At 40.9% G+C, this 72,089-nt stretch overlaps 1 protein-coding gene across 1 annotated transcript; it reads right to left on the bottom strand.

Moving 5' to 3' along the window:
- Window positions 1–25,699: 25,699 nt before the first annotated feature.
- On the bottom strand, window positions 25,700–61,445 carry CYSLTR2 (cysteinyl leukotriene receptor 2). Its single transcript, XM_063101652.1, has 2 exons — window positions 61,384–61,445; window positions 25,700–26,790 (listed from the first exon to the last, which is right to left on the bottom strand). The coding sequence occupies exon 2, from the start codon at window positions 26,787–26,789 to the stop codon at window positions 25,734–25,736; it is 1,056 nt and encodes a 351-aa protein (XP_062957722.1). The 5' UTR covers window position 26,790; window positions 61,384–61,445; the 3' UTR covers window positions 25,700–25,733.
- Window positions 61,446–72,089: the final 10,644 nt, after the last annotated feature.

Below are 72,089 nucleotides of genomic sequence, written 5' to 3'. Positions count from 1 at the left end.
TTTGATTGTATTCAGTCAGTGGATTGTGAAAAGCTTCCTTTTCCTGGCAAAAATGCTCTTTGGCACAATGCATTAAAGCCTTGCAGCATTTAGTCACATTAAGAGTATAGGAGAGTGGGAAATACATGAGGTTCCACTAATAGGGGCATAAACCTTCCAGTGACTATTTCGTAAGGGGTCAACTTATGGTTTCCCCTGGAAGTAAATCTGATTGTCATCAATCTGCAATACCAACACAATTCAGTCAATTCAGTTAGCTTTGCCTAATGTTGTTATATCTGTAATACCTTATTTAACTATTTTACAACTCGTCTAGTGAAATAAGTACCTCTATCACTGGAGATTTCTCCAAGAATGTCCCATGAGGGAAATACAGTTTCTAATAACCTTTTAGCTACTGTTTTAGCATCAGCCTTCCTGTGTGGGAAAGCCTGTATACAACCAGAAAACATGCACTGAAAATGGCAATTGAATGAAATCCTTCTAAAAGCATTCAAATGGCCCATTAGGTATCAAAAATGTACCTGAAGTTTTGATTGACTTCATAGGATTATGGGTTTGATAAAGCAAACATTGGTCATAAACCATTTTAGCAATTTTAGAACAGTCACCACACCAACATATACATTTTTAATTTGGATCATTTTATCTCTTCCATGATGAATCATGGAGTGTAGAGCTTTTAATAATGAAGCTTTAAGGACTCAGGAAGGACCAGGCAGCTGTCCAGGCTCCCCATGAGTCCACGCTTAACATTGAATCTGTATCTTCTTAAATACCAATTTTGTTTCTCCAATTCGGGTGCATAGCACTGTTTGTTAAATGGGTTATCATTGGTAATTTGACTTGGATTATGAAGTTCATTCAAGTTGCATATCCTAACAATTTCAGTACAAACTAACTTAGCATGAAAATCTGACCAAGTATTTCCTTGGTATTTAATTAATTTTAGTCCTACTTGATGTTGGTTTATAAATCAGTTTCTTCATGAGAGTTCTGGAAATTCTTACTGGGAACTATGGTATGATCCAAGGTTAAGATCTGCGTTGGTTTCTAGGGCTAAGAAATCTGTACTTGTCAGAGTTCTTTCCACCCTTTCCATGGACCTACTTGAAGACACAATACTTTAAGATTGTAATTGTTTGTAAAGAGCTTTCAGAAAAAAAAAAAAAATCAAAATGAGCAATTAACTGTGGACAACAAAACTTAAAATGGTCATGGTTAAAGACATAACTGACAAGGAAATTTGGTTATTTCATTGGCCTATGATAATTTAACATAATAACCATAATTATGACTGCTACCAAGACATATCAGAATTTTAGGAATCTCATACAATTTTGGAACATACAAACATATACACAAATATAACTAACAAAATATTAAACATTATTTCTTATTTGACAATGCTTCCCATATAACTTAACATATTGAATAAGCCTGTTTATTATCTCTCTTTCATTACTATAGATTTTTTTTTTTTTTTTTTTTTGTGGCTTATTATCTCTCTTTCAATTGCTTCAGGGGCCAAAGTTAGTTTGAGGTCAAAAAGACTTAATTTTGATTTTGGAAAACCTGTCAAATATGTCAAAGAATTAAAACACTTGACCAAAATAGGATCACAGATCACTGCAAAATAATAGTCATTCATTTAGCCAAAGCAATCGTTAAAAGATTTCAAAAAGCAAAAACCTTCATTCTTTGATAGGGAGGAGATTCAGTTATCCAAATAATCAAAAGACCTAACAGAGACATCATGAGGCTAGAAAACCAAATTCTAGTTTTGTATTAGAGTACTTTTGATGTTAATGCTCAATTTTTAGAAAACCTAATTGTTGGGAAAATAGAATAGTTTAATCAGGCCCCCTCACCTCAGGTCCAATTGGGTGTGGTGCAGCACATTCTTTGTAAACAAATTGTGTGTGTGTGGGTGGAGTTAGTGCGCATGTGTGCCAATATATGTTTTTAGTTTTGTTGCTATTCTGGTTTGTTCTTCAGTTGTGCGGAGCAGCAGCCCTGAACTGCTGGCTGGCAGAGAGTTTGCACCTAAAAATAGAGCATGTTTAGTTTGCTGCCAGCTGCTCAATTTTTCTTTGGACTTCGCCAGTAGCAGTTGAGTTTTGAGTTTCTCTTTGGACTGCCTAGCTCCTAGATGTGAGTGTGCAGAAATAAAGACTACTCTTTCTTCAACCAAGGCTCCAAGGACCTTTTTTCCAGTTACCTAGCCCGTAGACCTGCATGTGAAGGGTTTGTGACCCAATCTGGACAACGGGCTTGAGGGGTCTGTGAGCTCCAGACACAGCCCTAGCTCTACACTAATAAATAATTCTCTTCTAATTTTAGTCAGCTTGATTGCACATAAAATTTGTTTCACAAGATTTATCTTCCACAAACCTTCTACAACCTTTTCTCTTTCTCATTTTGGAACAACCAATAATTGTACTTTAGGACCAAAATTACCTTTTCCCCCCTTTAACTAAAATGCTTCTTTCATGTAAGCTTCACTTACAAAAAAACCCACATCCTACTTTCCTCACATAAGGAGTTGTCTTAATTACTGCATATTAATTGGAATAATTTTTAACTCAGCCTTCATTTCTAGTGAAAACCTAGAAAGTAAGCAATTTTTATCTGTTTCATCAGCATTTTGAGGATGAGAACAGTTTCATAATTTTTAAAAACATGTTTCTTCATAACACATTTTTTCCATGTTTACTAACAGACCAAAATATATTTAGTTTCTCTATACCATGAAGTATATATACCCTAAAACTCTGTTCAGCAATTAATGTTTCAGTATTTCAATCTACTTAGAAATAACTCAGACATATAATGATTGTCTGTTACTTAATTTGACATGACTTTAAGTCTTCAAGTCATTGAAAAAGAATTTCTAAACTTTGACAAGTTCATCTATAAACTTTTATTCTGTTCCAACAAGGGATTGAGTCAAGAGACCCTTGCCCTTTTCTTAATTGACTTGTCTGATTATTGCCCCGAGTGATTTTTAGCTAGTTTGCTCATTGTAATTTCTTCCTTCTGACTTTTTAAATTTCTGCACACCGGAGTAAATAGAGAAAACTAGTCTGGGGATCCATAATGTTGGGGGACATCCCCCCTACAGTGCTCTGGTTCATCCACCCGTTGGTAGATTTAGTCTTCATTCTAATCCCATCACTGTCTGCTTTACTTATCCCATTTTAATAACCATCTAAAAAATTTTTTTTTCTTACTCTAAATTTGCATCTCCAAAGGGATGGCTTAGGTAAAACAAGGTAGAAAATTTACATCTAAAAAGCACAGAGCTGAGACTTCAGGCCTAAATGCGATCATAAACCACATTTTCCCAAACCAAGAGAGGAGGGTATATAGATAAAGGTCCAGCTAAGACAGAATGGCCAAGAAAAATACCTTAAACAGAAGGCTTGCTATGTAAATTTAAACCAATGCCTTTTCTGTTGTGAGTGTTTCTAGTGACCCAGTTCTCCCACTCTTCCTGGAGCAAGGAGGCAGTCACCCTTAAAATGGAGATTTCCACTGTAGATGTTAAATTTCTTTTTTAAAAACAGTTTTAAAATAGCCAGCTAAATTCCAGGAAGGTGTATTTTGGAGACAAAATACACCTTTAGTTCAAAAGGTGTATTTTGGAGACAAAGACACCTTTAGTTCAAAAGGTGGTCTTTTAAATTTAGCTTCTGTTTCTTAGCTGAAAATTACTGAGTTGGGGATAGATGAACGAATTGGGCAAAGAAAGCATTCTCTATGCCTGGACTCAGCATAGATAATTCTGAAAAAGAAGCAAGTCTGCTTTACCTGAGGGTCTACCTTTTATAAACACTTTGTTCATCTTTCTTTTCACTTTTGGGGTGAGATAGCAACTGAGCCAAAACGTTAGCAGATGCAATTTTTCTTATCAATTAGTTACTCAAACTTTTTATTTGCCTCTGTAAAGAGGTTTTTTAAAAGGTGATAAAAAGTTTGAAATCTTTTTAGAAGCTTCTGCATATTAATAGGCTTCCCTGGATAAACCCAATTTTGGAAACTTCATTTTTAAGTACACTGTTGTTCATTTGGAACATTCCATCATAATTTTAAATGATATTTACTAAGATTTCACCGTCTTTGTGTGTATTTGCTGCTTCTAGGGCCTAATACGTATACTTGTAAATGTAGGCATATCCAGAAGGTAGAGTATTCAGTTCTTTAGGAATTAAGGATCCCATTTTTATGTTAAATCTTGGCTTTGGCTCTGAAATCTCCTTGATCAACTTAACCAATTAATTTTTTCTCACCTAAGCACGCAAGAAAGAGAAATGAAGAGGATAGAGCACAAAATCCTTGTGAATTGCTGAAAGCTGCAATTCACACCCCTACAGTAATCACCATTTACTGCCAGTTTCTGTCTGATCCAGCCAGACTTATCAGGCCTCTAATTGGATCCAGTCCAGTTAGTTATTGAATCCAATTTGATCCTAGACCTAGTCCAGTTTCTGTCGTGACTTCTGAACCTAATCTGGATCAAAAATTTGCTCAAGCAGACTTGGATAGCTCAAAACACAAATCCGCTGAGCTTCAGAATCTGAGAGAGAACTTACCCACAAATCCCCATTTGCTGTGAGACAGCAATGGATGCAAAGGGTCCTGTAGGCACCTCGCTTGGTCACTCGATGCTCCTGGGGATTGCTGGAAGCTCTACTTCGAATCCTACTTCTAACATCATCTATTATAAGAAAAACTTTTGAGAAATTAAATTTAATAGAGTTTAACCGAGCAGAAAACAATTTATGAATCAAGAAGTCCCCAGAACCAGAACAGGTTCAGAATGACTCCGGGACTCCGCGCAGTCAGCTAAGATTTACAGACAGAAAAAGGAAAGGGACATATGGAAAATGGAAGAGAGGTTCAGAAACAGCTGGATTGGTTACGGCTCGGCATTTGCCTTATTTGAACACGTTTTGAACAGTTGGCTACCTGTAATTGGCTGAGACTCGGCTACTTGTTACAAGAGTAGATTACAGTTTGTTTGCACAACAAGTTAGCTTACAGTTCACTGTGTTTGGAGAAACCTTTAGACCAAACTGAATTTAACAAAGTCATCATTGGAACCAGGGTGTGGCCCCATGGCTGCCTGACTTTCCATCTCATCACCGATTTCTCTTTTAAGTATCTTCTCTTGACACCTTTGCTACATCTCCCCACTACACTAAACTGCTTCCAAGAACCCTTAGCCTTACATATTTTGTGTGACTCATAGCCTAGTCCTCACAATTCTGTGGCTTTCTTTTTTTCGCAGCTTTATGGCCAAATGAAAACAAACCAACAACACAAGATAAAACTCTAAACCTTCAGTTTAAGATGATGGATTTTAGCATGCATAAAGAGCAGGTGGTCGACTGAGTTCAGCCATTTACAGGTTATTTATGATTTCCAGCACAGAGCTTTGATAGCCTAACCCTTCCCTCTGAAGACTGTGGCTTTATTCCCATGTTTCTGGAAGCAGCATAAATACATTTATGTAGGAAGCTGGTTACAGATGTCTGCAGTTGAGAGGAGGTTAAGGAGACCCAGTGATGCTTTACATCATAATGAGTTTGGCTTCCACTGTATCACTTCTCACACAGAGAGGATGAAAGTCATTTGTTCCAGGAGCTCCAAGGGGCCATCCAGAGGAGTTCCATGATGCTTGCTCCTCCCTCATCACCAGGGTGAGTGCCGACTTTGGAACTCCCTTCTGTCCAGTACTGCATCAGGATCAGCAATCTTTTGAGTAGAAACATGAGCATGCCCTATTTTTAGAAGATGCAAAATAGAAAAATTTAAGTACAGAGAACAGACAAATTGGGAAACGACTCCAACACAAAATAATTATTTGATTTAAATAAAGATTCATCAACAATTTTGTGTAGCAACCTCCCCAAAGGCATCTAATACGTAATTTGAATAATAAAAACCCTATTTATACAAAATATCAAGTAGCATATGATAGCTTGCATTTCTGTAGGGTTTTATCAATGTGTTTCATAATTTATTTTGTCCTCATGACTACTTTGCAAGATGGGGCAAGTATTGTTATTCCCACATTGTGGAGGAGAAGGCCAAAGCAATGAGAGCTAAGTCCTGTGCCTGAGGTCACATAGTTGGAACGTGTCAGCAACGAGGCTAGATTTCAACTCATTTGACTCGTTGTCAAAACACTCTTTCTTTTATAAGCAGATTTCTTTTTCAGATTTATATTTTCCCTTGAAGCAAAACTCAGACAATTAGAAACTATTTCAGTGTATATTCAAGTTTGAAATGGATAACTGTGTACAAAAACCAATTTAACTTCCAAAGAGAGTAGTTGAAGATCTGAAGAGGATATAAAAATATACTCTGTTAGAATCACCAGTAAAGCTTTTAGTATTGGGATTCTCCAGAGAGAGAGAACCAGTAAGATATAACTATATCTATATCTGTATCTGTATTTTTATCTATATCTACATCTATATTTATATAAAGAGATTTATTGTGAGGAATTGTCTTATGTTTATGGAGACTGAGAAGTCCCACAATCTGCTGGGAGCAAGCTAGAGACCCAGGAAAGCCACTACTATGGTTTTAATGTGAGTCTGAAGGCCTGAGAACCAGGAGCACCAATGGTTTATGTCCCATTTAAAACAAAATTTTAATTCTATATATTTGTGTGGTGCATAGTTGAATGTCAATACATGTGTACAATATATGGTGATTAAATCAGGATAATTAGTAAACTCATGTTTACAAAACATAATCAATCTTTGTGACCCTTGACTACTTTCTCACCAACCCCCCTCCCCCCTTCCCACCTCTAATAACAACCGTTCTGTTCTTTTTCTTTTTGAAAATTTAATGTGTTATGGTGATTGTTTCTCTCTCTCTCTCTTTCCTTTCTTTACTTTAGTTCCCACTTATAAGTGAGGACATACAGTATTTCTCTTTCCATATCTGGCTTGTTTCACTTAACATAATTTTCTCTAAGTTCATCTTTGTTGCTGCAAATGGCAGAATTTCATTCTTTTTCATGGCAGAGTAGTATTCTATTGAGTATACATACCACATTTTCCTTATCCAGTCATCTGTCAATGGGCATTTAGACTGATTCCAGCTCTCGGCTATTGTAAAGAGAGCTGCAATAAACATAGGAGTGCAGGTATACCTTTGACATGATGATTTCCATTCCTTTGGGTATATACCCTGCAGTGGGATTGATGGATTGTATGGCAGTTCTATCTGTAGTTGTTTAAGGAACTTCTGTACTGTTTTCCATAATGGCTGCACTAATTTAAAGTCCCACCAATAGTGTAGGAGAGTTCCCCTTTCTCCACATCTTTGCTAGCGTTTGTTATTCTCTGTCTTTTTGATAACAGCCAGTCTAATTGACGTGAGATGATATCTCAGTGTGGTTTTGATTTGCATTTCCCTGATGCTGAGTGATATTTAGCATTTCTTCGTGTGTTTGTTGGCCATTCGTATGTCTTCCTTTGAAAAGTGTCTATTCATCTGCTTTGTCCATTTTTTAATTGGGTTACTTGTTTTCTTACTGTTGAGTTGTTTTAATTCTTTGTATATTCTGGATTTATTAGTCCCTTGTCAGATGCATAGTTTGCAAATATTTTCTCCCATTCTGTAGGTTGTCTTTTCACTCTGTTAGTTGTTTCTTTTGCTGTGCAGAAGCTTTTTAGCTTGATATAATTTCATTTGTTTATTTTTTCTTTTGTTGCCTGTGCTTTGGGGGTCATATTCATAAAGTCTTTGCCCAGTCCTACATCCTAAAGCATTTCCTGTATGTTTTCTTTGAGGAGTTTGAAAGTTTCAGGTCTTATACTTAAGTCTTTAATCCATTTTGAGTTGATTTTGGTATATGGTGAGAGGTATAGGCCTAGTTTCATTTTTCTACATATGAATGTCCAGTTTTCCCAGCACCATTTGTTGAAGAGGCTGTCTTTTCCCCAATGTATGTTCTTGTTGCCTTTGTCAAAGATCAGTTGGCTGTAAGTATGTGGGTTGATTTCTGTGTTCTCTGTTCTGTTCCACTGGTCTGAGTGTTTGTTTTTATGCCAGTGCCATGTTGTTTTGGTTGCTACAGCTTTGTAGTATAGTTTGAAGTAAGGGGGTGTTATACCTCCAGCTTTACTTTTTTTGCTCAGGGTTGCTTTGCTGTTTGGGGTCTTTTGTTGTTCCATATGAATGTTAAGATTGTTTTTTGTATTTCTGTGAAGAATGTAATTGGTATTTTGATGAGGATTGCATTGAACCTGTAAATCACTTTCAGTAGAATGGACATTTTCACAATGTTAATTCTTCCAATCCAAGAGCAGGAAATGTCTTTCCATCTTTTTGTGTCCTCTTTAATTTCTTCCAGCACATATTTGTAGTTCTTGTCGCAGAGATCTTTTATCTCCTTGGTTAAATTGATTCCTAGGCATTTTATTTTTCTGGAGACTGTTTTAAATGGGCTTGATTCCTTTTTCTGCTAGTTTGCTATTGGAGTATTGAAATACAACTGATTTTTGCATGTTGATATTATATCCTGCAACTTTACTGAAGTCATTTATCAGCTATAAGAGTTTTTTGGTAGAGACCTTAGGTTTTTCTATATATAGGATCATGTCATCTGCAAACAGGGACAGTTTCACTTCATCTTTTCCAATCTCCATGCCTTTTATGCTTTTCTCTTGCCTGATTGCTCTGGCTAATACTTCCACTACTATGTTAAATAGGAGTGGTGATAGTGGGCATCCTTGTCTTGTTCCTGTCCTTTAAAAAGCTTTTCCTGAAAGCTTTTCCTCATTTGGGATGATATTGGCAGTGGGCCTTTCATATATGGCTTTTGCTGTGTTGAGATACTGTCCTTTTATACCTAATTTGCTGTAAGTTTTTATCATGAGGGATGTTGAATTTTGTCAAATGCTTTTTCTGCATCTATTGAGATAATCATGTGGTTTTTGTCCTTGATTTGGTTGATGTGGTGTATCACATTTATTGACTTGTGTATGTTGAACCATCCTTGCATCTCTGGGATGAATCCCACTTGATCATGGTGTATAAGTTTTTTGATGTCTTGCTGCATTCTGATTGCTAATATTTTGTTGAAGATTTTTGCATCTATGTTCTTCAAATATGTTGGCCTGTAGTTTTCTTTTTTTTGTTGTATCTTTGTCTGGTTTGGGTATCAGGGTGATGCTGGCCTCATAGAATGAGTTTGGGAGAATGGCTTCTGTTTCAATTTTTTGGAGTAATTTGAAAAGAATTGGTATTAGTTCCTATTTAAAGGTTTGCTAGAGTTCAGTAGTAAACTGAACTGGGTTCTCTCTCTCTTGGGAGACTGCTGGTTATTGTTTCAATCTCATCAGTCTCAGTGCTTGTTATTGGTCTGTTCAGGTTTTCTACGTCTTCTTGGTTCAGTCTTGGTAATTTGTATGTATTGAGAAATTTATCCATTTCCTCCAGATTTTCCTATTTGTTGGTGTATAGCTGTTTGTAATAGTCTGTAATGATTCTTTGTATTTCTGTGGTCATCAGTTGTAATGTCTCCTCTTTCATATCTGATTTTTGTTATTTGGGTCTTCTTTTTTTAAGGTAGCTTTACTAATGGTTTGTCTATTTTGTTTATCTTCTAAAAAAGCCAACTTTTAGTTTCATTTATTTTTTGTACCATTTTGGGGGTCTCTATTTCATTTAGTTCTGCTCTGATCTTAATTATTTCATTTCATCTACTAATTTTGGGGTTAGATTGTTCTTGTTTTTCTAGTTCTTTGAAGTGTAGCATTAGGTTGTTTATTTGAAAACTTGCTGTTCTTTTGATGTACTCATTTATTGCAATAAACTTCCCTCTTAGTACTGCCTTTGCTGTATCCCACAGGTTTTGGTATGATGTGTCTTTATTTTCATTAGTGTCAAGAAATTTTTTTTTTTTTTTTTTTTTTTTCACTTGAAATTTTTTTTTTTAATTTTATTTTGTCGATATACATTGTAGCTGATTATTGCTCTTGATTTCCTGTTCAATTTCTTCTTGGACCCATGGGCCATTCTGGAGCATGCTATTTAATTTCCATATTGTAGTGGATTGAATTATGTCCCCCCCAAACTCCCCAAAGCTTGATTTGTGTCCCCCAAGTTTTATGTATTAGAAACTTAATTTGTGTCCCACAAGTTTTATGTATTAGAAACTATGACTGTTAAGAGGGAGGGAAATCCTATTATGGTAATTGAAAGGTGGAACCTTGGAGAGGTGATTGGATTGTAGGACCATGAAGTAGTGAATGGATTAATAATGGTGGTCAGGGACATAATTCTGATGGCTTTAAAAGAAGAGGAGAGTCTCTCTCTGCTCTCTCTGCTTCTACCATCTTGCAATGTGAGACCCCTGACTCACTGTTGCCACCACCAGATGGACTTTGGACTTCCAATTCTCGGAAACTGTAAGCAATAAATGTTTTTCTTTATAAAATACCCAGTTCCGTGTATTTTGTTATAAGCAACACAAATGAACTAATACACATGTGTTCATATTATTTCCAGACTTTCTTTGTTGTTGATTTCTAGTTTTAATCCATTGTGGCCTGAAAAGATACTTGAAATGATTTCAATTTTTTCAAATTTGTTGAGAATTGATTTGTGACCTAACATGTGGTCTATTCTGGAGAATGTTCCATGTGCTGATGTGAAGAATGTATATTCTGTAGTTGTTGGATGAAATGTTCTGAAATGAAATGTTCAATCTGCCAAATCCAATTGGTCTAAGGTGTAGTTCAAATCCTCTGTTTCTCTGTTGATCTGTTGCCTAGATGATCTGTCCAGTGCTGAGAGGTATGTTCAGGTCCCCAACAATTATTGTATTGGGGTCTGTCTTTCTGTAGGCCTAATAGTGTTTGCTTTTTATATCTAGGTGCTCCACTGCTGGGTGCATATATATTTGTGATTGTTATGCCTTCTTGCTGGAGAGATCCCTTTATCATTATATAATGGACTTTTTGTCTCTTTTTACGGTTTTTGGTTTCAAGTTTATTTTATCCAATATCAAAATAGCTACTCCTGTTCTTTTTTGGTTTCCATTCACATAGTATATCTTTTTCCATCCCTTCACTATTAGTCTGTGTGCATCTTTACCAGTGAGATGAGTCTCTTGAAGACAGCATATAGTTGAGTCTAGTTTTTTAATCCAATCAGTCAGTCTGTGTCTTTTGAGTGGGGAATTTAGTCCATTCACATTCAGGGTTGTTACTGAGAGGTACTGTCTTACTCCTGTCATTTAATTGCTTTTCCTATGGTTGATTTAAATATCTTTTATTCCTTTCTTTCCCTCTTATTGTTTGTCTTTAGTTTTCTTTGGTTTTTTTGAGGTGGTATGTTATAGTTTCTTTCTCTTTTTCATTTGCATATCTGCTCTGCCAGTGGTATTTGTTCTTTTGGGAGCCCCCAAATATCATTTTGGGGGTTCCATGTGCAGAACTCCCTTAAGGATTTCTTGTAGAGCTGGCTTTGTGACGGTGAACTACCACAGCTTTTGTTTGTCTGGAAATACACTATTTCTCCTTCATTTCTGAAGGATAGCCTTGCTGGGTAAAGAATTCTTGATTGGCAGTTTTTTTTCTTTTAGTACTTTGAATATATCATCTCAATCTCTTCTGGCCTGTAGCATTTCTGTTGAGAAGGCTGCTGTTAGTCTGATGGGGCTCCCCTTACAGGTGACTTGATGCTTTTCTTTTGCTATTTTTCGGATTCTCTGTTCATCTTTGACTTCTGGCAGTGCATCTCGGAGAGGACATTTTTGGCTTGAATCTGTTTAGGGACCTTTGGGCCTCTTGGATGTGGAAGTCTATGTCTCTACCAATACCTGGTAAATTTTCTGCTGTTATTTCATTGAATATCTTTTCAATGCCTTTCCCTTTCTCTTCCCCCTCCAGAATACCCATGATTTTGAATGTTTGTGTTCTTAAGGTCGTCTGCTAGTTTTCTGAGATTCTCTTCATTTTTTAAAAATTTTTTTCACTTTTTTGTCTTCTTGGGTTATTTCAAAAAGACTGTCCTCAAGATCAGAAATTCTTTCCTCTGCTTGCCCAAGCCTGCAGCTTACACTCTCAGTTGTAGTTTTTATTTCATTGAATGAGTCTTTTAATTCCAGGAGTTCTGCTACATTCTTTTTTATGGAATTTATCTCTTTGTAAATTTCATCCTGCAAGTCCTGGATTGTTTCTCTTGTTTCATTGTGTTGTCTAACTGAATCTTTCTATAGCTCACTGTTTGCTTAAGATTGTTACTCGAAATTCCTTTTCAGTTATTTCAAGGGTTTCCTGCTCTATGGGGTCTGGTACTTGAGAGTTATTGTATTCCTTTGGTGGTGTCATATTTCCTTGCCTTTTCATATTTCTAGTCTCTCTACATTGATTTCTAGTCATCCAGTTGAGTAGTTGATTCTTCTATTACTCTGAAGTGGGCTTTGAGGAGACGGATTTCCTCCTGTAGATGTGTTTTATATTGATTGTTGACTAGGGTGTATTAGTATTGGTTCTGGGTGGACTCAATAGTGTAATCTCTGTGTGGATACTTCTGTCATATTGAATGTTGGAGTTGTGTATGAATGCCTCTGTGGTGTAGTCCTGGGGTGCTTAGTGATTTCTTGTTGAGGTTAGTTGGGTCATTGAGGATGTGGCCTAGCTCTCAAGATCTTGGGTGAAGTGCCTGTGTTTCTTGTCACTCTTTGGCTGGGGTGAGTGAGCCTAGGTGGACTTGTTGGCTCCCTGGCTAGTGTCCCATGACCCTGGTGGGTACACTGGGGTATACTGGATCTCTTCAGCTTGAATGAGTGACCTTGGCAAGTTTTCTCTTTCCTTGTTTCTATAGGCCAAGGTTTCTCCTGGGATCTTGCTTCCCTTGGTTGGGGGCTGGGTTGTTGGTGGCTGGGAATTTTTTTCTGCGCACTATTTGATTATCCTGGGTTTCTATGTTCTCCAGGTTTTTGTATGCATGACACTCCCTGGGTGAAGGCAGTTATTCTCACTGCAGATGGGGTGAAATTCCCCCTGTGAAATGTGTCACTGAGATGTGGGTCTGCCCTAGCTTACCTGTTTCTGGGGTCTCTGATTATGACCCTTCTAGTGTTAATGTGTGGTGACAGTGGTGGGTCCTGCCCTTGGCCAGTCCGAGTGGTGCAGCAGTGATGATAGCAGTGTGTGTGACTGCTGGTGGCAACAGTGGCCAAAATAGCAGTGCAAGCAATAGTAGCCAGGATCCCATAACCAGACAGGCTGGCTGCTGCTTCAGTGTTGGCAGGGAGTCATTCCCACTGCTGGTCTGGCTGACATGATGGCCTGGGTAGGGATTCTGTGCCCAGTCTCTCTGGCTGATGCAATGGCTACAGTAGCAGCAGCCACACTGCACATGACCATGACAGGGGTCCTGCACATAGCTGGGCTAGCTGGTGAGGCAGCTTTGGGGGGGGGGGGGTCCCACATGTGGTTGGGCTGGCTGATGAGGTGGTGTATATAGCCACTAGCAAAGGCTGCTGTTCTGCAGGTGGCTGCAGCAGGGGACCAGCACACAGCTGGGCTGGCTAGTGAGGCGGCTGGGGCAGGGGTTCCTAACATAGCTTGTCTGCCTGGTGCAGCAGCATGGAAGGTCCCTGGTGATGGCTGCTGTACTGCAGGCAGCGGCACGGGGTCCCACCCCAAAATGGGGTGGATACTGCTTCAGCATTAGCAGGGGGTCCTACATCCAGCTGATCCTGCTGGTGTGATGGCTGTGGTGGAGGCAGCTGCACTGCATGCAACTAGGGCAGGGGAACCTGCAAGAAGCTGAGCTAGCAATTGAAGCTGCTTAGGTGGGGGTCCTATGTGGTTGGCCTGGCTGGTGAGGCAGTGTAGACAGCTGCTAGCAAAGGCTGCTGCACTGCAGGCAGCTGTGGCAGGGGACCCATGCATGGCTGCACTAACTGGTACAGCGCTGTGGGAAGGGATTCTGTGCATGTCTGGCCTGGTCAAAGCTGTAGCACTGGGTGGATGGTTTCCAGCAACAGCAGTGGCTGGAGCTGTGCTGCAGGAAACAGCAGTGTGGGATGGGGTGAAACTCATGGTGGGAAGGCAGGTGACATCCTGGGTCCTGATAGTGTCACCAGCAAGTACAGTGCTGGTAGCAGTGGGCCTGTTCTGGTCTTCTTTTGTCGAAGAAACGCATCCTAGTTTCTCTAGTCTGCCATCTTCCCGTAATTCTTTCTCTCTCTTTCAGTGGTGTGTGTTGCTATAGGAAGCTTGGCTAGGTTTGGCTCCCTCTTTTGCACTCACTCTACTCCACTCAGCTCCTCTTCCTCGCTGTCCCCCACCTGGGTGGCATCAGCCAAGCCTGAAGTGAGCGTGCTCCTATGTGCGAGCAGCCGCTTCACTTTCTCCTTCTTGCTGCCACTGCCTCGCACTCCACACGTCCCCCACACTGCTCACACTGGGGATCCCCTCAGGACAGGGAGATCTGCAAGGGGATGGAAGGGACAGAGAGGGTGGCAGGAGGGAGCTAGGCAGTGTGGCGGAAGGGGCTGTTGTCGGGGGAAGGACCAGGGGTCTCTTAAGTCCCAGTTTGAAAGCAGAAGACCAGTGTCCCAGCTCAAGTAGTCAAGTAGAGGAATCTCCCTTCCTCTGCCTTTTTGTTCTGTTCAGGCCCTTGATGGATGGGATGATGCCCACCCACCTAGGCAGGGCTGTCTGCTTTACTCAGTCCACTGCTCAAATGCTAATCTCTTCCAGAGACACTCTCACAGACACATCCAGAAATGATGTTTAACCAGATGTCTGGGCATCCTGTAGTCCAGGACCCAATCAAGTTGACTCACAAAATTAGCCATCACACTTAAAAAAAAAAAAAAAGACAATCAGGCCAAACCACAAATATATTCAATGAGAATTTCTAGGTGTAGGTTTTGTTGTAGTAGTTGTTGTTTCAAGCTAAAGAGCTGATTCAGCCAAAACTGAAAGGCACAAGCCCAAATGTGGCCAGAGTTGAGGCACTCTGAGGACTGGTGAAGAGAGTCAGATTTTGTAAGTGAATGGCTTCTGTATTCAAAGATGTATGCTATTTTCTTGCAAGCAAACCTAATAAAATTTATTTGTGCTTATCTCCTCTAACAGAGGAGAGAATAAATCATATGCAAGTGAAGATAATCAAGAATAAGTTCTGTTTAGCTTTAAGACATGTTTTATACTTACATTGAAAATCTAGGCTATATGCTCCCTCCAGAGTAATTTTCCTCATACACAGCTCTAGTCATTATACTACCCCCCTCAGAAGTCTTGCATGGTTCCTGCTGCCTCCTGAATTGCAGCACAGCCCTTAGCATGGCATTCACATCCTCCATGACTCCACCCAACCTGCTCTCACAGTGTCTGTGCACTACTACTCTCCCTCCAGGGACCTGTATGTAATGTGCTTACAATTTCCAAAAAGCACAGACTTTGTTTGGACTTTTATCCATGTCCCTCAACTGAAATGACCTTTCCTTTTCCCTTCTCTAATCTCTACGTGCTAAATTCTACCCTTTCTTTAAGGGTTAGCCAGATAGCCCATTTCCACAAAACCATCTCTTGAACTAGAATCCTTCCTTCTCTGTGCTCCACTGGTGCTTTATCTGCACCTCACTTGTAACACCCATCACTTCCTGAGTTACATCTTGATGTTTTATGTACTTTATGATGTTTTATGTATTTTAATTCTTTTGCTAGACCATATCTTGCACACCTGTACACCACCAATGTGGCCAGCACAGTGCCTGACACATAATTGTGGGAACCCATTGAAATAACTTGTAAAATTAAATTGAATGGTAGTTCTATTTTGGAAGTTCATAGCAAATAAAATTATGAAGCCTTTTGCCTTGGGAAAAGATTAATTTTTTTTCAATTTTTTAAATCTTGTAGCCAATAAAAGGCTGTGCCTGAATAGGCAGGAGTGGGATGTTGAATGTTGAGGGTGGCTGGGAAAGCTGACCAAGCTGCTGAGGTTGGCAGAGGAAGATGCAGCAGGGAAGACACAACCTGTATTGGAACTGCAGATCGGTTGGTACCAAGATATTCAGACTTTTAGAGAGGACAAACCACTGGTAGTAAATCCTAAGAAAATATGTTCCCATCACCAGGATCTTTGGTTACTGGATGAATGAAATCAGGTGGAATTGAGTTGCCAAAATACGGAATTAGGAAAAGGTAAGCAGAGTGTGGGGTCTCAAAGAAATGAGCTCCAATCCAGCCCATGGTCCTCACTGATGAATGGACTAAAAAAACCACACACATGGGTACCTATATCAAAGCCTTTTTGAAGGAGTAGCCAGAGATAAAGAAGGAAAACCAATTGTTTTGTCACCATGCCCAAGAAAAGAAAGTGTTACAAGAATAAGTAGGGGTCAACTGTGTCTGATACAACAGAGGTATCATTAGATTTGACAACACGGTGGTCATTGGTGACTCTGGCAAAGCCAGTCTGAGTGCAGTGAATGAAACAGAAGCTGTATTGGAGGGGACTGAAGAGTGAATGGAGATGGGCATCCTCACGAGAAAAGCATTCAACAGGTTCATACCTGATGGAGTTTGGATGTGCTGTGCCCTCCAAAACTCATGTGGAAATTTGGTCTCCAATGTGGCAGTGTTGGAAACTGATTGAGTCATGGGGGCAGATCCCTCATGAATGGATTAATGCTGGGCGAGGAGGGGTAGTGAGTGAGTTCTTGTTCTATTAGTTCCCACGAGAGCTGATTGTTTAAAAGACCCTGGCACCTCCTCTCTCTCTCTTGCTTCCTCTCACCATGTGATCTGCTTGTACCCGCCAGCTGCCTGCCACTTTCTGCCATGAGTAGAAGCAGCCTGAAGCCCATGCCAGATGCAGTTGTCCCAGAATCATAAGACAAATAAACCTCTGTTCTTTATAAATTACCCAGTCTCAGGCAATTCTGTTATAGCAACACAAAACAGACTAAAACAATACCAAATTCATAATAAAGTCCCAGATAATGCAGAACCTTATTTCTTTTCCTACAAAGGAGCTCAAAGGCTTTAATTTCTGATTACATGGAGCACAATCCTTTTTCAAATTCCAATCTGATAAAAAATACATAATCTTAATTTTTAAGTGTACTACAGAGTGCAAAATAAAGGGAAAAAAGAAGAGAAGTGGGAGAGGGCCAACAACTATTTTCACTGTGAGAGTATTTTCTAAACCCTAGTGAACTTGTGCTGCTATTTTGATGACTTCCTTGGAATGTGGGAAAGTGGAGACAAAGCCTATATCCCACCCAAGATGGAAAGTCTAACAGAAGACCCCTTGTTGTGTAACAAGCCATCCAAGGCTTAGTGGCCTAAGTCAGTAATGTGTTGTTACATTCCATGGGTTGACTGGGCTCAGCTGTGAAGTTCTCACTTGTGGGGTGTCATAGGGTTGCAGCCAGATGGAGGCTGGGGCTGGAGTCATCTAAAGGTTTGGCTTTCTGCACAGGAGCACTCACTTCCATGGCTGACGATTGATGCTGGCTATTGGCTGGGAGCTCAGCGGGGATTGTCAATCAAAGCACCTCCATGTTACCTCTCTAGGTAACTTGTTCTCCTCACAGAATGGTGTTTGAGTTTCAGGGTCTTCTTACAGAATGGCAGTTGAGTTTCTTGGAGGATCTCAAGAGGCATTTCCAAGAGACTCAGGCAGAAACCACAAGGCATGTTATGAACCAGCCATAGAAATCCCAGAATATCACTGCTGCTGTTTCCTATTGGCCGAATGAGCCATTAAGCCCAGCCCATATTCAAGAGGAGGGGGATTTGATTCTACTTTCTGATGTGATGAACAGCATGCACTTTCAGGTAAGAGAAGGAATTGATGTGATCATCTTTGGACAAGATGTACTATAACCCCTGAATAAAGCTAGGATGCCACAGGCTCCACTATGAGTATAAGGGCGTATGAGACACAAACCTGTCATACAGAAGGAAGTAGCAATGCACTTTGTCTGCCTGAATCTGCCCATTAGATAAGGGAGGAAAATATTTTTCTAGAAATTTTAAATAATAAGCTAATTATTCAGAAAGCTATGGCCACAATTTCTACTTCCTGTGAAGTGTTAAAAAAAATTAAATGGTTAATTTAATTTCATGTGGTCCCAGGATTGTAATGTATCCAAAAACCTGGCAAAAATAAATGCAAAACTGCTGCAGGAAAGTTGAGATAAGCCTTAAAAATCCCCACTGATAAAGTTCTAAAGAACAGGGGCTGATAGTTAAAAAACCACAAAATATACCACAGGTGAGAGACAGCAAAAATGACATACAGCAGGACCAGACGGGCAAAGACTACATGATGGAGTTATTAGACACAGAGCATAAAATAAGAATATTTTAATAAATGGAGATGAGGTATGAAGAGATTAACAAGAGCAAGAGACTCTAAATACAATCAAGCTACTTTGAAAAACATGCATCTCTATAAATAAAAAGTAAAATAATTAAAACAGAAAACGCGAAACATGGATTTAAGAATGGATTTAGACACAGCTGAATTCTGATCAGTTTAATTAAAAAGAAATTTAAACCTCAACAAGTCTTAGTAATATTTCAGAACACAAAAGACAAAGAGAAGACCTTACAGCCAACCAGAAAGAAAAGCAGCTCAACTATGAGGCAGCATTACACTTCAGTCTAGCATGGTAAAGATAAGAATATAAGGGAGGATAATGTCAGTGTGGTTGGTGAGAACATGAGCCCTGGAATTGTACTGCCTGGGTTTCAGTACTAGCTCTATCATTTGCGAGTACATTTTGGCAAGTTACTCTATGACAGTTTCCTCTTCTGTAAAATATGATTAATATATTTTCAATTTCTTGTATTACATGAGAAATGCACACATATTTTCTAGAAGAGTACCTAGCACTAATAAATGTGAACTATTATTATTAAACGAATGGCAATTGAATAACTAGCATCTCATGAGTGACAAAAAGAGCACAAGACAGTTAACCCAGCTATCAACCTGGAATTCTAGATTTACACACATATTTATCCATATCTTTGTTCACTTTTCCTTCTTGCATTTAAGACTGTCCATGTATTTTCTCATGCCAAAAGTACAACCTTTGTAATTTCCCTTTGTGAGGGTTTATTTGTGGCTAACTCCCTAAATTTTATTTGTATGAAAACCACAGTGAAAGTCACCTGAAATCCTTTCAACGAGTTAAAAATCTAGCCATATCAAATGTTTCCAAGGAGGAAGACCCATAGAAGTTGATGTACATTGCTGGTAGAGGTATAAATTGGAAAAACCAGTTTGGAAAAGAGTTGGGTATTACCTAGAAATGTTGATTATGAACACATTCCTAAGTGCATAATTTGGAGAAGATTTTACATGTGTGCACATGTTTGAGAATATTCATACGTAATTGTTCCTAATAGCAAAAAAATGAAAACAACCTAAGTCTCTATGAACAGAAATATGGATAATTAAATTGTGTTATGCCTGGTCAAGTTTAGGACTCACTGTCCTGGGGTGGAGGGGCCAGCAGCCCTGGGTTGAAGGCCTGGCTGTGCCCTGACTCCTGGTGACAAGGGCCTCATACAAACAGCAGTATCATGACTGAATCTCAAAAAGATAAAGCTGAGTGGAAAAAAACCAGTTACTATATTATTTCATTTCTAGAAAGTATAAAAACAGGCAAAATAAAACAATATTTTGCTTAGGGATACATTTATCCTGTAAAATTATAAATAAAAGCAAAAGAATCATCAACATGAAATTCGGAATAATACCTCTAGGACGAGGGATATGAAAATGATCATGGCAGAACTAGTAATATTCTATTTCTCCAGCTAGAGAGTAGGAACAGAGGCAGCAATTTTATTCTTCTTCTTTAATTTACACATTTTTGTTTGTCAGAAGTACCTTGTGAATAAAGAATAAATGAGGACTTCTAGGCAAAACGGCTTCACAGCATTATACTTAATTTTAAGAACATTAATTTACATCAGACTTTAAGCACGCATCCCACTAAGCTAAAGGGAAATCCAGTTTTGGTTGTTATAGAAGTTTCCTAATTTGAGAGTTTTACAACAGTTTATTTTTCCCTAACTTGAGGGTTATGCAAAAGTCCTGGGGTCCTATATGAGTCAGCTTATCAGGGAGGCCCCTGTGGTCATCGGTCGCCACTCCACACTGGTCCTCTGACCCAAGCTGCAGGTTCTTTTTGTGTCCACTAGGCCCTGCTGTATCCACCCCACATTTGGGATGCAGAGGTCTTGGAGGCTGGAGATCCCTGGGCTGAGAATTCAGGCTCCTCAGCATATCATACAGCTAGCCCTTCTGAGGCCTTTCCAACTCTCCATGTAAATGGACTGTTTCCAGGCTGTGTTTCTTTTATCTCTCTGTGGTTTCTTACACCAGTGCCATACTTTTTTAGAATTATTAGAGCTTTATATATATATATATATTTGCCATACTTTTTTAGAATTATTAAAGCTTTATGTGTGTGTGTGTGTGTGTGTGTGTGTGTGTATATATATATATATATATATATATATTAACATCCTAGCAAGTCATTTCTCATTATATTTTTCCTGGTGGTTTCTATTAACCTGGAGCAGCTGCCTCCATCTACTTGGGGATGAACTGGTTTTGGAGTAAGGATCTACCACTCATATCTCCTGGGTCCTCTCCATTTTTCCTGGGACTGGGTCTCTATTTTCAAGCTCCTTTCCAAGAAGAAAAATGAATTCCTTAAAGAAAGCAATGTGTCTTGCCAATCTCCTCTCCTAACCCATTTTTGGCCAGTTTAACATCATCTCTACTTGAGAATAAATTGTAAATCAGCTTAATTAAATCTCAAACAGAGTTATTTGACACAGTTACAAAATATAATGGCATTTGTTTCTTAGATTCCCATTGAAAAAGTGCAGTTCCAGTGTCATAATTCTACCAAAGCTTACCCAACAATAATCCTTTCTCCCAGTAGAACAATTTAAGTATTTGCTTGAGGAGAAACCTAATCTCTCAAACAAAAGAGCTGTATCTAAAACCCCAGGACACTTTTGGCTTTACTTTGGTAAATAAAGACTTCCATTTTGTTTCCTTATCCAAGGACAACATTCTTCACCTAGTAAGACCCTTCACCCCTGCTGGAAGAGGAAAAGCTGGTGTTAAGTCTCTCTGTCTCTCACGCACATGCACATTCACACCGCAGATGTGAAAACAGGAATAACTCTCAAGCCCTCCATTATTTCTCATCCCAGGAACCTTGACAGCTCTCAGTTATTCCCAGCTTTATCTGGGCTATTTTACCCTTGGAAAGTTGTTGAGATTTCTAATAGCCATTTGAAAATCCATGTGACTTCATAATAAGAACTCATAATTCAGCTTTAGCCCTTCCTCCTGGAGCCCATCTTCCCTCCCATCCCTGGAAAGTGCTGGCCCGCTGCTCAGCTACAGGCCACGCCTGGCACGGGCCACGCCTGGCACGGGCCTGGCTGGCTCGCAGCTCTCCCTTCTCCCCACTTGCACTCATAATATGTGGCCTCCACAAGATGCATTTCACTCCCTTCCAGCTGATATTTTAGGGGGTCGAACCCCAGCCCCTACTTCAAGTGCGGACTCTGATCATTCTCATTCAGTCAGAGTAGTCCCCTTCTTAGTTTCATTTAGATGTGGGGGTGTGATCTGCTTTGATCCAATCGAAATGAAGCCCAGCACTTTCGCTAGATTATTTGCGTAGGAGACACCCTGTTTCTTCTAGAAACAAATAAAGAAGCATGTAGCCTCAGGCTGCCTGCAGTCAGCTTGTGACCATGAGGGGGCTCAGCCTGGCAGCAAAGCCAACACTTGGAACGGAAGGCTCACAGAAGCCCTGGTTGAATAGGGCCTGAAGTCCAACTTCCCCTTGCAGTTCAGTTATATGAGAGGGTGAAACCCCTTTATTGTGGAAGCCACTTGGAGCTGGGTTTTCTGTTGCTTGCAAATAAATATATCCTAAGTGACAAATCAAACCATCTCTGGCCCCAGGAAACGATTCCCTTTACCCTGAGAGAGAATTCCCCTCCCACAGCAGGTCTGGGTGGACTTCCCTCAATGGCTGAAACCCGAGTCTAATCCTTCCTGCTTTCCTTTCTCCCATCAGTGTTCAGTTTCCATTTTCTGGTGGCCTTTCTTTTCTTCTTTGTTTTTTTTAAAACTCAGAATTAGTTTAAATTTTAAAATTTTATTTTAACTTAATTTTTATTTTATTTCAGCAATATATATTCACAAGTTAGACTATTAAACAATTCTCAAAAGAAAAAGAGAAGGCCCCACATTATCCTCCCACCCCCAACTTCTCTCCAGATGTGATCTCTGTCCGTTCTTTTCACTGCTTCTTCTGGTATTTACCTTCTCTTCCTAAATAACACGCTTATACAGCTATTCATTTTCCAGCCTTAGTTATTATGCATTTTCTGTGATGGAAGACGGGAACATGAGTTTCTTGTACCTCTCCCTAACCACACGCACAGATCCTCTCCCCTCCTTTCCTGAAAAAACTTTTATGAGAGTATTCCTCTATTTACATTATTCTCTATGTAAATATTATTCACAGCTTCCCACAGCTGAGTCATTGTTATTAGTCAGGGCTCTCCAGAGAGACAGAACTGATAGGATATGTTTATAAATATATGAGAAGGGATTTATTAGGAGCTTAGCTCACGTGATGTGAAGGCTGAAGAGCCCCACGAGAGGCCGTCTGCAAACTGGGTGTGATAGCGTGGCTCAGTCCAAGTCCGGGTGCCTCAGAACCACAGAAATCAATGGTGTCCTTGGTGTAAGACCTGCAACCCCAAATCTGAAGAGTCTCGAGCTCTGATGTCCATGAACAGGAGAGCACAGTGTGTCCCAGCTCCAGGAGATAGAGAGAGAGAGCTTCACCTTTTTTCTCCAGGTTCGTGCCCATATTGATGGCGGATTTTGCCCAACCAGTCTGCTCAGGCTCTCATGCTCATGTCTCCTAGAAACACCCTCACAAGCCCTCCTAAAAAGATAGCTTTACCAGGTTTCTCAGTATTCCTTAATCTAATCAAGCTGATACCTAGAATTAACCTTCATGGTCATGTGGTGCACTATGGTTTTATATCCTCTCTTACACAACAGTTTCTTTTCTTCCAGCATTTAATAACTGCATTGTCTTTTCATTTGCTGAATTGTCTATGTATTTACCACTAGTTCATCCCAAACTGTCTAAGAGAAATACAAATCCCTGTCAATGCTTGTGAATCAATCAGTTTCTCATTTTTCTTGGAGACATCCCTTCTAGAGCCCTGGAGTCCTGCTCCGACCTCTCTGAGTGGTGTTCTAGGCCTGCTACCTGCCACCATCCTGGTAGTTCCCCTCACCTTTCTCCTGCTGGATTCCTTGTTTTTCAGCTGCTTTGTTTTCCTCTATATTTAATCTCTTATTTCAGAGAAGCACTTTCTCCAGTAGCTTTCTGATAAAAGTGCAAGGATAATAAAAATGTTGAGATCTTTCATACCGAAAATGTCTCTATCTACCCTCTCATTTATTTGTTTGTGTCTTTCATGTAGGGACCTTTTCCTCAATGTGTAGTGGTCATGGACTGTTGTTTATAATTAAGAATGAGGCTCTAACAGGTTGATTAGATGCTCTCTGTGAGTGGAAGGGATTATTTGCATTGTAGGGCAGACACCAGATTTTGTGTTGGAGGATTCCCAAATGTCTGTATCTGTCAGCCTTTTTTCCCCCATTGGGCGGTTTCTCTATGGGATGACCCTCCAGGATCCTGTCTTGATAGGGTGAGTCTGCCATCATTCTGGTAGCTAAATAAGGGAAGGTTACTGGGCTTCTTATTGAGTATGAAGACTGACTTAATCCCTCCCTAGCTTCAGAACATGACCTCCCTTCTACTCTCTATTGTGCTTGGGTTCAACAACTCCAAAGAAAACCTCGTTTTTCTTGTGAGAGTGATGGGTAGGTGTCTGGTGGGGGAGAGGAGCTCTTATTCAGCCTTTCAACCAATCTTCCTGAAGCTTTGCAAGGGTAGCTGTGGGGAGAGCACCCCACCAATACTTCTGCACAGAGGTTTTTAAAATCTTACTAGCTGTGTGAAATTGGACAATTGTTTTAATTTCTCTGAGCTTCAATTCCTTCATCTGTAAAACAGAAACTCAGAGCTGTAGCATGAGGGTTAAATGGGATTAATGAATGTAAAGTGCCTGGCACAGTCTGCCCAGCATGGGAGGGCACTCAGTTGCTGGCAGTAGAGTGCTCACAGTGGCAGTAATTGGCAGTTTCCTTAGCCTTGTTTCAGTGGACAGAAAATTTTCTTCCCGCTATCCAGCTGATAGAATTTGGACGTGTTGTTCCTCCCCAAACTAATGTAGAAATCTCATCCCCAATGTGGCAGTGCTGGAAGCTGTTTGAGTCATGGGGGAGGATCCCTCATGAATGGATTAATGCTCTCCCTGTGGATGGGGGGTGGGTGCGAAAGCTGTTTGTTTATAGGACCCTGGCACCTCCCCCCTCTCTCTCTTGCTTCCTCTCGCCATGTGATCTGCTTGTACCCACTGGCTCCCTGCCACTTTCCACCATGAGTAGAAGCAGCCTGAGGCTCGTACCAGATGCAGCGGTCCCAGAATCATGAGCCAAATAAACCTCTTTTCTTTATAAACTACCCAGTTTCAGGTATTCTGTTATAGCAACACAAAACGGATTAACACACCAGTGCTTTTCTACATTCTCTCAAAGTGAGTGAAGGCAGCACAGCTCCACTCATGTTCAGACAGAATGTTGGTAGAATTTCAGAGGTATGACAACCTACGCAGCTCAGCTCGCCTTCCACCCACCCTCTCCCTGAGTGCCCAACCCGCACCCTTAGGGCCACCTTCCTCATTCTGGCTCCCATCCCAGTGGATTAAAGGGCAGGAATGAGAACTGCAGTGAACTCAGTCTGAACCCAAATCTCAAAGTAAAACCGGGATGCACATTCATGACCCCCTTTCTCCCTGATTCGACACACAATTCCTCCATCCCCTAAGGCAATGCCCCAGGTCCTCCTCCTACTCCTGTCCCTTCTAATCCCCTGGCAAGAGAGAGGCAAAGAAAACATTCTTGCTTTCAGTGTGCTAGAGCCCTTCTAACAGTGCAAAATAAAATTCCTCCTTCCTTCTGCTTACCACCAGCTCTCTCTTGCCTCAGTCTTTCTTCCCCCTTTTCTCTCACTGTCCTTGTTTAGGACCTTGACTCTGCTTTGTTACAAGGCAGCTTTCCTCTGCACAAAGTCTTTCCTGTGAATTCTTAGAATTCACTTCTTGTCTGCTCTGGGGCCTCCAGCAGCTTTGTCAATTGCCTATATCTCATGAGACTGAAGAGAGAAGGGGAGCTGGAGAAGCGGGGGAAGCTGGGGCTGACTTAAAGTTAACAGTTTAGAATTTCTGATGGGTTAGAGATTTGGTGCAGAATCTGATGAAAAGTAGGATCCACTGTGCTTGGCGTTTCCCTCCAATTTGACATTTCAGCATACAAGACTCTAGTAGGAATTTTCCTCCTATATACCTCATTTAGACTCAATCACTGAAAATATACCTCATGAAATTTTTGAAGTAGGTCTTATTAACACAACCATGTTAATTAAATGTTGGGAATTGACATTTGTTGGGAATGGGTAAATACAAAGGCATTTGGAGACTATGAGGGAATGAAGGTGGACACAAAGACACAAGAACAGTTCTCACCTAATAATTCCTTATACTCTTGTTTCCTTTTTTTAACTCCACAGAAACAGGAAAGCTGTACTTTCTCTTTGCATTCTGTGGATGACTTTTTCTGAGCGCAGCCCTTAGTCTGTCCTTAAAATTCTCCCCAGCAAAGTAATAAAGCAAAGGGTTGAGGCAGGTATTGGCTGCTGCCAAGGCCAGCGTGATGACCACGGCTTTATGCAGCCCGTCTCTGCATGTACCCACTTCCCACGTGATGAGATGGAGGGTCCTCAGAGTGTGATAGGGCAGGAAACACAGGAGAAAGATGATCAAGGCAATAATGATAGTGATCAGTGGCTTCCTGTAAGAAACACGCAGCCCCAAGTCTGGGATCTTCACCTTTAATAGGACTCGAATGATCAGCAGGTAACATATGCTCAGTGTGCATAATGGTAGCAGGAAGCCCACCACCAAGGCAAGGTGGTTCATGATCTTCAGTTTAGCAATTTTATGGGGATTCACCTCTAAGCATGATGTGACATTGCCCTTTTGCTCAGTGCCTATGGTCATAAGCATTATTGAGGAAGCCATAATAAAGATCCACATGATCCCACATAGGATCCAGGCACTCCTGATGCTGGTGACATGTAGAAACCGGAAAGGGTGAACAGTTGCCAGAAAACGCACAACACTCAGCACAGTCAGGAAATAAATGCTGCTGTACATATTGACGTACAAAGAATAAGACATAATTCTGCAGGCCAGGTCCCCAAATACCCAGTTGGAACCTCTGAGGTAATAGTCAGCCCTGAAGGGCAGTGTGCTTATGAACAGGAGATCTGAAATGGCCAGGTTTAGCATGAAAACATTCACAGATGTAGACTTCTTATAAGGCTGCAGGAAAACATAAATGGAAATGCCATTTCCCAAGGCTCCCCAGACAAATATTATCAGGTATACAATTGGGTAAAATTCTCTCTTGAAGTTTTCAATCATGCAGTTCCTGTTGCTGTTGTTATTGTTGAAGGTGTCATTTGGTTCCATTTCTGATATGGAGATGGATGGAGGCAAGGACATAAGTTCTTTCTCCATGCTGGATTAAAAAGAAACAGATACAAATAAAGTTACTTTGTATATTTCCTTTTTTCCTCCTGCTCACTGATTATACCTTTCCAGGTTTTAATGGAATAGGGAAAAATACTAGTTTTCTTTGAAATTTAGTTGAAAAATATCAGTTAAGACTTTACCATATGCTGCATTATATTTCATGATAAATTTACTAATTCACAGAATGTAGAGTAACCATTTATTTGGTTGAAACTAAAGCCTCAAACTTGGGGAATTTGTGACCTAGTGCCCATGTGGATGTGAATGCCTCCCTGTGATACCACAATGTAAATATACTGGACAGCAAATTTCACTTCAGAAACTATGGAGGACAAAAGGAAATGGCACATTTCTTAAAGTGATGAAAGAAAAGACCTGCCAACTTAAGATTTTTTATCTAGCGAAAATATCCTTTAGACACAAAGGGGAAATTGAGACTTTCTCAGTTAATGGAAAACTAAGAATTTGTTGCCAGAAAATCTACCCAAAGAGACTGACTAAAGGAAGGTTCTAAACTAAAAGGAATTGACAAAAGAAAGCACCTTGGAACATCAGAAAAGAAGAAAGAACATGGTAAGCAAAAATATTGTAAATACAGTAGGCTTTCCTCCTCTTTTTGAGTCTGTTACATTTGTTGGTTGAAACAAAAACTATAACTGGCTGATGTGGTTTTAAATGGATGTAGAGGAATTATTTAAGATAATTATATTATAAATGGGGGACAGTAAAGAGACATAAAGGGAAGTAATGTTTCTGCACTTCATTTGAACTGGTAAAATGATGATGCTAACGTATATACCAGTATAATGTAATACCTAGGGCATCCACTGAAAAGCCATACAAAGAGATATACTCAAAAGTACTACAAAAAAATCAAAATGGAATTCCAAAAAGTGTTCAGGTAACCAACAGGAAGGCAGGGAAAAGAAAACAGATTATACAAGCAGAAAACAAAAAATAAAATGGCAGACATCCCTCGTGTAGCAATAACTACATTAAATATAAATGGCCTAAATATACCAATTAAGTGACAAATTGGCAGACTAGAATATGTATAAAAAAATATGACCCAATTATACACTGTCTACAAGAAACTCACTTCAAATAGCAGTATAGCAGATTGAAAGTAAAAGGGTGGAAAAATACATGTCATTCAAATGAAAGGAAATTAGTAGTGGCTCTTTTAGTACCAGATAAAATCAACTTCAGAGCAAAGAAAATTAACAGAGACAGAAAGAAACATTATATAACAATGAAAAGATTTATCCACCAAGAAAACATACCAATTGTAAATGGGTAGGCACCAAACAGCACAGTTGCAAAATATGTTAAGCAAAACTGACATAACTGAAAGGATAGAGAGACAAGTCCACAATTATAGTTGGGGACCACAAGGCTCTCTCTCATCAATTAATAGAGCAAGTAGACAAAAAACTCATCAAGGATATAGAAAAACTAAAAATACCATCAATCAACAGGATCTAATTGACATCTATGGAACACTCCATGCAACAAGAACAGCATACACATTCTTTTCAAGTGTTCACAGAACATATACCAAGATAAACCATATCCTGTGACATAAAACAAACTTCAATAGATTTAAAAGGGCTGAAAATCATATTGAATGTGTTCTCTAACCACAATGGAATTAAACTAGAAATCAGCAGCAGAAAGATAATAGGAAAATCTCTGAACAATTGGAAACTGAGCAACACACTTCTAAATATCCATGGGTCAAAGAGGGAAATCTCAAGGGAAACCAAAAAATATATTGAATTGAATAAAAATGAAAATACTGCATAGCAAAATTTGTGAAATACAGTAAAAGCAGTGCTAAGAGGGAACTATAAAACACTAAATACATACATTACAAAAGAAAGAAGTCTCAAGTCAATAATGTAAGCTCCCACCTCAAGAAGCTAAAATAAATAAATAAAGAAATAAATAAACAAACAAACTCAAAGTAAGGAAAAGGAAGGAAATAATAAAGAAAACAGCAGAAATCAAGGAATTTGAAAACAGAAAATCAACAAAACAAAGAACTGGTTATTTGAAAAGATCAATACAATTGACAAACCTCTAGTAAGACTGAAAAAAGAAAAAATAGAGCAGACACAAATTACCATTATCAGGAATGAAACAGAGAATATCACTATAGATACTTCAGACAACAAAAGAAATTTGACAACTTAGGTGAAATGAACTAATTCCTCATAAAATACAAATTATCTCACCTCACCCAATATTATGTAAACAATTTGAATAGCCCTATAACTATTAAGAAAATTAAATTGGTATACTTCCTAATTTTATTTTATGAAGCTGGTATTATCCTGATATCAAAACCAGAAAAAGATTGCATAAGACAAAACAAAAGACTATGAATCGGTATTTCCTATGAATATAGATACAAAATACCCATAGCAAAATATTAGCAAATAGAATTTAGCAATATATAAACAGAATTCTATGCCATGAATAAGTAAGATTTATCCTATAGATGCAAGGCTGGTTTGATATTCATAAAACAGTTAATGTAATTCATATTAACAGGCTAAAAAAGAAAAATCATATAATCATATAAATGAACACACAAAAAAGCATATGACAAAATTTCATACTCTTTATGATCAAAACTCTCAGAGATATAGGAATAGAGGAGAACTTTCTCAATTTGATAAAGCACATGTACAAAAACCCTACAGATTACCTTAAACTTAATGGTAAAGACTGAATGCTTCCCCCTAAGATCAGGAACAATGCAAAGATGTTCACTCTCACTGTTCTTATTCAACATAGTGCTGTAAGTTTTAACCAGTGAAATAAGTCATAAAAGAAAATAAGTGTCATACAGATTAGAAAGGAAGAAATAAAATACTACCTATTTGCAGATAACATAATTGTGTACACAGAAAATTTCAAGGGATCTACAAAATCCCCTCTCTCTCTGTCACACACACACATGCACAAACACATGCACAAAACAAAATAACAAAAACCTCCTAGAACTAATAAGTGAATTCGGCAAAGTCACAGAATACAAGATAAACATAAAAAAATAAATTATATTTCTATATACTAGCAATGAACATGTGGACACACTGAGATTAGAAGTACAATACCACTTACATTCATTGAAAAATAGAATGAAACACCTAGGTATAAATCTGACAAGACACGTACAGGACTTTATGCCAAAAACTACAAAATGCTGATGAAAGAAATGAAAGTTCTAAATAAATGGAGAAACATACCATATTCATGGACTGGAAGACTTAACAGAATAAAGCTGTCTGTTCTTCCCAAACTGAAAGACAGAATTAATGCAATTCCCCATAAAATCATTTTAAGATATTTTTTGTAGATATAGACAAGATTCTTCTAAAATTTATAAAGAAAGGCAAAGGAACTAAAATAGCATTTTGAAAAAGAATAAAGTGGGAAGAATTAATTTACTCAATTTCAAGACTTATTTTATAGCCAGAGTAATCAAGACTGTGAGGTATTGTCTGAAGGGTAAACACATAGTTTAATAGGACAGAATAGAAAATCCAGAAATAGACCTACACAAATATGCCCAACTGATTGTTGACAGAGGTACAAAAGCAATGCAATGGAGAAATGATAGTCTTTTCAGAGGTGCTGGAGCAATTGGATATCTATAGGCAAAATAATGAACATTGAACTAACCTCACACCTTATACAAAAATTAACTGAAGTAGATTGTGGACTTAAAGTAAAACATAAAACTCTAAAATTTTTAGGAAAAAAGAAAACAGAAGAACTTCTTTGGGATCTAGGGCTAGGCAAAGAGTTCTTAGACTTGTCACCCAAAACATGATCCATAAAAGGAAAAAAATGATAAACTGGACTTCATCAAGACGAAAAACTTTTGCTCTGCAGAAGGCCCTATTAAGAGGATGAATAGGCAAGCCACTGACTGAGAGAGAACATGTGCAAACCACATATGTGGCAAAAGACTATCTAGAACATATAAGGAATTCTCAAAGCTCAACAGTAAAAACAAAACAAAACCAAAAAAGCCCAACTAAGCAAAAGACATAACATTTTAGAGGATGTACAGATGGCAAATAAGCACATGAAATATTGTCCAACATCATTACCCATTAGGAAAATGCAAATTAAAACCACAATGATATATCTTTACACACATATGAGAATGGTTAAAATAAAAAGGAGTGACAACACCAAATACAGAGAAACTGAATTACTTATACATTGCTGGTGAGAATGTAAAAGGATACAGTCATTATGGAAAACAACTTGGCTGTTTCTTTAAAAAAAAAAAAGGTAACTGTGCAACTACCATACAGTCTGGTAATTGTACTCCTGGGCATTCATCCCAGGGAAGTGAAAACTTATGTTCACATGAAAACCTGCACATGAGTGATTATAGCAACATTATTTGTAAAGGCCAAAAACTGGAAATAACTCAAATATCCTTCAATAGTTAAACTGTGGTACATACATACCTTGGAATACTGTTCAACAATGAAAACAGTGAACTATTGATATATGCAATAACTAGGATAACTCTCCAGGGAATTATGCTGCATGAAAAATATCTTAAAAGATTATATAAAGTATGATTCTACTTATATGACATTCTGGAAATGACAAAATTATAGAGATGGAGAACACAGATTAGTAGAGCCCAGGATTAAGAAGACAATGAGGGTGGGAGAGTGGGGTGTGGCTACAGAAGGGCAGCTTGAGGAATCCTTGTGGTGATGGAAATGTTTTGTATCATAATTGTATCATTGTCAATATCCTGGCTGTGATATTACAATTCCATTGGGAAAAGGATAGGAGGTATTTCTCTTTCTATTATTTCTTACAACTGTATGAGAATCTATGATGATCTCAAAATGAAGAGTTTAATTAAAAAACATGTAGATATGTTTTGAAAAGGATGCCCTAGGATGACTGCAGAATTCCATCTAGAAAGAACTGCTCAATAGTTTTTGTGTTTAGGAACACGTGGATTTCACAAGGGCCCCTTCTCCCCACACACCATTCCTCCCCAACCTGTGCACACTGTACACCCGGAGAGGTGATCCCAGGAAAAATGGGAGAAGGCTCTCAGGAGCCTTGTTGGAATTGGTAATAAAGCCAACTTGTTCAGTTACAGGTGTGTTTCTGGTTGTCTTGTAGTGGGGAGCGTTGACAAAAACAGTTTCACCAATATTCATCTGAAGTCTTTGCTGCTTTGAGCACATACCCTCAACTCAGTAGAGTACACACATCTGACACTCTTGCCCATGGCTAGAGATAAGTTTACACTGAATTGAGCTCTGATACTTTTTTGAGAACCCTCAGCAGTATGTTTATTTTGTTTTCCTAGGAATAAAAACTCTGAGACTTTTTAATTACCTGATCAGATTTTAAAATATGGTAAGTTGGGAAAATTGTTTCCTAGCCTTCTAACAACTTTTCTATAGTCTGTCTATCACCCTGAGTGTTCTTTGTCTAGAAGAAGAAAAGTCTAGAAGGAAAGGACAAGCAAAGGCTCCACAAGTCTGTCCTCAGATGGCCCAGGGGCTGAGAGTTCAGAAGGACTGGCCTTCCTTGGACAGACTTTATTGTTTGAACAAATTTTGTTGCGGGTCACCATTTCAAAACTTCTAGGGACTTCGTCTTTCTGACCCTGAGAACTACTTTATTTCATTTTTCAGCCCTGATTGGAGACAACTGACCTTTGACCAAATTCCAGAGATAAAAAGTCATTCTTATAGACCATAGCAGCTCTTGTGGACTCTAATGAATCTAAAATTATACCTCTTCCAGGCCAGATATCTGTTTCCTTCAGGCTTCCTCACTGCAATGCAAACTTGCGTGCTTATCTCTACAACCGGCACAACTTCACCAGGGACAATATGGAATTGCAATGACCACTCTGGGGAAATTTTTGACATAAACAAGATTGTTTACCTGAGAGGCACTTTAGAACAAAAAGTGAAGAAACCTTCAAGAGGAGATGGTTTTGTTTGTCTAGGAGAGATTCTTTGGTTTAAAGTTGGAGATAACCCCTCCTTTATTTCCATTCTTGGGGGTCAATAAAGTTGGCTTTCTTATTAGATTAATTGATAAAATTGCCAAGGGCTTAAACCAATTTTAATGTCACTCTTTCTTTGTATTATATTTCAATATCTGTTTTTCTATATATAAACTTTATTCTCTCTTTTCAGAGAGAAAACAATTAGCCTTTTTTAGTGTTCATTTTCAATTCACCTGACGCAGGCTCCCTTTTCTGTCTTTCTCTCTCTCTTTTTTCCCTCTCTATTCCTCTTCCTTTCTTTTCCCCTCTCTTAGGAAATTACTGATTACCTTATCAAAAGAGTCATTTACTTTTTATGAGCACATTCTAGGAATATCTCATCTAGATAAACAGTCAAAATGTCTGGAAAAAAGAAAGAAAAAGTTATTAAATTGTGTTTCTTTTTGTGGACACTAAGAGTATATTTGCATTATAGCTTTTATTATTATTATTATGAGAAAATAAGAAAGGTATTATTTTCAAGTTAAAAGAAGATTAAATTTTTGGCATGATTCAGAGTCTTCAAAAAATTACTTAATATGAAAACTAGTGTCAGCACAATATTTTGGTCTTTATAAGGCCACGGTTAAAGTTCTTTCGATTAAACTGAATTTCCTACAATGGTTATGTGAGTTAAACAAGATTCCACTATTTCTATAACTTGTTCAAAATTTAAAATTATATGTATAAAATTGTTTTAAACTAAAATGGATGATAATAATGAATGTCTTTTTAAAGGTTTAATTTTATGAAATTCTTACAGGGCTACAAATCATAAGGATTTAATAAGTTAACTAAAATTGCGATTTTCTGATCCTTAACTAACTTTAAGGTCTTAGACAAATGGTTAATTAATAAATCTTTGGATGAATAGAAAATTTCTAAATAAGAAAGAGATACAAATGCTGGTCACTAAATATAATTTTAAGCTTTATTTCTTAACATGGCAATAGATTAACAAAGTATGCAAATGCCTTTGAATGATGCATGTTTATACATCAAAATTGTTTAAATTATATGAAATAAGTGCTACTAGAAAAATATCTAAATAATTTTGATTTTTTTTCCTGTTTCTTTTGTGCCTGAAGAAAAGAAAGACATTACTTTAAAGATAATAATTAATATAAATGGTTAATACAGAGAAATGCAAGTATGTATATAGGATATTGAATATGGTCTTGTTTGTTTATTAGGAAAGTTGAAACAGTTTATTTAGATGGTAAATGTAATATGATATTCACATTATTTTATTTAATAGAATTAATTTTGAAGCTATAAACATCTTAAATTTATTATCTATTTATATATTTACATATCTGTGTATGTCTAAATGTATACATGTATATTAATTAAAGTTATACTGCAGATTACTAACTGAATAATGTACAAAAAGAGTAAAATTAGAATTTGGGTATTTAAAATATGAAATAATTAAGTTATTTTATGTCCTTATTAGTAAGGATTTCTATTTGTCAATAATATATTCTGTTAACTTTCAGTGCTTTTGACACACTTTTAATTCATTCTTTAAAAGATTCTTTGCTTTAAAAAAAAATAAAAGTTAAGTTCTTTAGAGTATGCATAAAACAAATGTTCAAAGGCCTGGTTTTCCAAAGCCTTGCGGTTTCAAATATTGACCTTGCAAAGGGCAGGAAAATTTCCCCAGGCTATATAGTCTCTGTTGTAAGATAAAAAATTGTAACACAGCAAGGTTGCTGGCTCAAAGACAGACAGGTTACTGATTGATATGTAAAGATACTGGGAAATTGCTGTAAGAAGAGAATGTTTGCTAAAATCAAGCTTTTGTTAGTGGATCGACTTAATTGCATATTACCAGCTTCTACTGTTAAACTTGTTCAACTGTACTTAGCAAAAACCCCACCTGTGTCCTTGTCATGTAACTTCCTGGTCTGAAGAATAAATGCAGGCAGAGAACCCCAATTCGTGGTTAATTTTCCAAATGGAAGGAACGCCTCGCTCTTGAGGGTCCTGGGAGATTAACCCCTTTTTGAGGCTTCTCACTGCTCAGAAGAGATGGGCTTTGAGTAATCTTTGGCAGCTCTGTCACCCAGGGGAAAAGGGGTGACAAATTCATGGGAGGCAAAGCAACAAAGTTCCTAATAACTATTGTTGATTCCTGTGTGTTTTTACAATGTTATTTCTTGACTCTAGATACTCATGACTCATAGCTCATCTCCTTAAACAACTGTTCTTGATTCTTCCTTTCCCAAATTCAAGACTCAAATTCAGAATAATTAAGCTATTAATATGTCTTCTGTGCCTAAACTATCTGCTATGGGTTGAATTGTGTCCCCCAAAGTTTCATGTATTAGAAACTTAATCCCCACTGTGACCATTAAGAGGGTGAGAAATCCTATTATAGTAATCAAAAGGTGGGTCCTTGAAGAGGTGATTATATTGTGAGGTCCATGCCCTAGTGAATGGATTGATCCATTCATGGAGTAATGGGTTGATGGTAATAGTTGGTAATGGCATGGTTCTGATGGCTTTATAAGGACAGCCAGTGAGCAAGTTAGCTCTCTTGCTCAGCCATTTTGCCATGTGATATCCTGTGTTACCATAGAATCATCACCAACCAAGTCCTCACCAGATGTGTTTCCTGGACTTTGGACTCCCCAGACTCTGAAACTGTATGAAATAAATTTTATTTCTTTATAAATTACCCTGTTTAAAGTGTTCTGTCATAAGCAACAAAAACAGACTAAAACACTATCTTTGGGTTTCCTTTAATGACCATTAGATAACACAGATTACCTTCATCCTGTGAAAGAAAGGACAATAGAAATAATCAGATTTTTAAATATCCTTTGAATTTTAATTAATTTAAAACTATTATGAGATTTGGATTTCTAATCCCTTTTTAAAAATAAATGAATAAAACTATTATAAGAGCTCTTTTGTTTATCAAACTTAGTAATAAAAAGCTGATAAATTTAAAAAATAATTTTTTCCTAATGATACTTAAGTAAAGAATGCTAATATAAATATCTTTAAGGGTTAAACACTTTTTTTTTAAGTTAAAAGAAACATGATCACATTTAAGCACAAAGATCACTGTAACAACTGTGTATCAAAAGATTTTTTTCCAGGATTCTAGATTTGCAAACCCATTTTTCTTCTGTCATTAAAAGTCTGAACCAGGACTAGGGGTTCTGACTCATTTACCCAGGAATCATCATTCAGTCTTGCATTAGATCCAGTAGCCATGGCATAGCTGTCTTGTCTAAGAGCCATAGTAGCTGCACTTATAGAAGGCTTAAGTCAACTTACTCACTTAGTTCCAGGGTCTTCACTAAACTTAATTTTGCTATTGTTTTTATTGATAGAAACAACTCAGGATTTTTCAACTAGTCACCTAATTTCCTATGCAATTGTTTTAGTTTCTCTTCAAACATTACCACCATGCATCACTGTAAAACTCTAAACCCAGCTACTCTCCTCTCATCTGTGAAAAAAAGAAGACCATGATTGGTTACTTCTGTTGGGGAACTATCCATACCTCGCATGAACCTTCTAGAATTTCCCTTGGATATCACTCACTTAATTTTGTTTGTTGTTGGTTCATACTAAAAAAAAGAAAAACTAAGAATTGCCAAGTAGGCTATGCTATCACAGACCTGAATTTGGTTGAAATAAAAGCTTTTTTTAAGAAATAAAATAAGTTTGATGGCTAAATTAATTGCCTTGATCCAGACTTGCCAGCTGACAAGAGATAAAAGCACAAATACTTATGCTGATATAGGGCACATGATTTTAGGTCAGTCCATGAATTCAAAATGCTTTAGAAATGAAGAGATCTATGGCCAGCCTGTGGCTCACTTGGGAGAGTGTGGTGCTAATAACACCAAGGCCAAGAGTCGGATCCCTATATAGGGATGGCCGGTTAGCTCATCTGGGAGAGCGTGGTGCTGACAACACCAAGTCAAGGGTTAAGATTCCCTACACCAAGTTAAGGGTTAAGATCCCCTTAATGGTCATCTTTAAAAAAAAAGAAAAAGAAAGAAAGAAATGAAGAGATCTATTGACACCACAAGAATCCCTATAAAATAGGCAATGAATTAAAGAACCTTGAGATGCTTTGCTATTACCTAAGGAGAGCAATAATAAAAGCAGAGTTTAGCAAAACTGCTTCATGATATTCCTACAACAGCAGTGATAAACTGGCAATGCTATTAAACCAGCATTGGTGGGGTAATTTTAGGGGGACTGCCAAGGATGTTCCAGTGCATCCTCTACCTGCATCCGCACAATCCTAGTAGGACTGTAAAGGTAAAACAGGGACAACCAAAGCCTCGAGACCCCTGTGAACATCTCCAGAAGGTCTGTGAATATGTTCTCATTGTTGTTGTTTATTCCCACAGTGTTTTAATGCTTTTCTGGTGTTTGCTGAAGAGCTATGTCTGTAATGGTAGAAAAAAATGGCTTAATTTTATATTCCCAGGTTGGGAAATCCCAATTTGTCTCTCCAGTAATAGAGACACACATTTCATTGGTACCATTATTAAAGAACTGTAAAGTTTTACATTTTACTTAGAGACTTCACTGTCCTTATCATCCACAAACATTGGGAAAAGTTACAAGAACTAAAGGATTTCTAAAAACCTCAACTTCCAGTGGCCAAAGTATCCCATTGGCTTTGATGATAATAAGACCAATCTCGGCTGGCTGATTAGCTCAGTTGGTGAGAGCGCAGCCTTATCACACCAAGGTCATGGGTTCGGATCACCAAACCCAGCTGCCAAAAAAACAAAATAAGACCAATCTTTAGGACTCACAAGTTATCTCTTTCTGAGTTCATAAGAAACTGCATCATGCATTTGGGAATTACTTCTGATCTTTGATTCTACCCTATTAAAATCTAATGTGACTACTGCATGAAAGTTACATTTCCAAAACATCCTCCTAAGCATGCTGTCTGTGATCTGAAGCCTAGATGTTCATTCTTCCAGAAGAGATATCAGAGAAAAACTTCTCAATAGAAAAAACCCTATTCGGTACTGTCAACAATTGGCATAGCATTAAGACTCCAATAGTTTAATCTTGGATTCATATGTCCCAACTAAAATGACATATAGAACTTCCACCCAACTACTGGAAGTCCATTCCTTTCCAAGATCTCAAACCGAAGATTTTTAGAAATTCTCCAGAAGGTGTCGACTTATAGAAGTGGGCAGCTTCTGCCTAAAACAGTAGAGCAAATGTCTGACCACAGAAGCAGACAGCTTTCACACAAGAAAAAACAAAATTAACTTTCGGATTCTTTAGCGCCCCTTTCTTTCCCTTTACTATGCTGCCCATCTTGTCTGTTACTGGACTTTGTCTGCCTCCATTAACTAATAAGATCCTCAGTATCTTCATCCTGTTATTTTTGACCCATTATGGTCTTCTGCCTCTTAAGAAAAAAACCAAAACTCTCTGGTGTATTTTTCCAAGACCATAGCTACTGTTCTGAACTTAACTGATTGCTGACAAAATTTAATAACTGTTTTTTAAAAACACTTCAAAAGATAACTTTTCTTCTACATATCCCTTCTGATATTTGTTTCCCTCACGTAATTAATTCAAAACTTCTGTCATGTAAAAATTGTACATTGACGGAGTTTCAAGATGGCGGCGGCTGCGGCGGCTGGCGCGGAGTAGCTGAGGTGTAAAAGGCGGCCACTGGGCCTCAGGCAGCCAGGAAACTTGTGGACCTTCCTCTCACCATCTCTTAAGGGAGGACTACAGCTGCTGGCCGGTCGTGGGGGCTCAACGCCACTTTGCCCCCGGCAGGAGAGGCTGCCTCATTTACAGGCAACAGCTTTGAAGTGTGGAGCAGGAAAAGAACTGATTCTTAGCTGCAAAAGCGAGTCTTGAAACAGGGAACACGGCTCCAGGGCTGCTGTGGATGCAGCCAGGATCCCGGAGGCTGGGGCCGCACTGAAGGCGGCCAGCTGCCCTATTCAGGATTCGAAGTTTCAGGCCGGCATTAGAGAAGACTCCTGGGAGCGCCCGAGCTGCGCCGCGACTGAACAGCCCGAGGCGGCAGCGCCGAGAACACGGAAGGCGACAAACCAGAGACAGAGAGCGAACACCCGACCTGGCACAGCACTGTGAGTGATCCCTGGCACAGCTCTGTTCGGGGGGTGGATGCCCACGCGGCTCCCGCCTGCAGCACCAGGCCACTCACCGCCCCGGTGCTGCCTCCATTTTCCCAGGTGCGGGCAGCTCCGCCCTGCTCGGCCATCACTGAGCCCATTTGCTTGGCCTGGCGTGGGGCTTTCCGGAGCCTGCGGGCCAGCCTCCTCTCCCACTCCCACCGCGGTTCTCTGGTGGGGCTAGGGGCTTGGGGCGTCCCCGGCCAGTGTCGGGAGGGCAAGGAAGTACGGGCGGGCCGACTGTCACTCCACCACACCCTGGACTCCGGCCCCGGTAAACTTCCTGTTACTGGGAGGCAGATACCATCTCTGCGACCACCAGTTTGGAAAAAAGCCTAACGAATTTCTGGTTGGGAATAGTGTGGTAGGAGAGTTCCCAGGTCCGCTTGAACCTGCCGGAGAGCAGGCTGCAGGCGGGCACTAGACTCGGTTTATACCGGGGGGATACAAAGGTGAACAAGACCCGAGAAAGATCTACACAGTGCTACAAAGGCACCCAGAGAGACCGGTCGTCTGTGCCAAGCAGAAACCTGGTAGACTTCCTGGGCGAGGCGGTGCTGAGCAGGGTCTTGAAGGCCCAGCTGATAGACGAGGGGTGCAGAAGACACACCCCAGCCCAGCACAGTGTGCACAGAGGGGGGAGACGTGCAGCCAGGGAGGCGGAGACTAGACAGAAACCACACACCCGGTGGGGTCGCCACTGCACGATCTAACAGCCTGGGCCAGAGCACACGGAACGGGGAGAAGTCCTGTACAGGAAGTGAAAGCTCAGCAGAGATCACACACCCTGTGGTACGTGATCCACCAGCCCAGCAGAGTCCAAGCTGACCAGAAAGGTGGATCCCCGGAGAAGCCCAAGACCCGAGGCAACCACACACACAAGACACTAGAGGCCAACTGAGCAGTCACGGCGGGAGCCATACCAAATTGGCAACCACAGCAACATCCTAGTTAGTCATTAGTCTCAAACCGGTGGACTGTGAAACCCCCTGCCACAATGAATAAACACCAAAAAAAAGACACCGGAAATACAAAAAATCAAGAAAGTACACCACCAAAAGTTAATAAATCTCATACTCTAGATCCTATAGAACAAGAAGCCCTTGAAATAACTGACAAGGAATTTCGAGTGATAATTCTAAGGAAACTGAATGAGATACAAGAAAACTCAGCTAGACATCATGATGAAATGAGGAAAAGAATACAGGATCTGAAAGAGGAAATATACAAGGAAATCAATGTCCTGAAAAAAAATGTAGCAGAACTTGCTGAACTGAAGAAGTTATTCAGCGAAATAAAAAACACAACGGAGAGTTTAACCAGCAGGCTTGTCGAAGTTGAAGAGAGAACCTCTGAACTTGAAGATGGGCTGTTTGAAATAACACAAGCAGACAAAAAGAAAGAAAAAAGAATCAAGGACATGGAAGAAAATCTGAGAGAGATATCAGACAACCTCAAGCACTCAAATATCCGAGTCATGGGTATTCCATAAGGGGAGGAAAATGGAGATTCCATTGAAAACATATTCAACAAAATAGTGGCAGAAAACTTCCCAGGTATAGGAAAAATCACAGATCTTCAGATCCAGGAAGCTCAACGATCTCCAAACGTATTCAACCCAAAAAGGCCTTCTCCAAGACATGTCATAGTCAAATTGGCAAAACTCAGAGACAAAGAGAGAATCTTAAAAGCTGCAAGAGAGAAGCGTCAAATCACCTATAAGGGAGCCCCAATCAGGTTAACATCAGACTTTTCATCACAAACCCTAAAAGCTAGAAAGGAATGGGATGATATTTTCAAAATACTAAAACACAAAGATTGCCAGCCAAGAATACTCTACCCTGCAAGGCTATCCTTCCGAAATGAGGGGCAAATAGTATATTTCTCAGACAAACAAAAACTGCGGGAGTTCACTACCACACGACCACCCTTACAAGAAATCCTCAAGGGAGTACTGGGTTTGGTTCCTGAAAAATAACTACCACTGCCATAAAAACCTAAGAAAAATCTAAACCCGCTAGTACAATAAAAATGGCATTCATGAAGAGAAAACAAGCTAACAAAAACACTATCTACAACCTAAGGAACCAACAAACAAAGAAACCAAACAGTAAATCAGAAAGCAAGGAACAAAAGACACCTAAGACAACCAAACAACCAATAAAATGCTAGGAATAAATCAACACCTTTCAATAACAACTCTTAATGTTAAAGGCTTAAATTCCCCAATTAAAAGACACAGACTGGCTGACTGGATCAAAAAGCAGGACCCAACTATATGCTGCCTACAAGAGACCCACCTCACCCATAAAGATTCACACAGACTAAGAGTGAAAGGATGGAAAAAGATTTACCATGCAAACAGAAAAGAAAAACGAGCTGGAGTAGCTATTCTTATATCTGACAAAATAGACTTTAAACTAAAAACCATAAAAAGAGACAATGAGGGACACTACTTAATGATAAAAGGACTGATCCATCAAGAAGACATAACAATCATAAATATGTACGCACCCAATGTTGGAGCAGCCAGATTTATAAAACAAACTCTATTAGACCTAAAGAAGGAAATAGACACTAATACCATAATAGCAGGGGACCTGAACACTCCACTGTCAATATTAGACAGATCATCTAGGCAAAGAATCAGTAGAGAAACACAAGATCTAAACAAGACTCTAGACCAATTGGAATTGGCAGATATCTACAGAACATTCCACCCAACAACCTCAGAATATTCATTCTTCTCATCAGCACATGGATCATTCTCCAGGATAGATCACATATTAGGTCACAAATCAAGTCTCAATAAATTCAAAAAAATTGGAATTATCCCATGTATCTTCTCAGACCACAATGGATTAAAACTAGAAATTAATAACAAACGAAACTCTGGAAACTATACAAACACATGGAAATTAAACAGCATTCTACTTAATGACATATGGGTCCAAGAAGAAATCAAGCAGGAAATCAAAAAGTTTATTGAAACTAATGAAAACAATGATACATCATACCAAAACCTGTGGGATACTGCAAAAGCAGTATTGAGGGGAAAATTTATTGCATTAAATGCTCACTTCAGAAGAATGGAAAGATGGCAAGTAAACAACCTAACACTTCACCTTAAAGAACTAGAAAAACAAGAACAATCCAATCCTAAAGTTAGCAGACGGAAAGAAATCATTAAGATCAGAGCAGAACTGAATGAAATTGAAAACCAAAAAACAATTCAAAAGATCAACGAATCAAAAAGTTGGTTTTTTGAAAAGATAAATAAAATTGACAAACCATTAGCATGGCTAACAAAAAAAAGAAGAGAGAAGACTCAAATAACAAAAATTAGAAATGAAAAAGGCGATATTACAACTGATTCATCTGAAATACAAGGAATCATTCGAGACTACTATAAACAACTATACGCCAACAAATTTGAAAATCTGGAGGAAATGGATAAATTTATGGACACACACAAGCTCCCAAAACTGAACCGTGAAGACGTAGAAAATTTGAACCGACCAATAACAATAAAGGAGATTGAAGCTGTTATCAGAAGGCTCCCAACAAAGAAAAGCCCAGGACCAGATGGATTCACAGCAGAATTTTACCAAACATTCAAAGAGGAATTGACACTGATTCTTCACAAACTATTCCAAAAGATTGAAACGGACGCAAATCTCCCAAACTCATTCTATGAAGCAAACATCATCCTGATACCAAAACCAGGTAAAGATATAACCAAAAAAGAAAACTACAGGCCGATATCCTTGATGAATATAGATGCAAAAATCCTCACTAAAATACTAGCAAACAGAATACAGCAACACATACGAAAAATTATTCATCACGATCAAGTGGGATTCATCCCAGGGATGCAAGGTTGGTTCAACATACGCAAATCAATAAATGTGATACACCATATTAATAAACTCAAACACAAGGACCATATGATCATCTCTATAGATGCTGAAAAAGCATTTGATAAAGTTCAGCACTCATTCATAACAAAGACCCTCTATAAGTTAGGTATAGAGGGAAAGTATCTCAACATAATTAAAGCCATATATGCCAAACCCACTGCCAATATCATCCTGAATGGGCAAAAGCTGAAAGCTTTTCCTTTAAGAACAGGAACTAGACAAGGATGCCCACTCTCACCACTCCTATTCAACATAGTGTTGGAAGTACTAGCCAGAGCAATCAGAGAAGAGAAGGAAATAAAGGGCATCCAGATTGGAAAAGATGAAGTCAAACTGTCCCTGTTTGCAGATGACATGATCCTATATATCGAACAGCCTAAAACCTCTACAAAAAAACTGTTGGAATTGATAAATGATTTCAGCACAGTAGCAGGATACAAAATCAACACACAAAAATCAGTAGCATTTCCTTTCTCCAGTAGTGAACATGCAGAAGGAGAAATCAAGAAAGCCTGCCCATTTACAATAGCCACCAAAAAAATAAAATACTTAGGAATTGAGTTAACCAAGGAGGTGAAAAATCTCTATAATGAGAACTACAAACCACTGCTGAGAGAAATTAGAGAGGATACAAGAAGATGGAAAGATATTCCATGCTCTTGGATTGGAAGAATCAACATAGTGAAAATGTCCATACTACCCAAAGTGATATACAAATTCAACGCAATCCCCATCAAAATTCCAAAGACATTTTTCTCAGAAATGGAAAAAACTATTCAGACATTTATATGGAACAATAAAAGACCACGAATAGCCAAAGCAATGCTCAGCAAAAAAAATAAAGCTGGAGGCATAACACTACCTGACTTTAAGCTATACTACAAAGCTATAATAACCAAAACAGTATGGTACTGGCATAAAAACAGACACACTGACCAATGGAATAGAATAGAGAATCCAGAAATCAACCCACACACTTACTGCCATCTGATCTCTGACAAAGGCACCAAGCCTATTCACTGGGGAAGGGACTGCCTCTTCAGCAAGTGGTGCTGAGATAACTGGATATCGATATGCAGGAGAATGAAACTAGATCCATACCTCTCACCGTATACTAAAATCAACTCAAAATGGATTAAGGATTTAAATATACACCCTGAGACAATAAAACTTCTTAAAGAAAACATAGGAGAAACACTTCAGGAAATAGGACTGGGCACAGACTTCATGAATACGACCCCAAAAGCACGGGCAACCAAAGGAAAAATAAACAAATGGGATTATATCAAACTAAAAAGCTTCTGCACAGCAAAAGAAACAATTAAAAGAGTTAAAAGACAACCAACAGAGTGGGAGAAAATATTTGCAAAATATACATCTGACAAAGGATTAATATCCAGAATATATAAGGAACTCAAACAACTTTACAAGAAGAAAACAAGCAACCCAATTAAAAAATGGGCAAAAGAGCTAAGTAGGCATTTCTCTAAGGAAGATATCCAAATGGCCAACAGACATATGAAAAAATGCTCAACATCACTCAGCATCCGGGAAATGCAAATCAAAACCACATTGAGATACCATCTAACCCCAGTTAGGATGGCTAAAATCCAAAAGACTATGAACGATAAATGCTGGCGAGGCTGTGGAGAAAAAGGAACTCTCATACGTTGTTGGTGGGACTGCAAAATGATGCAGCCTCTATGGAAAATGGTATGGAGGTTCCTCAAACAATTGCAAATAGATCTACCATACGACCCAGCCATCCCACTGTTGGGAATATACCCAGAGGAATGGAAATCATCAAGTCGAAGGTATACCTGTTCCCCAATGTTCATCGCAGCACTCTTTACAATAGCCAAGAGTTGGAACCAGCCCAAATGCCCATCATCAGATGAGTGGATACGGAAAATGTGGTACATCTACACAATGGAATACTACTCAGCTATAAAAACGAATGAAATACTGCCATTTGCAACAACATGGATGGACCTTGAGAGAATTATATTAAGTGAAACAAGTCAGGCACAGAAAGAGAAATACCACATGTTCTCACTTATTGGAGGGAGCTAAAAATTAATATATAAATTCACACACACACACACACACACACACACAAACCGGGGGGGGGGGGAAGAAGATATAACAACCACAATTATTTGAAGTTGATACGACAAGCAAACAGAAAGGACATTGTTGGGGGGGAGGGGGGAGGGAGAAGGGAGGGAGGTTTTGGTGATGGGGAGCAATAATCAGCCACAATGTATATCGACAAAATAAAATTAAAAAAAAAAAAAAAATTAAATTTAAAAAAAAAAAAAAAAAAAACATGGTTGGCATGTAAGACATGTCAAAAAAAAGAAAAGGTGCTTTTTTTCCCCTTGAATTCATCATGTCCCAAAGTAACTTCCACAGAACATGAATCCCATGAGACACTCTGTAAAAGAAAGGCTTCCACGGTCAGATCAGCCTGAGAAACACAGCAAGCTTTAGTATGCCTTCTTCGAGATTCACAATGCATTTTATAAGCTCTATGGTGTCCTGCAGGGGAAAAAAGTCCTGATTTACATAGAATTTCCCTCCCTCTTTTTGACCCTGGATACTTTTTTGCACATCAACAAATTCTAACATCCCATAGAACTAAAGTTCTACACAATCTTACTTGGGGAAATGCTGATGATATAATTTATCTTATAATAAAATAAGATTTTAATAGAAAAGAAAGGGAACCCTCTCCTAATAGGCCAGATCAACCAACAACGAAGTAGCAGAGTATAGGTTTCAAGTGTTTGGAATCAGTGAGCTCTAAGCAGTTAGCATTGGGAAAATTAGCATTTCTGAGCATCCCTTACTCCATTTGTAAAATGGAAATTGTACTAGTTTCCTAGGGCTACCTTCACAAAGTACAAATGGTCCTCAACTTATAGTGGTTTGACTTTCATTTTTCAACTTACAAGGGCTTACTGGGACATAACCCCATTGAAAGTCAAGGAACATCTGGACTTACTAAGGTTGGACTTACAATTTTTGGACTTTACAATGGGTTTATAGGGGTATTAAATGCATTTTCAACTTAACAATATTTTTGGCTTAGGATGGTGTTTATAGGGACATCATAAGTCAAGGAGCTTCTGTACCACAAAATGGGTGGCTTAAAACAACAGAAATTTATTCTTTCACACTTCTGGAGGCTGGAAGTCTGAAATCAGGTTTCCAGCAGGGGCGTGATTTCTGTGCAGACTCTATATAGAATCCTTTCTTGCCCCTTCTAGCTTCTGGTGTTCACCAGCAATCCTTGGTATTCCTTGGCTTGGAGACACATCATTCCACTCTCTTGACTCCATCACCACATGGCATTTTCCTTCTGTGTCTTTACATCGTTTTCTGTGTGTGTGTGTGTGTGTGTCTTCGTCTTCCCCTCTTCTTATAAGGACACAGGCCATACCTTATCCAGTATGACCGCACCTTAACATTAAATCCGCAAAACCCCTATTTTCAAATAAGGTCACATCCACAGGCACTTGGGGTTGGGACTTGGACATATCATTTGGGAGGACATAATTCAACCAATAGCAGGGATGTGTAACATCTATTTCATAGAGTTGCAAGTATTGCATGAGAGACAGAGACAGTGAGCATGTGCTTCACAGGGTCCTTGGCGCTGGGTAAGTGCTCTCCAGCTGCTCCACCTCATGAATGAATATAGGGATGATCTAACTTCAACATCTGTCATCCCACTGACAACCAGAGATGAGCTGATGACACAAACTCTCACATTCACATGAGGTGTAAAATGTAAACTCCTCTAGAAGGGCATACTCTACAGAAACACTGGTTACTTTCAGATTATTCTGACATGTTTATAATAAAAATTTCTCACGACTACTTGATGTCTTTGCTTTGAGTTTATTCCTTCCAGAGAACCCTCTTATAACCATCTGCTTAGCCAGGTCTCTCTGGAAGAGTAGACTGTGGATTGTGAATTGGAAGAATCTGTAAAGGGAAAGGAGAGTCCCGCATTATGGTCCCCATTATAAATTTATAAATCAGAATTCTGGGTTAAAATAAATCTGATGTGAGTTTTGTGGGATTAGGTTGATTTATTGAGAACTACTGATAAGATGAAGTTTCTCATATGCAGAGCTGAGGGACCAGTCCCATTACTGAGATGACCCCTGGGGTCTTAGCTCTGTTTACATGGATAATGACTCTCTTAATCTATCTCAACAGAAATCTGAGGTTTCTAGCTTAGAGTATAAGGAGAACGGTGAGGCCATTAGCTGGAATGGCAAGCACAATTCAGGGAAACAGTCACATAGAGGCTGGAAGTCTGTGAGCCTGACTTAGGAAAGGAAAGACAGAAAATCGAGAAGCTTTGGGGTAGTATCTTAACTCAGTCCTATAGAGAATTATAATTTTGGTTGGTTGGCAGGGCCAGGACAGAAGGACTAAAGGTAAAATCAGAAGGTATTCAGGTGGAATGCTAGAGGTGGTATAGGCAGCAGGCACAAATCAAGCCCATGAAGCAAATGTGGACTTGGATCGATGTCACTATTATGTGTCAGTTCCGGATGGGCAGAGCACTAGAACCAGAGTTGACTCACAGACCCTAAGGACAAGGAGACAAGACTCGGGAATGAAGACTGGTATGTGGCCAGTCAGAGGAATTCTCACTGAAGGGTTTCATTACAATTGGGCTTTTATTGAGAAGGACAGGGTCCTGTTCATCCATATGGCCATATGCAACCTACTTTAGTCTTACAGAACCTGACTTTGGAGCCAAGATTCTATTAGACTCAGGGGAAGCTTTTATCTGAGAAGTCAGAGAAGGGTCCAAAAAAGTATCAATAGACTTTAAAGCAATCAAGTTCTTAAACTCTTTGACCATGAAGACCACCACTTGTTGCATCTCAAGACAACAGGGCTTATGCACTGCAGTGAGAAGGGACGCCTCAAAGGCTCAGGACCCGGTCCTGGATTCCCCGTTGCTGGGGTGTGGCAAACCTTCAGAGGCACGGTCAGAGACTGGGGGAAAGTCCCTTATCATAGGCAGGGCACAGAATCCAGCAGGCATAACCGCAGACAAGAGGTCATCAAAAAATATGATAACAGGTGTTCCATCAAGGAGTTGAGGAGAGCAAGGAGACCAACAACAGACACCAGCAGCAGGGACTCCTTGAGCACCTGGGGAGGAAAGCAGAACTTATAGGGGAGGTCAGTCTGCAAGCAGCAAGGCCCTTACTATCAGGACACAGTGTAAGGAGAGACACTTTGGACCTGCAAAGAGGCCTGGCCAGTGCAGGCAGCCCCTGGGTCCTGGAGAGCCTAGATGCTAGACAAAGCCTTGGGCACAGAGACCCAGAACAAGAATTCCAAGTATTATGGGTTAAATGTGTCCACCAAAAGTTCATGTATTGGAAACTTAGTCCCCACTGTAAGAGTGTTAAGAAGGTGGGAAATCCTACTGTGGTAATTGAAAGGTGGGGCCTTTAAGAGGTGATCAGATTATGAGGACTAGTGATTGATCCATTCATGGAGTAATGCATTGATGGTTTAATGAGTGATCATGGGCATGGTTCTGATGGATTTATAAGGACAGTGAGTGAGCAGGTTAGCTGTCTTGCTCAGACCATTCTCACCAGGTGATAGCCTGCATTGCTGTAGAGAGTCACCACCCACAAGAAGGCCCTCACCAGATGTGTTTCCTGGACTTTGGATTTCCAAGCCTCTGAAACTGTAAGAAATAAATTTCATTTCTTTGAAAATTACCTATTTTCAGATGGAATAATACACCAAAATAGGGGTCCACTTCTCCCAATGAGTTGGGAACAGAATCTGAGGAACAAGAGAGAAGCCTAATTTTAGAATTGAGGCCCAAGTTCGGAATCAGATCAACACCAAGAGTAACACCGAGTCCCAGAGTTGCTTTAATTACACTGCCTGAGGTTGGGGTTGGTTCTGAGCCCCATAGGGGCTGGCTGGGGGCAGGGAGTGAGAGTGGATGATGGCTGTCAAGCAGCCCCTGTTGTAGAGAAAGGATACCTGCAGAGGCTGGGGTTTTCATACCAAGAGCATCTTACTCTCAGCAAGCTAAAGAAAGAAAATACACAAACACCCTTCCTAAAAACCTCATGTAGTTGAAGGCCACCAACAAAAAGCAGGGCCAGCCTGGATTAAAAATTCCATCTAGCTCAACACTTTCTCTTGAGAAATCTTTAAAATATTTTGATTGTTCTTTCCTGACCATAAAAAATATATTTTACTACACCACACTGCAACCTTTCACTAGACTGTAAAGAAAAAAAAAAAAGAAGAAGAAAAATTGCCTGCTAGATGTGACTATAAAAACCAGCTAGACCAATTAAGTATGTGACAGGAAGCTGAGAAATATATGAAGACGTAAGTTCAAGGGAAGCTGGGAAATAATTTAACAGCATAATTTCTATTGCCTTAATGGGAGAGGAGTGAGCATGTGCTCGGCTTACTGTACTGAAAGGAAGCTCAGAACAAAGAAAGAATTAAGACTTTGTCTCTTGCAGCTTTACTTGTAATTCAACAACAAAGAAAAAACTGGCAGCAGCAGCAGCAGATGGAGATTCCATATTTGAGTTATGAAGAAAGCCAAACATGCTCTGATGAAGATAAATAGCTTACATTAAGGCTTAGAATGCTTTCATGGTAATAGCAAAGCTGAACTCCAACTGTCCAAAATCGCACTTAAGTTATTTTTATTGATACCTAGAAAAAAATATCTTTTGATGCATTCTCATGAAATCATTAGACATTGTCACCCAGTCTTCCCCCATTCCCCGACTCCCCCTGTTAACACTGACCACGGCCCCACAGGTGTGACTACCTTCAGTTCTTAGATAAGGACCTGTGTCTTGCCTGCAGAACCCACAAGACCATGGTGCCCAGACACACTGACTCAGACATACCAGGACAGCAGCCCTGACATTGTGGTAAATTGGTAAAGAGCAGATAATCTTCAGGGAAATAAAGGTTGACGCAGTTTGCATCATCTTTACAAGGAACTAATGATGGGATTTTGTGTAAAGCAACACTGAGGGGCAGGGTGGCAGCACCTAACCTGGGAGAACTGGTAGACCTGCCACACCTGCAGCCTCTCTAGTGGCTACTGGGTGACATTCTGAGTCTTCTATTTGGCCACTTTCTCTGGGACTTCTAACTTCCACACTGAAAATCCTTCTGGTGAATTGACTTCAAGGCCTTTGACTGATGCTCCTCACTTCAAGCCACCCAGTCATGGCCAGGCTGGCTCAAGGGCTCTAGAAAAGTACATTTCCCCTCTCAGCCCACCCCTGCTTCAATCATTCAACAAGGAGCAACAGTGAACTGTGCTGGTTTATTCTGTGCCAGGCACTCTGCCAGCCTCCTTATGTGTATTAACTTAAGCAATCCTCAGTCCTTGGCACTATTACTTGATAAGAGCTCTAGGTACTCTGATTTAGTCATTGTGTAGATGAGAAGACCAAAGTGCAGAGACACGGAAGAGCTTGTGTGCCCAAGTGCATGCATCAGTTAGTGGTGGGATGGGGCTTGAACCCAGTTGCCAGCTCTCAATCGTGCCACTGTCTGCCTCTTTTGAGTCACATATATTAGGCCTTGTATACATGACAGTGGGGAAAACACAATCTCTGACCTAAAGGAACCTCCAGAGGGGTGAACGAGTTGGGCAAGTTAATAGGACAAAGCTCTGTGAGTGAGAAGGCTGTCAGAAAGAAAAGTCTAGAGTGCTGTGAGAATGTGTGGGAAGGGTCACAGCCAGCCTGGAGGACAAGGGAGCGTGTTTTAAGGCTCTGAAGAGAGAGGCTGACCAAGGAGCGAGGGTCAGGGACTCCAGGCAGGGGAACAGAATGTGCGAAGGCCCAGAGCCGAGAGCACGTGCAGATTCTGGGAAGTGTGAGCAATACAGTCTAGGTGAAGCATGCGAGGGAGGGAAAGGCAGGCAGAGAGAGGTTCAGGAGGGGCCTATTTCCATACTAAGGAGTCTGCGTTTTGTCCTGAGGGCAAAGGGAGCCTCCGAAAGGTGGGGAGCAGATGTGCATTTTAGAGAGGTGATTCTGGCAGCAGACAGAGGACTGTTTGGGGGAGGCAGGCCTGAGTGCAGAGCGCTGCGGGGGATGCTGAGGGCAGAGGGGGTGCACAGACCCGGACGGGGTTGAGAGATAGAACCGAGTGAGAGTTGACTGGAGGTGTGGATGGACTCGATGCTGAAGGTCAGGGAACAGGTGAGTCAAGGATCCTCGCAGGTATTTGGTGAGGAGAGAGGTGCCTTTCATTAATAAAAGGAACATATGAGGAAGATGCTGTTTGGGAAGAGGAAATAAGGAGTTCAATTTGGGGCATTTACGCAACAGGCAAATGGAACTTCCTTGTTACAGTCTAGAGCTGGAGAGGAGGAGCAAAGTGAGCCTGATGAATGAATGGTGACCTTTCATGAGGCCCTGAGGAGTGGATGACTCATACAGAGAAGGAAAGGGGGTCCAGGACAGAGCCTGGAGACCATCAACAATTAAGGGACAGGCAGGGAGAACAGGAGGCTGGACAAACACTAAGAGGTGAACCAAGAACACAATGCCAAAGAGGCCAGGAGAAAGACCGCTTTTAAGAGGAGGGAGCTGTCAATGGGGGCAAACGTACCAGGGGACATACCAACAAGAAGGTTGTCAGTTATCAGAGGGGTGGGGTGAAGTCCAAGGGCAGGAGCTGATAAAGGAGCAGCAGTGGAGAAATGGCCACAGTGAGGGAGAGGATGCTCTCGAGTTCTGCAGCTGCAAAGTTTGTTGCTGAAAGGAGATTTAGAGTCAGGGAGGGCAGACGCGTGCCTTCTTCTCTTTGGAGACACCTCGATTCTTACTCTCAGCCCATCTCCTTCACGTGACTTCAGTCTCTTCCCCTGTTCATTTTTCCTGCTCTCGCAGATCACACAGCTGAGCCGTGCTGTCGTAGACTGCACACTCCAGCAGACCTGGGTTGACTCCCGGCCTCCCACTTTCTAGCTGTATGACCTTTGCTTTCTGAGTTTTAGCTTCCTCATCTTTAGAATGAGGCTAATCAAGCTGCTCCCTTAGGACTGTTCTGAGTTTAAATGAAAGAATGTGTTTGCTCTGCATAGCAGGAGGTCAACCACAGGCTAGTGTCCTCCCCACCTACCTAACTCTGTCACCCACTGGAATTCTGTCACGTCTCCTTGTCCTTTCACACCTTGATTCCCTGCACCAGTGGGCTCACTGCTGTCATTCCTTTCTCATCTTCCTCTTCCTAATCTATAGCCATAGGCTGCCCTGCCCCCTCCCCTCCATCTCAGCTGAGACCCTGCTCTGAATCTGACATCACCAAGATAAGGTCATTTGTTCCTGCTCTCTTTTACCAAACTTCCCTCTCAGTTCTTCCATAGAATTTAATCCTCAAGTCTTTGAAACTGCCATGACTTCTCTGACTTCTGTGGCCCTGAGGCCCCAAGGTTGTCCATTTTCTGACTGTAGCTCTTCACCCTGTCGTGGACAACCACTGGAACCCTGCCGTGGGGCTCAGCTCACCGCTCTCCCTGTTCGCTCAAAGGACTCACCCACCATGCAGACTCTGCTGTCATCGTCCTGTCTCTGCTTCCCAGATATGCCTTTTGACACCTCATATTTTCATCTTATAGTTTGCAAAGGATTTTTTGTTGTTGTTGTTGCACTTATCTCATTTGCTCCACTTGGCTATCTTTTGAGACAGGCTGAGTTGGCATTACTCCCTCAATTTTACAAATAAAGAAAAAGCCTGAGCCAGGAGAACTTAAGTGACTTCTCCTGAATTCTAACCTGATCTATACTCCCACTCTCTTAGTTGCCTACAGGACAGTCTTATTTGGAGATTCTGCCTCCACCTCAAACCCTACCTGAGCTTACTCTTCTCTTCAAACTGATCCCACTCAGCTGGTGATCACTATTGGGATATCTTCCTTAATTCTTCTTTCTTTTATACCTCAGTCCAATCAATTGACAGAGTTATATCCATTGTTCTTACATGATGTATCTTGTATTTTATCCTTATTTTATGTGTAAAACTTCACCATCCTAAGCTCAGACTTTGCTAGCCAATGACGAGAAATTATGGCTATCTCCTGATCTGAACACCACTGCTGGATTTAACTAGTTAAAATGCCATTTTTATTTCCCCACGAACTTATACTTGTCTATCAGACCAAATGCAAATTCCTTAACCAGAAATACAAGACTGTCCACCACTTGGCCCGAGCCACACCTGTATTCTCATATATGAGAGTCAACACCAATGAGTGGCACTGTACAACGAAGTGGCAGATGGTAGACACAGCACAGAGATCTGGCTCCTAGTCTGCCATTTCCTAAGTTGATGGCCTTGTATAGACACATCACTTAGCTTCTTTGGGGAAGCTTACTTGTGCAGTGGGGATAATGATGCTCCCCTGATCCCATATCTGAAGAGGGCTCTGAGAGGATCAAATGTAACAACGCTTGGAAGACTGTGGAGCTGGCATCCTTGTTATAATTTTACTGCTCCTTGAGACCATACAGCCCAGACCTGGATTTGCACTTCTTCATGCATGTTCCTGTGCCTTACATGCTGCTGTTTTGTCCTCTGCCCAGCCTCCCTTCCCCAACCTGTAGGGGGCCTAACTCTGGCTGAGCCAAATCCTCTTCTTCTTCAACATGTGCATTGCCTTCGGCACATCACCTTACCCAACTAACGCTTCCCATGAGCCTCTCACTTTTTTATCGTTCCTACAACACATGTGATTAAACTACTGCAGCCTAAGATTAGTTCTTCATGTGCTTTGGTAGATATGTGTTAGGCAGACTTGTCATGCTGGCCTCTCCTGATTATCAGATTTGTAGGAGGAACAGGATTTTGCAAACCCTATTCTACCAAGAGCATATTTGAGGGAACTTGATAAACTCTTCATCACTGGACAAATGAGCGTTACCGTAACACACTCTTCAAGTGCATGCGTTAGACACAGAAACATGGGATTTAATGGTCCAGGCGAGTTTGCAGCTCCAGTAAGCGTTTCCTTCTCCTCCTCACATCTAACCACCCTGTTGCTGTGGGTTTGAATTCCCCACAGTAAAAGGCTTCTGCTTTAATAACCCACCACGCAAATCACAGCTCACCCAAAAATAATGCTCTTCACATAACTTTAGAGCATAACTGGAATTTTAGCTCCCAGAGCTACTGCATACTGGGGAATGGCAAACAGAACACCTTTTCTATAATTCACAGAAACGTTGACAGGAGAGAGTCAATATAAGGTAATAGAGCCAAATCTGCCACTTAGCTGTGGGATCTTGGGCAAGTGATTTATCTTCCCCGAGCCTCAGTTTCCTCAACTATGAATTGCATAATGAGTGGGGAGTATCTCACAGAGGATGAGCACTCAATGATGTCAACTGTTGTTATGAAAACTCAAACTGGGGACTTAGACAAAGTCTTAAGGGGAAAAAACTTCTCAGGGCATTAGTGACAAAGCAAGGACTGAGAGATGATTTAATGGTTAAAAAAATGTTGGGAGGCCTGCCAGTGATTGCTCCTGCTGCAGGGAAGCAGCCGAGAAGAGCACAGACTCAGGTCCTGAGTCCTGGTTCTTTCATTCACCAGCTCCACAGCCTTGGGCAGGCAACTTTTATCTTCCTGAGCCTCAGTTCCTTGTCAGTGAAAAGAGGATAATGATAATAATAGTCCTTCCTTTATAGGGCGGTTGTAAGGATGAAGTGAGAGGATATATAGGAATGGCACTCAGGCCAGTGACTCACTCAGAGAAAGTGCCAGAGAAGGCAACACGTAAATGTGATCTGTTGCTACTGCAAAGGCTCGCAAAATTAGCTCCCTAAGAGTGTGCAGAGAGGACACAACCCTCTGGAGTAGAAGATTCTACAACACATTTGTCACTCACAACCACAGAGGCCCCAGAGTGCTGAGCTAATGTGGCCCCCAGAACTGGGAAATATCATTGTGAGTCTGTTCTTGAAATCTAAACTGTTAACTCAGAACTCAGTTGCAGCAAACCCCAGATGTCATGTTAGATATGCAAAGCTTTGTGGACCTTTCTGGACTCTCAGAAATGGTCTTATGTTTTTGGAATTTTTTCAAAGGGGTAAAGTGGATTAAGTTCTCTGAGATCAAAACAGAAATACAGCTGTAAAGAACTGAGTTTGCAACATCTTTTGAATGAGGAACTGAGACGGTCTCTAGGCTTCCAGAGTAAGAGAAGTGGAGGGGAGTAAACCATATAGGGCCCTGTTTCCACAGACTCAGCACGTTGGAGAATTTTGCTGCTCTGATTCTTCCTCCACCCTGTCACCCCCAAAGTGCCTCAAAGAGCCCCAAAGTGCAAGTCACTTCATGGGCCACCAGGCTGATGACCCTTTGTTTTCTGAATGCATGCCGTCTGAGTCAGCAGCTTGGCACATTGGTGAAGAGTTTGTCATTAGATGTGCTGCAAACTAGGGCCCATTAAATAAGCATTTATGGCTTTGGAAGTTGCCCAAGGAGGAAATTTTCCAATTCACTTTTTCTGTACTGCAGAGATTCTCTTCAACAGCTCTGGGGCAGAAAGGGACTTCTCATCCAAAGTCCAGGGGCCTGATAATTCACCCTGCAGGGAAACCGAGGTTTCCTCTCTGAGGCCTGGGTAGGATTTTATTGTCTCATTTTTGCCTTTCTCTTAAGAGTTCCTTTAGTTAAGATGCCACATTTGGAGGTCTCAAAGCTCATAGGATTTTCTCCTCTTGTATCCTAACCAAATCGTGTCTGACTTGCCCTAGAGCTCAGCAAACATAAAATTTGGTGTATTTTTCACAGGATTCTGCAGATTCCTGGGATAGCTTTAAGCCCCTGAGGAGCAGTCTCCGAAACTGTTCTGTTTTTCATTGGAGGGAAGATCTGAGTGAACCCTTGCAGAACAAGTGGTGTGGCATTAACATGTGCTGTGGATTGAATGTCCCCCCAAACTCACTGAAGCTTAATCCCCACTGTAACTGTTGAGGGTGAGAAATCCTATTATGATAATTGAAAGGTGGGGCCTTGACGAGGTTATTAGACTATCAGGACCACGCCATAGTGAATGGATTAATCCATTTGATGGTTTAATGGTGGTCGTGGTTGTGGTTCTGATGGCTTTAAAAGGACAGCTCATGAGAAGCTCTCCCTCTTTCTGCTCAATCTATCCACCACGTGACACCCTGTATTGCTGTGTAGAGTTACCACCAACAAAGCCCTCACCAGATCTGTTTCCTGGACTTTGGACTTCCCAGCCTCTGAAACTGTAAGCAATAAGTACTGTTTCTTTACAAATTACCCAGTTTCAGGTATTCTGTTATAGGCAACAGAAATGGACTGATACAGCACTCAATTGCCATGACAGACCAGGGTCCTTGTGGGGACCAAATGCACTGAGCAGTTTCTCCTTTGCAATTGCCTAATCTAAGTGGCTTCTTTTATAAGCACATTTTCCAGCCCCCCTTCCCCTTCTCTCCTCAGATTCTTCAGGAATCCACCAAGATGGGGGAAGGAGGTATCAGAGATTTTAAGGGATGTTGGCTATTGGTTGGTCTTTCTGACCTGCCTCTTGACCAAATCCCATAATGTTCAGAGAAAATTCAGAAATCCCCCAAATAACTTGTGTCATTTTCTTGGTTTTCCATTTTAGTCCTAAAGGCCACAGATACCATATTGTATGATATTAAGTATTCCAATGAGAGCATTTTCTTGAAATCAGAGTAATTGGCGTGTCAACTTTTCAGTGATTTCTACCAGCTATGGATCCGCACATGTCCTTCAGCTTATGTCTGCCTCTTTCTCTTTCTAGCACTCTCTCTGACTCCTGAGAACTCACGGGAGCCACCAGACCCTTCCCTGCCTGGAAGGAAGCCTCAAAACCTCTGCCTAAGGCTGCCGGGCTTTCTGGAAAAATTGACTATTAGGCCCAGCCTGGGAATGGGGCTGGACATGCAGTGTACACCAGCTGTGGCCTCCCTCCACTGAAAGGAGAACTTTGTTCTGACCATAGAACATGTGGTAACATGACATCCTTTACCACAAATGTACATGGACAGATGGAAGAAGAGACCCCCCAAGATGTGTATTGCCAGAGCTGCCATTAGGGCAAAGATCTGTAAGGGTGGAAATGACAGCTAGGAAAGTGTTTGTTTGGCCAAAATGTCAAATCTTATAAGCACCAGCATTCGACTAGTGGTTTAGCAACTGGTGCATTTTTTCTGTCTTTTGCTGACAAGTTTTTTTCCCCTCTATTGTCTTGATTGGTCAGTTTGCACGTTCTCCATGGAAATTCCTTTCCATGTGCAAAAAGGTGCCTATTGTGGACACATCTGTGGATGACTACACCCTTAAAACTGGAATCTTTTCACGATTTCATTCTTTCTTGTGTTATTTTAAGGGGACAAGTGCTCCCAGAGAATAACTTATCCTAAGGGCTGTAGCAGGGCCTGAAGCCTAGCAGAAGGCTGGCATCTGAGCATGTGAGGGGATACCTCTGCCTCCAGGAACAAGATCCATGGCTTTGTCTCAGACGTCCTTCTTCCCACCTCTGTCTTAGCTAAATCCCCTTGTTTCTTTTCTCTAATATTCTCCAAAGGTAGCTTTTTTTTTTTCATGTTAATCCTAACCACTAACATTCAGTCACCACAATAAACAAACAAACACAGATTCAGGACTTCTGACCAAGATGGCAGAATAGACAATACCCAGTGTCATCCTCTCCCACAATCAACCAATTTACAACTATTAAAAAGTAATGACTGCCAAGCTGAGGCCACTAGAGCTCAGAAGAAGAGGAGGAGAGACCTACGGAGTGCATGAAGGCACGAGAAGCCATGATGAGAGAAAGAAGGGACAACTCTGACCATTTTGAGCTCCAATCACTTCTAGGCTGGCCCTGGTGAGCACATGGAGCAAGAGCTGGCAAAAGCCACAGCTGTGCCCTTAGTATGAAATTGCTTGGAGGCTGCAGGGGAGAAGAGAGCCTTGGTGTCCCCAGGTCAGTAAGATCACTAACAGGATTCCCATGGACCCACACAGGAGCAAGGGACCACAGACAACTGAGAAAGGATCCACTCAGAGGCTGATGAGTCATCACAAGGGACCAGTGCACAACCTGCCCCATGCGAAGTGTTTGGAGTGTGTGTGGTGGGGGAGATGGGCCCAGTGGGGGAACGTTGAGGCTCAGCATGGACAGCTGCTCTGCCCTCCAATCAGCACAGGACCACACAGTGGACACTGGGCAGGAATGTAGAACTGCAGGGGGTGCAGTTTGCTGGAAAGACTCAGGCCCAGACCAGAGTTGCCACACAACCCGGATTTACTGGACTTCACAAGACCCAGAAGTACTTACAAGGTCAACAATTAAAACTTGAGCTGCACAAAAAGCCTTCCCCAGAGAATCAGCAGCAAAGCAGCAATTTAGCTCAACCACAGGGCTCAAGTGCTGGTTCCCACAGGAAGTTCCCCTATTTTAGAAGGAACCAAAGGACTACAAATTAGTTCCAGTGCAGAGTTTAAGTGGTGGGAATAGCAAATAATCCAAAACAGAACTAGAAGAAAAACAAAAGCCCCACAGATCAGAGACAAAGTTCTGATACTAACCAGTAAAGGTCTAACACCACCAAAGAACACCTATAAAACCTAGAAGGACTGGAAGCCCCTCAGGCTGGGCTCCCAAGCTGGGGTCAGTGGTGGGGAGGGCATCAGTCACGCTCCCCCGGCATCTGTATCCAGCCCAGCAATGATCACTGAGCTGCCATTGGAAGTGCCCCGGGCTCCCAAGCCGAGGTGGTAGGGACTGAGGACCTCAGCCATAACCCCCAGACATCTGCATCCAGCCCAGTGACAACTACCAAGCTGCCACTGGAAGCACCCTGGACTCCTGGGGTGGGGCAGGGCTGAGGGCCTCAGCAACACCCCGCTGAAGTCTACGTCCAGCCCAGCCATGACCAAGCCACCACCAGAAGCCCCCTGGGCTCCTCTGCTGGAAAGAGGGGGGTGCCACGCCTGGCCATGCCCCCCTTCCTCCTCCTCCCACCCTATATCCCTCTCTCTTCTCCTCTCCCCCACCCCTCCAACTGCTCCACAACATCCTAGAATGTTAATAATAATAATAAATTAATTTTAAAGAGTACACACAGATTCAATGGGAAAAAAAAATAGCATATGTGGACAGCTCTGAGCTCCTTGGAGATACAGGTTGAGTATCCCTTACCTGAAATGGTTGGGATCAGAAGTGTTCTGGATTTCAGATTTTTTCGGATTTTGGAATATTTGTGTTATACTTACCAGTTCAGTATCCCTAATACAAAAATTCAAAATCTGAAATGCTCCAATGAGCATTTCCTTTGAGCATCATGTCCGTGTTCAAAAAGTTTTGAATTTTGGAGCATTTTGAATTTCAGGTTTTCAGCTTAGGGATATTCAACCTGTGCGACTTCATTTTTGTTTGAAAGCACTGTTTTGACTAAATGTCTTCTCTCTGGTCCCAAAAACTTTCCTCAGCTCTCCTTGGTTAATATAGCATATGAGTCTATGATGTTGATCATGGATTTAATTTTATAAAAAAATCTCAACAATTGTTTGTCATTTCCTAATGCAGTTCTTCAGTGTATTAAGGAAGATTGGAGGTATCTGTTACGAACCCAAAGTCTGATCTAAGTAAGGCCAGAGAATTGTTCTGAATCTGAGCCTCTGATTCCCAAGACAGAAGAAGAAAGACAGATCAGCAAGTGTTATCGCGGAGAGCACTAGCAATGCCCGAGGTGATCCTGACACATAGCAGTGAGTACACTGCACAAATATATATCTTTCCTCCAAAGTGGGTGTTGCTTAGTGGTGGGGATTCCTCTTATGACCCCAGATGTATGGGGAGGCAGGATGGTATAATGGATGGAAATGTGTGCTTTTGAGATAGAAAGGACCTGGGCTCAGGTCTCGGCTCTGCCTTTTTGTCACTTTTATTACTTCACTCCACCCCTCTGAGCTTCAAAACTCTCAGCTGCCAAGGAAGGAATGGAGTATTGATGGGGAAAATGGATGTGAAGTGATTAACTTGGTGCCTGACACATGCTAAATGCTCAGTCAGTGCTAGCTAACGAGCAATAAGATTTGTGACGATATGGTACAAAACTCAGAGAATTAAATAGGAGGCTTCTTGGTGGCCAAGTCAAAGGAGTTGGGCCCATGTCACCTGGAGAAGAGCCAACCAGAAAGACACGAACAATTCTATTTAATTTCTTTACATTTATTACAGTAGTAGCGTGTGTTTGTGGTAAAAATAACAAGGTAATACAAGCTGAAATAAAATTAAATTACAAGTTTTACCACTAATTAGACATATCTAAATTTTTGCGCATATGCTTCCTTCTATCTTTCTTCAAATATATGTAAATATTTTAAACAAAAATGGAAACATATTACAGTGCTGTTTGGTACCCTGTTTTTTTCTTATTGCTGTATTGTGCTCACTTTTCTTTGCCAACTGATAAACATCAATGTTATTACTTAACAGGCTAAAGAGCATTCAATTGTATAGACATAAAATTTGACTAATTTTTTACGATATCCATTATTTAGGGTGTAAGGAAGGAAGCATATTCCCTGGGCTCAACCAGATTGGACCAGTTCTGGTTCCACGTTGGTAAAGATCCTACACTCTTTGGCTTCATCCTTACCAACTTTAAAAGAAGAATTATACTCTCCAGCACATAAGGCTATTATGTGGGTCAAATGAACTGATGTATGTAAACATATTTCATAAATAGTTAAGTACTATGTGAGGGATAATGAATGGATTGGATTATAAGCTCATGCACTCACACACTTTCACTCTCACTGCGCTTCTGGGAAAAACCACTGAAACATACATTCTCAAACTTAACCTCCTCTCTCCTCAAAGCAAGACCCTGAATGGAAAAAATATGTCTTATGTAATAAAATGACTCAGTCTATAAAAATAGGAAAGACACTATATGGCCAAAAATAGAGGAATGTTTGGTAAAGTGTAGTAAATCTCATGTGATATTCTGCAGCAATCTAAAATTATGATTATGAAGAATTTATGGCAATGTAGGGAAAAACATAGTCTGTACTGGAAGAAATGGGTATAAACTCATCCGTACTATATGGACACAACTATGAACATCAAACTAAAATTATATGCACACACACAAAATGAGAATGAAATACCCCCCAAATGTCAATTATAGGCTGTCTCAGTGGTGGTTTTTGCTCCCTCCTACTCTGCTGTGCTTTCCCAGTATACTTTAAACTACTATTTAGAGTAGAACAAAATAAATTTAGTTTTCAAAATTTACTCCTCTGACTATGAAGTGAGAATCAAGGCGCAATCCTCAACCATGAATTAACCAAGCAAAGACAAAAATGCCCACCTGACGGTTTCTGTCTGTCAGCTGCCTTGGCTTGTGTCTTCTCTATCTCTCCTGCCTTTCTCCTCCCAGCAATTCATCTTGCTCATTTAAAAGAAAAGTGAAACAGCAAATAATATTTTATGAACAGTGTCAGCCAATAGAAAGAAAGGAAGGAACTTGGGTCAGCCAGTCATCTGTGTTTTGTAGGAGCTGGTGTGGGTGTTGGTGCTAGCTGGCTTCCTTCTCAAGACAAAGAAGGAAGATTTCCAGTTAGGCACTACCTCTAAAAGGAAGAAACCCGAAATTGCCCTGCCCCTCTTCTGACTGCTTCTTATCAGCATAACTCACAGGAGACCAAGGGGATACAATGGGCTAGAGGCAGGGATTTTAAGTGGCTTTTAGTTCTCCTATATGGTTTCTGTTTCCATGACGACAGTAACATTAACCCCACCTCACCCCTACAGCACTTCAGAGCTGTTCAGAGCACTTCCATCACCCACTTGCTTTTCCAACTCACTTGCACTCCAGGGAGCCTTGCCCAATCTGCTGAAAATGCTGCCAAAGGTCACCAATGACCTCCTCGTTGTTCATGTAAAAGGTCTTTTTTCAGTTGTCCTCTTTCTTGCCCTCTTGTTTGCACAGTTAACCACTGCCACTTTCTAGAAACTGTCTCCTCCTTGTTTCTAAGTTTCCTGGTTCTTTTTCCACCCCTCAGTTTACTTCTTCTTTATCCCCTTTCTGATGCCTTTTCTTCCACCCCTTTTCTAAATATGAGCTTTCCCCAAAGCTCTGTCTTCTGACCTCTTTCCTCCCTCTTCTCTGCTTTGGTCTATGTTACATTATGCACGACCATGGCCAATTTTAATAAGACCATGGATCGCGGGCCTTATTGAAGTGAGCCCCAAATCTGATAGGGCACTCGCATAGTGTTTGCCTACTCCAAAGAACTCACTCAGTAATACAATAGGTAGAGACATTGGTTTATTAGACTTACAGTAGTCACTGACAGTGGCCGGCCAGCTAGATAGCCACACTGCCATGGAGTACATGCAACAGTTATATAGTGAACAGATCAAAGCAGGGGCATAAATCATTTGCAAGCTTACGCGCAAACCCTCACCCAGTGCACATAACTCAGAGGGTATGGGAGATCTGGCTGAATAGATAAGTTAATCTACTTGCTATTCTCTTGGCACCTGAGTGTTTCAGCACCAGCATGCTAATTCCTTTACTTAGGGTCCCTGCTTCTTCCAGTCTTCCCTTGTCTTAAAGGGGACGTGCCTTTCCTTGGGTAACTACCTTGGCCAGGAGTAGTTTCCTAGGGGGGAGGGGGAACTCTGGTATGCATGGGAAGGGGGAATAGGGCTATGTCCAGCATTTACCCTCCATGCCCAAATGGAGCTTTTCTTTCCCCTCCCATGCCTTCTCCCCATCTCAGGCCTGGGGATTCTACTTCTAATATCTGATTAACCCAGTTGGAAACTCACAGTGTACAGATATTACAGCATTACCCTTCTTATCTTTAGGAAGAAAAGAGCTTGAAAGAATATTTAATTATATAAGCAATCACTATAGATTTTCATTCTCCTGCAATAAAAGTCCAATAAAGTAACTAATATCCATCTCATTAAAATAAACAAAGTGAAAAAAATTCAACCCTACACTCCTGGAGCTAAACGTTGCATATGAAGTTTTCAAGAAGCAGAACATGACATTTTTCAAGAATGTTAGAAAGATAATGAAGGAAATGCCTCTTTTTTCCCCCCTACCTCTGAATCTATAAGCCACGGGGAAAGGAGAAACCTCTTCCAGACTTACTTTTAGGACAGCCTGAGCTCTTTAAGCAGTAACTTCATGAAAAAGTACCCATCAAACACCCTTTCTTTGTACACATGGCCAGGTGATAAAAAGATGCAATCTCATTTTATTCGGAGAGAGTAGCTTGTTTTCATAATGCAAGATTAAGTACGAAGGGAGAAGTCTACGTGAGTCATGTTTCTACTTAGGTCATTAACAAAAGGAAAGAATGGAAGCAAAACTTGAAAACTCATGCATTTAGAAAGCAACAAATTTTATGTGTAAGAGTCTATTCTATGATAAGACAAACAGAGAAAAGAATTACCTAGTTTATTAGCCAGGGTTCTACAGAGAGACGGAATCAATGTGAGACAGGTATGTATGTAGGTAGATAGATACATAGACACACAGATGAGAGGGGATTTATTAGAGTGATTGGCTCACATGATTATGGAGGCTGAGAAGTCCCACAACAGGCCATCTGCAAGCTCATCAGGAGACCCAGGGGTGCTGGTAGGATAGCTCAGTCCAAGTCCAAAAGCATCAGGACCAGGGAAGTTGATGGTGTAATTCTCACTCCAAAGGCCTGAGAACCCAAAGGGCAAAGGGGGCTGCTGGTGTAAGTCCTGGAGTCCCAAGGCCAGAGAGCCTGGAGTTCTGATGTCCAAGGGCAGGAGGAAGAAAATGTCCCAGCTGCAGGAAAGAGAGAGGAAATGTTTTTCCCTTTTTTGTTCTATCTGGGCCTCCAGCCAATTGAATGGTGCCTACCCACATTGAAGGGATATCTTCCCTACTCAGTGCACTGACTCATACATCAGTCTCCTCTGGAAACACTTTCACATATGCCCTCAAAAGAAATGCTTTACCAGTTCTCTAGGAACTCATTCACCCAGTCAATTTGACACCTAAAATTAACCATCATCACACCTAGTGTAGTGGGCTGAATGGTGGCACGAAAGATATGCCCATATCCTAATCCTGGAACCTGTAAATATTACCTTATATGGCAAAAGCTATGGTTAATTAATGATCTTGAGGGAAGGAATTCATTCTGGATTATCCAGGTGGGTCAAAATGCAAACACTTGTATCCTTACAAAAGAGAGGCCAAAGGAGTTGTGACAGTCCCACACAGAGGCAGCCATGAGAAGTGATGAGAGTGATGAAACCACAGCAAAGAATACCTAGAGCCAGTAGAGCTGGAAGAAGCAAGGAATGAGTCCCCCTAGAGCCTCCAGAGGGAGCCAAGACTTTGATTTCAAACTCTGGCCTCCAGAACTGTAGAGAATAAATTTCTGTTGTTTTAGTTTAAACCACCAAGTTTGCAGTAATTTGTTACGGCAGCCCCAGGGAACTCACACACCTACCTCCTCAGACCACGAGAACCTAAAATCCAGGCAGAAAGTAATTGGTTGTTGTGAAACATCAAATAGGTTCAACTGATTCACAGCAGGCTTGCACTTTATTTTAGCTTGTTTTGATTTTCAATCGCTCATGTTTAATTCTCCCTTCAGAAAGAACAACTTTTTCCCAAGCACTGTCAGTTCCCAGGAGAGGTGTTGAGGCTTGAGCAAGCGTTAAGAGCCACTGCAGTCCAATGAGAGTGGAAGGAAGGAGGGGCTGCAGGACAACTGTACTGGGCTGGTCATGTGACACCCACACCCACACCACACACACCCCTCTGTCAAGTGCTATCTAAAAAGGTGTTGAGCTAATTGGTGAGGGATTGCCAAGTTAGGAATTCCAGCAAGAGGTGAGTTTTTCCTCGCAGAATATTGTGTGAGAATGAGAATCAGAAGACTCCTAAGGGACCCCGCCAACAGCCCTTGTGAGTCCCACGGCATGACTTGTAGGGTTTGGGCAGGCATTTACTGTGGAGGCATGAACATGGAGAAGGGAGCCAAAGTTACCTTCACATTCTTCTCTCCCTTATCAGACCCTTCCCTCCCTTTCAGCCTACCTTTTCTCAGACCCCTAAAATTTCCTGCTGCATATCCAAAGCCTTTCCTGCCCTGGGGAAACAAATTAGTGAAGTCACTTAGTGCAAATTAGTGACTAAGAATGTAGCATTCTGGAAAAAGATCACAGAATTAGAACCTCAGAAAAATGCATGGTACAGGAGAGATTCTAAACCCACTGGTGTGGTTCCAAATCTGTAATTGCTCATCATTCCCATCAGGTTTCTTCCAAATCCCAACAGTGGTGTCACCGGCCCTGCTTGACCAGACATTGAGGCTCTCTCCCTGGATTCTGCAGCTTTGGTCCAGACAAGGTAAATCCTTCTTTACTCCTACCTCTGTGGCCCTCACCCCAGGCAGCATGTGGCCAGGTAAGAACACCTGATGGATATTCAAGAGTTGGTCTGATGACATCTTAGCACGGCTTGTTGTATGGTCTTGGAAACACACCGGGGACCCCTCCATGGACTTCATGCACAATTGGGGCCTACAATGCTTTGGGGATGGGGAAGGAAAGAGGATACAAAGATAAGACCAGTTCCTGAACTGGGAATTTCTGGGGTAAACTTAATTTCTTTGCACAAAAATCAATCAGAATATTAGCCCCCCAAAGACAACATTTTAGTGTATTCCCTTCCAGACATTTTTCTAAGCCATTGTTTGCTTATTTGTTGCTGCCTTTGTTTGACATAAATTTGCATCCTGCTTTCTTCCATTTGCACTGTAACACATTTTCCCCCATCAGCATAAATATTTTAATAATCAATTATATTCCATCAATACGATGTGCCATAGTTGGGAGAATAAACTGCTTTTTAAATTTTATTCCCCTGATGCATGAAGCTTTTCCCAAATTTACGATGGTAGACTGTTGTGGATGGCTTTGAGTTCATTTCAGTGATAGAATGTAAGAGGGAGTTTGTCAACATAAAGTTTAACACAGTAGATGCCATTTTCTCCAAATAATGCTAAAGAATATTCTAGTCTCTACCTTTCCTGGGTTGAGCCTGAGTTTGAAGCCAGAGCTTTAGGCACTAATGCAGGGGACTCAAGGAGGGAGGCCTCTCCTCACAGGACACCAGCATCCAAACTCAGGGCCAAAGCACCCCAGGATCCCCAAGAGAGCCTGCGTGGGATTTCTGCCCCCCCTCTGGGCAGAGCACATGCGCAGCAGGAGCAGTGTGGTCATCTGACTCCCCTCTGGGCTTGGTCCCCCAGCTGCTGCAGGCACTCAGGCATTTAAGTAGGGTGGGTGAAGCCACAGCCGGGCTGCTGTCTCTCCTCCCTTCTCATCTATAAACATGAGAATGAACCAGCTTGAGCAGAAAACTCACGAACACTTGGGAATAGGCCTGGGGAAGGTTGGGGACAAGACCAGGAGGGGAGGAGATAGATTGGAAACAAAATTTCACACCAGATGAAGACCCCCAAGCCAGACCATTTCATTAGGTACTTCTACCACTGGACTGGCCGGGACTTAGGCCTGTTTCCCTCAGTTCCCTTCCTCACTTTTCCCCTGCTCTGCTCTCTACTCAGTGAGGTAGGGGGCTCACCCCTAAGGCTCAGACTCCTGTGTCCACCCAACTTTTGGATTTGGCACTGGTGGAAAATGGGAAGGTGGAAGAAAAGGAGAAAGAAGCCAGGGGATTTCTCCCCATCCACTTTGCAGGTGGCATTTCTGATGGCTGCTGTGTGTCCTCTGTGGCTCTGGCTCCAGCTCCAGCCCACCTGGCTGGCCATAGCCCCAGCTTATGCTGGGAGACCCCGGCCTTGGGGAAAGCGATCTCCTCCCTGTGTCTCCTCCCTCTGCAGCCCAGGCATGGTAATGGCTTCTTGTGCTAATCTGTATTACCAGAGTCCCATGCTTGGCCTCTCAGCTCTTCTATCACTTGTGTAAACCTTGGGTTCATATTCAGAATGAACCCAAGACCTCTGTGATCTGAGGGTTGGACTACTCTGATGTGCTCCTCATGAGGGACACATGTTCACCACATTCAAATGGTCCAACAGCCAGCTCCATCCATGTACCAGGCCCTACCCATGTACTAGGCTCATGCCACACTTTATACGTGGCTGATGTCATCATTCCAATGACCCTCTGCATTAGATATTGTCCAATCTGACAACATCTAAGTGATGAGGAATTTACATTTCTGAGATGCTGATTACACAACCACCTACCATTAGCAAATGCTCGGTTTACAAACCATAGACCCCTTTGACATTATAAATCCATCTCACCCATACCAGGGAATTTCTTCTTACTGGGAGAAACCCTGGGCTCCTCTTAGCACTGCTGAGCATTTACATGATGCTCACGTTAATTCGGCACTACTATTTCCTTAGTGTATCTGGCTTCTCTCCATTTAACAACCCTGAAAATAGAAAATAGGGGCAGCAGGTGCCTCTTAAACTGGGCATGTGTAGCAGAATGGGCACAAGCTGATGGTCCAAAAAAGAAAAAAAAAAAAAAAATACCACGAAGTGTATTATGTATTTAGTATCTAAAGAGTATTTTGCAGTAGCTTTAAAAGCTGGAGACTTCAGAATTCCACAGAGCCTAGGAAATTGCATTATTTTATGCTAGTCATTAGGGAGGTCCAAACATCATGCCACTTAGGAACTGCCCAGACTAGCCAATTCACTTTGCTACTCAAAGATGAGCCATGAGGCTCCTGTGGATGACAGTCTGGGGCACAATTAGCACTACCGTCTGCTGCGATGGGGAGGGGAGCAGATGCTGTGGGAGGAAAAGAGCTCTGCCTGGGAGGCCAGCCTGGGCCTTGTCCTGATGGGGAGCAGTGGGTGCTTCAGGGAAACAAACAGATGGGAAACACGTGTCAGAGAAGGCATTCCAAAATCCTGATTTCCCACACCCCAGGGACGCCAGTGTTTATCAGTTCCTTCTCCTGTGTACATAAAAAGACTCTTCTATTTTGAGCATGTTAAGTAATTAGGAGCCTGGAAGCATGAAACGCCAGGAAAACTAATAGGGTATTTTAAGAAACCGGTTTGATGTAAGTCTATTGTTTTCCTTCTCTACATAAAGTGGTAGAAAAGAATAAATGAGCTTCTCCTTGTGGCCCAGAACCAGAGTATCTTAGGTACCTTTATATCCCCATTGTCTGCACTGTGACAACAGGCATAGTAGGTGCTAAGAAGTATTTGTTGTAGGGATGAAGAAGGGGATAAAATGATCTTGCAACTTTAAGAAATACATCGAGTCTCTTCCTTTCCCTAATTCGTCTTTCTATCCATTTGCTCAACAAACCTTAAGCAGAAGAGTGCCTGTCCCTGTGATGGACAAGAGATAAACAAGACACCTGTGACGTATGGTACCCTCCAGAGGGTCACTACCGGGAAGTGGGAGGCAGGAGGCGAACATTCCTGAGCAATTATGCTGGTGGGGCCTGGAGGAAGGAATGGTCAGTCCTAGGGCCCAGCTAACACTTACAGGTGATGCTGTGGGAAGGAAGACCCTTCTGTGTATTAGAACTACAACAGGGTATCCCCTCCTCGGTTAGCTGCAGCCTGGGGCTAGGACTCACCAGCTTCCAAGGAACAAGGGCTGGATTTCCATCCTACTTCTGCCTTGGTCCAGGGCACAGCCAGCACTGCTATCCTGTCTAGCCTTGATCAGGAACTGGATCTGGGAGAGAAGCAGGTGCCCAGGTGGAGGGAGGGCCTGCGTGGCAGAGGGAATCATGGAAGAAACCTCTGAGCATTCTGCAGGGAGGCCACGTGGGCCTGAGAAAGAAGCCAACCTGGGCTCTAATCCCATGCCGCCGTTTCCAGCTCTGTGTCTGTGTGTGTACGTGACTTACCCCTTCTGCTGTAAACTCAGTGTTGTGTCCCCCTAGAATTCATGTGTTGAAATCCTCACCCCCAAGGTGACGGTATGAAGGGTCATGGACTTTGGGAGATGGTGAGGTCGTGAGGGTGGAGCCCTCGTGAGTGGGATTAGAACCTTATAAAAGAGAACAAGACAGCTCCCATGCCGCTTCTACCACGCGAGGCCACAGCAAGAAGACTGTCTACGAAGCAGGAAGCGAGGCTGCACCCAACACCGAATCGGCAGGCACCTTGATTTCAGACTTCCAGCATTCAGAACTGTGAGAAATACATTTCTGTTGTTTATATTCCACTCAATCTCTAGTATTTTGTTACAACCGCAGCTCAAATGGACTGACACTCTATAAGGTTGCTCTGAAGACTAAGTGATTTCATGAACATGAAGTACCTAGAGAGGACCTGGTAGAACACAGTAACTTCTGCTAAGTGTGGGGGGAGAATAAAAATATGAATTAAAATAGAATCTCCCCTCCCAATAAATCTATAATCTTTTTTAAAAAATATGACTGCTCCCATTTTATATTTTTGAGGACACAAGCCTACAATAGTCAAATAACTGTTTAAAATTACCTTGATTTCAGCAATATCTGGTTGCAGAGTTGCAGAGCCTGTGCCGTTATTTCTATCATCACCCCCTTCTCGTTCACTGGCACTTGCTGGCCCAGGTAAGGCACTGCGATGCATATAAAGGCAATATAGCCTGCCTACTCTTAATGAACATGTTTCTACCAAAAAAAAAAAAAAAAAAGAGCCTAGTAGCAAGGAGTTCAGATAAAACATGTACACAAAAATTACTCTCCAGACAGAGTGAAAGTTCCACAGAGGACACTGATGAGTTTAGACTCCTTTAATGTTGATTTATCTTTCAGGCAGGTGTGATGGTTAATTTTCTGTACCAATTTGGCTAGGCCATGGTGCCTAGTTGTCTGGTCAAACACCAGTCTAGATGTTGCTGTGAAGATCTTATTAAAATGAAATTAACATTTAAATCAGTAGACTTTTTTTTTTTTCTTCTCGATATACATTGTGGTTGATTATTGCTCCCCATCACCAAAACCTCCCTCCCTTCTCCCTCCCCCCCTCCCCCCCAACAATGTCCTTTCTGTTTGCTTGTCGTATCAACTTCAAGTAATTGTGGTTGTTATATCTTCTTCCCCCCCCCTCGGTTTTGTGTGTGTGTGTGTGTGTATGAATTTATATATTAATTTTTAGCTCCCACCAATAAGTGAGAACATGTGGTATTTCTCTTTCTGTGCCTGACTTGTTTCACTTAATATAATTCTCTCAAGGTCCATCCATGTTGTTGCAAATGGCAGTATTTCATTCGCTTTTATAGCTGAGTAGTATTCCATTGTGTAGATGTACCACATTTTCCGTATCCACTCATCTGATGATGGGCATTTGGGCTGGTTCCAACTCTTGGCTATTGTAAAGAGTGCTGCGATGAACATTGGGGAACAGGTATACCTTCGACTTGATGATTTCCATTCCTCTGGGTATATTCCCAACAGTGGGATAGCTGGGTCGTATGGTAGATCTATCTGCAGTTGTTTGAGGAATCTCCATACCATTTTCCATAGAGGCTGCACCATTTTGCAGTCCCACCAACAATGTATGAGAGTTCCTTTTTCTCCGCAGCCTCGCCAGCATTTATCGTTCAGAGTCTTTTGGATTTTAGCCATCCTAACTGGGGTTAGGTGGTATCTCAGTGTGGTTTTGATTTGCATTTCCCGGATGCTGAGTGATGTTGAGCATTTTTTCATATGTCTCTTGGCCATTTGTATATCTTCCTTAGAGAAATGCCTACTTAGCTCTTTTGCCCATTTTTTAATTGGGTTGCTTGTTTTCTTCTTGTAAAGTTGTTTGAGTTCCTTATATATTCTGGATATTAATCCTTTGTCAGATGTGTATTTTGCAAATATTTTCTCCCACTCTGTTGGTTGTCTTTTAACTCTGTTAATTGTTGCTTTTGCTGTGCAGAAGCTTTTTAGTTTGATATAATCCCATTTGTTTATTTTTCCTTTGGTTGCCCATGCTTTTGGGGTCGTGTTCATGAAGTCTGTGTCCAGTCCTATTTCCTGAAGTGTTTCTCCTATGTTTTCTTTAAGAAGTTTTATTGTCTCAGGGTGTATATTTAAATCCTTAATCCATTTTGAGTTGATTTTAGTATACGGTGAGAGGTATGGATCTAGTTTCATTCTCCTGCATATGGATATCCAGTTATCCCAGCACCATTTGCTGAAGAGGCAGTCCCTTCGCCAGTGAATAGGCTTGGTGCCTTTGTCAAAGATCAGATGGCAGTAGGTGTGTGGGTTGATTTCTGGATTCTCTATTCTATTCCATTGGTCAGTGTGTCTGTTTTTATGCCAGTACCATACTGTTTTGGTTATTATAGCTTTGTAGTATAGCTTAAAGTCCGGTAGTGTTATGCCTCCAGCTTTATTTTTTTTGCTCAGCATTGCTTTGGCTATGCGCGGTCTTTTATTGTTCCATATAAATGTCTGGATAGTTTTTTCCATTTCTGAGAAAAATGTCTTTGGAATTTTGATGGGGATTGCATTGAATTTGTATATCACTTTGGGTAGTATGGACATTTTCACTATGTTGATTCTTCTAATCCAAGAGCATGGGATATCTTTCCATCTTCTTGTATCCTCTCTAATTTCTCTCAGCAGTGGCTTGTAGTTCTCATTATAGAGATTTTTCACCTCTTTGGTTAACTCAATTCCTAAGTATTTTATTTTGGGGGTAGCTATTGTAAATGGGCAGGCTTTCTTGATTTCTCGTTCTGCATGTTCACTATTGGAGAAAAGAAATGCTACTGATTTTTGTGTGTTGATTTTGTATCCTGCTACTGTGCTGAAATCATTTATCAATTCCAGCAGTTTTTCTGTAGAGGTTTTAGGCTGTTCGATATATAGGATCATGTCATCTGCAAACAGGGACAGTTTGACTTCATCTTTTCCAATCTGGATGCCCTTTATTTCCTTCTCTTCTCTGATTGCTCTGGCTAGTACTTCCAACACTATGTTGAATAGGAGTGGTGAGAGTGGGCATCCTTGTCTAGTTCCTGTTCTTAAAGGAAAAGCTTTCAGCTTTTGCCCATTCAGGATGATATTGG

Source organism: Cynocephalus volans, chromosome 7 (genome assembly GCF_027409185.1).
Source record: "Cynocephalus volans isolate mCynVol1 chromosome 7, mCynVol1.pri, whole genome shotgun sequence".
NCBI classification, from domain to species: domain Eukaryota; kingdom Metazoa; phylum Chordata; class Mammalia; order Dermoptera; family Cynocephalidae; genus Cynocephalus; species Cynocephalus volans.
Note: the sequence above shows the minus strand (reverse complement) of the source record. Positions and strands in the feature narration are given on the sequence as shown.

Coding starts and splice junctions, on each gene's coding strand:
- CYSLTR2 (XM_063101652.1), bottom strand. CDS start 26,789: ATGGAGAAAGAACTTATGTCCTTGCCTCCATCCATCTCCATATCAGAA.